The sequence below is a fragment of the Oryctolagus cuniculus genome, chromosome 4 (genome assembly GCF_964237555.1).
Source record: "Oryctolagus cuniculus chromosome 4, mOryCun1.1, whole genome shotgun sequence".
Classification (NCBI taxonomy): Eukaryota; Metazoa; Chordata; class Mammalia; order Lagomorpha; family Leporidae; genus Oryctolagus; species Oryctolagus cuniculus.
The window spans coordinates 130,971,594-131,043,682 of record NC_091435.1 but is presented as its reverse complement, the minus strand read 5'-3'; the positions used below and the strand labels follow the sequence as shown (position 1 = coordinate 131,043,682).

The window sequence follows — 72,089 nt, the reverse complement described above, 5'->3', positions numbered from 1 at the left end:
CTTGTATTACTCAGCTCAGGTTGCTATAATGTTTTACTACAGAAATTTATTTTCTCACAATACTGGAGGCTAAAAGTCCCAGATAAGATCTGGCAAGGTGGCCAGTCCTGTGGTACAGTGGGTAAAGTTGCTGCCTGCAGCGCCGGCACCCCACGTGGACACTTGTTCAAGTTCCAGCTATTTCACCTGCAACCCAGCTCCCTGCTAATGCACCTGGGAAAGCAGCAGAAGATGGACCCCTGTTACCCACATGGGAGACCCTGATGGAGTTCCTAACTTCTGCCTGTCCCAGCCCCCAGCTGCTGAGACCATCTGGGGAGTGTACCAGTAGAAGGAAGATTTCTCTCTCTCTCTCTCTCTTCCCTTTTTCTCTGTAACTCTGCCTTTCAACTAAATAAATCTTTACAAACAAGTAGAAAAGGATCTGGCAGGACTGGATTTTGGTGAATGCTCCTACCTGGCTTTCAACAGCCACTTTCTCATGTGCACCCCCATGATCTCTCCTCAGTGCGTGTTCATGCAGAGAGAGCAGTGTCTTTGCTTACAGAGGCACTCATCCCATGGGACCAGGACCTTGCTCTAAAGAACTCACCTAACTCTGAGCACCTTCTAAAGACCTCAGACCTAAATACCATTGCCCTGGGGGGTTTGAGTTTGGGAGGACACAATATTCAGTCTGTAACAAAGGGTCTTCCAGAAAAGGCACCTTGCCCCATTGGGCTGATAAGCAAAGTTTTTATGGTGGAGATTGCACTTTAGATAACCATTAAGATAAACGCCTCCTTGGTTCCTAACAAAACTCACATGCCAACAGCCAAATAGATGAGATAATGTTTGTAGCTCAGTGCAGTTCTGTAGCTAGTGTTCGGCTCACGTGGCCTTCACCTCTGTTTCCTGAGCCCCAAGCCTACATAGTAATATGACCTCTGGAGAGAACCATGTTTATAACCCCAGGTGTCTACAATTCATCATGTCCAAGACAGAATCCATTATCTTCCTCCAGCCAACACGCTTTCTTTTTATGATTACTTATTTGAAAGGCAGAGAAAGAGAGAAACAGAAAGGGGAGTGGGGGCAGCGTTGTGATGCAACGGGTTAAGCTGCCACTTGGGATGTCCCCGTCACATATTGGAGTGCCTGGCTCAAGACCTACTCTGCGCTTCCACCAGTGTACCTGAGAGGCAGCAGATGATGGCCCAGATACTGGGGTTCCAACCATCCCTGTGGAAGACCCGGATGGGGTTCCTGACTTCTGGGTGCTGTAGACATTTGGGGCCCAGTGGTCTGAAAAGGAGAGAATCCTCTGTTCTATCTGACGCTAGGGTCATGATGAAGGCAAGTTCCAGGTTCAGAGTCCCAGGATTCAAAACTGTGTCTGCTGCTTAGCATCTGTGTGCTTGGGCAAGTTCCTTAGTCTGTCTGTTGACCTGATTTCCCCAGAAATATAATGCACATAACAATAGCTGTGAAGATTCAAAGAAACTACAGATGCAGAGTGCTCAGGGCACAGCCCGCCTCATAGGAAGCTCTCAGGACATGCTAGCTATTATTAGAATGAAATAATTATTGTATTTCAGAAGTTCAAAAGAAAGATAATGATGATCAGAACTAAGGCACAGGGGCTGGCATTGTGGCAAAACAAATAAAGCCACTGCCTATAACATAGGCATCCCATATGGGTGCTAGTTAATCCCAGCTGCTCCACTTCTGATCCAGCTCCCTGCTGATGCACTTGGGAAAGCAGGGGAAAATGACCCAAGGCCTTGGGCCCTTGCACCTATGTGGGAGACCTGGAATAAGCTCCTGGCTCTTGGCTTCAGCCTGGCCCAGCACTGGCCATTGCAGAGGTTTGGGGAGTGAACCAGAGAATGGAAGACCTCTCTCGGTGTCTCTCCCTCTCTCTGTCTCTCTCTAACTGTGCCTTTCAAATAAATAAAAATAAATCTTAAAAAAAAAAAGAAAGAGAGAGAGAGAGAGAGCAAGTGAGAAAGAGAGAAAGAAAGGCACAGGCAGTGGAAAGTGTGAGGAAGGTCTAGGGGTGAGAAAGGAAAGGAGTGGATGTGACAGGACTTTTAGGTGGTTAGGATCAAGAGTGAGAAAGAGGTCATTGCTCACTTAACTGACTGAGGGGATAGTGCTGCTACCAAAGAAGCTTAGGAGGACAAGAGCAAGTCTATGCATCCGTTCTGCCGGCCACGGCCGGAACGATCTGTCTACGGTGCATCTCTGATGGGCTCCCTTTCTGGCTGCGAAGTGTTCAGCAGCTGCAGTTTCCTATAGGATCAAGCTCCTTGGGACCCAGGCCCCCAACTCCCTCCAGGCTGTGCCCCTGCCCTCGCTCAGCTTCGCCTCGGTCTGCTTCCTTGCCTCCCTCATCCTGCTCTAGTATGCTTAGCTACTCCTCCCAGACCATGCCCAGCAGGTACGTCCCTCTCTGCAGAATCTCTCTTCATTGCTTCACCGCGCTCCTCCCATTCAAATGCCTCTGCATCTTTTCAAATCCCGCCTGGGCTGAAGTTTCGGAGTGTTCCTGGGAAACAGTTCCAGTAAGAAAGAATCAGTTGTTGAAAGTCAATTTCCAAAAGATCCCTTTGTCAAGGGACCAACTTCCGAAGCTGACCACAAATGTTTAAATGTTAAACTATTTAGAAAGTTTACAATCATTTAATTTGGATGGGATGGTTTGTGCAGCTTTTTGAAGATTTCTGTGAGGTTGTAGTTGGCCAGGTAAATTATTTGACCCCAGGATCCTGGCCTGTGAGTTGTTCACTCCTTCCTCTCTGTGGCCCTGTACTTGGCTGATGCAGGCGTCACTCCGAGGGGTAACTATTTCACAAGCGTGAGGTCCCCCGAAGAATTGAGTTCCAGAAGAGTGTGACCTATGCATGCCTCTCTCACCCTGAACCCAGTTGAATGTGACACATGGCAAACTTCAGTAAAAGTCACTTTGCTGAATCTTTGCCAGACAGGTAAATTATTATACAAAACAAAGCATACATTGTAAACACACAGAAAACACATAGTATGTATAGTCAAGCCTGCTTGTAATGCTCAGGTCCTGCCTTAATACAAGTGGAGGATAACACAACTACCATGTGCTAACCTATTAGTAAGTTTTAATACTATTAACCAATTATTTGTGTTAACTTTTATTTTAAATTGTAATAATATTAACCAATTATTAAAGCTATTAGATAAAATACATTCTTTCTACTTTGAAAAATATAGTTTCAAAATTATCTGAAAAATGAGATTGAATTTGAAATTTTTAATGATAGTGTGGAGATAACCAACCCTGGGCCCTGGCCTGTAGCCCACACTTCTTTCCACCCCAGACTCAGTTCTACCCTGCAAAGTGCCCCTCTGTCTCTCTCTCGGACACTCAGTCACCATAATCTTCCCCTGGCTACTTCCTTTTTTTTTTTTTTTTTTTTTTTTTTTTGACAGGCAGAGTGGACAGTGAGAGAGAGACAGAGAGAGAGAAAGGTCTTCCTTTTTGCCGTTGAGTCACCCTCCAATGGCCGCCGTGCCCGCACCGTGCTGATCCGATGGCAGGAGCCAGGTGCTTCTCCTGGTCTCCCGTGGGGTGCAGGGCCCAAGCACTTGGGCCATCCTCCACTGCACTCCCTGGCCATAGCAGAGAGCTGGCCTGGAAAGGGGCAACCGGGAAAGAATCCGGCGCCCCGACCGGGACTAGAACCTGGTGTGCCGGCGCCGCAAGGCGGAAGATTAGCCTAGTGAGCCATGGCGCTGGCCAGCTTCATAATGCTATAGTGATGCAGCCCACCCCCAGGAGGCCAGACCCTGGCTTATTTAGTATTCAACTTACTGTGAGGTCTTTGGGGCCAGAAATTCCTGACCTCATGTACCTAAAATTCCTTTGGCTTAGGACCATTAAATATTGTGCTGGAAGTTGACAGATATCGATGGTATATATTAAATTTTTAGAGCACAATTTGAAGGTTTGAAGACATCTGTGAAATTATGTGCTTTGTGAAAAACTATATGGGGGCCACGCTGTGGCATAGCAGGTAAAGCTGCCGCCTGCAGTGCTAGCATCCCATATGGGTACCAGTTCGCATCCCGGCTGCTCCACTTCAATCCAGCTCTCTGCTGTAGCCTGGGAAAGCAGCGGAAGATGGCCCAAGCGCTTGGGCCCCTGCACCCACGTGGGAGACCTAGAAGAAGCTCCTGGCTCCTGGCTTCAGATGGGCACAGCTCCGGCCGTTGTGGCCAATTGGAGAGTGAACCAGCGAATGGAAGACCTCTCTCTGCCTCTGCCTCTGCCTCTGCCCCTCTATAATCTGCCTTTCAAACAAATAAATAAATCTTCAAGAAAAAACTATATACATGTATGTATGTGCATGAAAAAAGTCTAAAGGCATATACATTAAATTTGCTGTAGTTGCTATTATGTACAGGTGATAGAATCAGCCATCATTTTTTTCTTTTCACTTACTTATATTTTGTTTCCAATATGCATATGTATTACATGTGTTCTTTCAAAAATAATAAAAGTTAAAATCAAAAACATAAAATAGTAATGTATTTATACTGGGATAATTTCTACACTGTTTAAGTGAAATATGATATTTGTTATAAAACCTCAGACATTTAGTACTTCCTCTCCAGGAACAGTAGAAGGTTTATTAAGTATGCCAGAGCACTCACCAGCTGGTGAAGAAAACCCATGGAGCTGCTGGGACCGCCTATTTGCAGACATGCACTCATGAGGCTATGAATGTATACATTGATACTCAGTCATGTAAAAATACTCGCGGGATACAGTGCATACGTGTTCATCCCGATGCCCGGGATTCTGTGGACAGAGAAGTGCTCTGTTCTCCGCACAGCCTGTCACTAACTCACTGTCTGAATGTGGGCACCCTGCCACGGGCCTCCAACGGTAGAACTCGTTGCTAGAAAGATACGTGGAAGGTCTCACGGAGTGGCCACCTCTCTGTGTAATATTACTGCACCAACGTGGGACGCAAAGGGCATCGTTTGTTAATATTTCAGGCACTCTTAAGGGTTGTTTGTGGTCCCAGGCCAGCACGCACACCACGCCCACATACATATGCAAGCCTAGAATGCAGCCTGGGTGTTCCTGTGCATGGCATTTCTTTTTTTTTTTTTTTTAATTTTTTTTTTTTTTAATTTTTTTTGACAGGCAGAGTGGACAGTGAGAGAGAGAGACAGAGAGAAAGGTCTTCCTTTGCCGTTGGTTCACCCTCCAATGGCCGCCGCGGCCGGCGCGCTGCGGCCGGCACACCGCGCTGATCCGATGGCAGGAGCCAGGAGCCAGGAGCCAGGAGCCAGATGCTTTTCCTGGTCTCCCATGGGGTGCAGGGCCCAAGCACTTGGGCCATCCTCCACTGCACTCCCTGGCCACAGCAGAGAGCTGGCCTGGAAGAGGGGCAACCGGGACAGAATCGGGCGCCCCGACCGGGACTAGAACCCGGTGTGCCGGCGCCGCTAGGCGGAGGATTAGCCTAGTGAGCCGCGGCGCCGGCATGGCATTTCAATAACCTTAGATGGAGTGAGTTTCCATCCACCGAGAGTAACCTTGTACCTCAAAATGGAATCAAAATCATCATCATACACATTTTCAGAAATTTCACTGAATAACAAATTGACCCAAATATTCTCTCAAAGTGTTCAAGCTATAAATTAGCTCTAAACTAAGTGTCTCTGAACTATTTTTAAGAGTTAGTTCTATATTAGCATTTCCTGTCATTTGTAATAAGTATGTGTTACATATAAACAAGAATGTGACATTTTTATTTTCAGGGGATTCTATCTAGCCCACAAATATTCACTCCAGGATAAATATTAAACATCTAAAACTAGTCTATTCCAGAATGAACTGCCTATTCCCTCCACATCCTGAAAAATTGATGTGCTCAGAAACAAGAAAGCATTACATATGCAAAAGGTGGAAGCACCCTGTTATTAATGTTGGTTCCCACAATGCTACAATGGAACGATAATTACCTTAATGAGATACACAAATGGCAAATGAGAAACCCAAGAAACATTCTATGTGGATAAAATTATAAACGGTGAATACATTGCCTTCACCTACCTCATGCCCAATTCAAAATCCTGCATTTATTCATTGTATTGACTGGTCTCAGCAATTCTCTACTGGCTGCAGTCACACATTTTGAAAGCTGGGCTTTGGATGTTAGAATACAGTATATCCTTGGGAGCAATCGTACATTTGATAGGTGAGTTTGAGAGACGGGCCTCAGAAGCCTATACCCAGCCTAGGATAAAATTGGGTTAGCCTTGGAAGTTCAGCACTGTTCAACACATCGTTACTAAGGGGAAATACGTTCCAAAGCACAGCTCAGGAAGCCATTTTACTGCCCTCCTTCCACACTTTCCTGCCATTTTGGACACCATAAGGAGGGAACACAGTGACTAGGGAATGTTCTGAGGTGGCTGGTTTCTATTTCCTTTTTTTTTTTTTTAATTAACTGTGTTTTTGTTATTAGAAAATTACAAGTGTGGAACTCAGAACTTAGAAAGTGAACATCTCTCTGTTCTTCACTTTGGTGCATAGTCTGTTTATGCTTTTCATGTATTTGCTTATGAGGGCTGCTTTTTGCATTTAAAAATCCTGTCATGTTTTGGTCAGGGCTGTGGTATTGCTGGTTAAGCTGTCACCTACAGTGCTGGCATCCCAGGCAACCCATATGGGCGCCAGTTTGTGTCTCAGCTGCTCCACTTCTGATCTAGCTCCCTGCTAATGCACCTGGGAAAGCAGCATAGGATGGCCCAAGTCCCTGGGCCCCTGCACACATGTGGGAGACCCCGAAGAAGCTCCTGGCTCTTGGTTTCATCCTGGCCCAGCCCTGACCATGGCTGCCATTTGGGAAGTGAACCAGCAAGTAGAAGATCTCTCACTCTCTCTCTCCCTCTCTGTCTCTCCCTCTCTCTCTCTCTGTAACTCTGATTTTCAAATAAATAAACAAGTTTCATGGAATGATGGAATTAAAAGATAGAAATATAAACTATGTTTTCTCAACATAAGCTCCATCAGATTCAAAATACTTTATAAGCTATGATACCAGTCATATTGCCCATTCTTAAAGAACTGAGAGTCCTGTAAATTTAATCATGTCAGTGTAGTCTTCGCTATATTATTAACAAAGAAAAACAAGTGCCCTTTAGATATTTTCTAAGATTAGGAAACAAAAAGAAGTCAAAAGGAGCCGAATCAGGACCATAAGGCGGAAGCCTAATGACTTCCCATCAAAACGCTCACAATATTGCCCTGGTTGGATGAGAGGAAAGAGAAGGAGCATTGTCATCGTGGAAAAGGACTGTTTGGTAATCCTCTCCCGGGTGTTTTTCTGCTAACACTTTGGCTAAATTTCTCAAAACCGTCTCCTATCAAGCAGGTGTTATTGTTCTTTGGCCTTCCAGAAAGTCAGCTAGCACAATGCCTTGAGCATCCCAAAAACCTTTTGGCGTGACCTTTGCTCTTCACTGGTCTGCTTTTGCTTTGACTAGGTCACTTTCACCTCTTGATAGCCATTGCTCTGGTTGTGCTTTCTCTTCAGGATCAGACTGGAAAGTCGTATTCCATCTCCTGTTATAATTCTTGGAAGAAATGCTTTAGGATCTTGATCTCACTTGTTTAAAGTTTCCATTGAAATCTCTGATCTTATCTGTAGGTGACATGAACACAACAGTTTTGGCACCCATGAAGCAGAGAAGTTTGCTCCACTTTAATTTTTAAGCCAGAACTCTGTAAGCAGAACCAACTGAGATGTCTATAGTGTTGCCTATAATTTATGCTATCAATTTTTGGTCTTTTCCAACTGGAGCACAAACAAGATTAACTCTTTCCTTGTAAATTGATATGTGTGGTCTGCCATCAATGAATTCAACATTCTTTCACCCAAGCTTTACCATAGATTTTATATTTGTTCTTGCTTCAATTTTTTCAGAATTCATGTTGTTCTGTTAAAGGTTTGTATCAAACCGATATCTATCTTAGTGCTTCAAACTAGACTCTGCTCAAATGTGTTGCAAAAACTTGCTAACTTGGGGCCAGCACTGTGGCATAGAGGTTAATCCTCACCCTGCAGTGCCAGCATCCCATATGAGTGCTGGTTCAAGTCCCACCTGCTCCACTTCTGATCCAGCTCTCTGCTATGGCCTGGGAAAACAGCAGAAGATGGCCTAAGTGCTTGTGCCCCCGCACCCTCCCCTGCACCCTGCACTGCTCCTGGCTTTGGATCAGCCATGTGGCCATTTAGGGAGTGAACCAGCAGATGGAAGCCCTCTCTCTCTCTCTGCCTCTGCCTCTCTGTAACTCTACCTTTCAAATAAATAAATAAATCTTTTTTAAAAAAGTTGATAATTTTCGGCCGGCACCGCGGCTCACTAGGCTAATCCTCCGCCTTGCGGCGCCGGCACACCAGGTTCTAGTCCCGTTCAGGGTGCCGGATTCTATCCCGGTTGTCCCTCTTCCAGGCCAGCTCTCTGCTGTGGCCAGGGAGTGCAGTGGAGGATGGCCCAAGTGCTTGGGCCCTGCACCCCATGGGAGACCAGGATAAGTACCTGGCTCCTGCCATCGGATCAGCGTGGTGCGCCGGCCGCAGTGCGCCGGCCGCGGCGGCCATTGGAGGGTGAACCAACGGCAAAGGAAGACCTTTCTCTCTGTCTCTCTCTCTCTCACTGTCCACTCTGCCTGTCAAAAAAAAAAAAAAGTTGATAATTTTGTTTTGATGCAAAAAATTGGAAAGTCATGTAGAGTTTTTCAAAATATGTGTTTTGCATGAACATTTTCTTGTATAAAAGCTTAAGTTTTTGTGTAGTTTAATTTAAAGCATCTGGGTTTTATTTTTTTAAATTAACTTCTCCAATCCAAAATTATAAAAATAATTATTTCCACACTTTCTTCTAGAACATTTTGAGTATAATTTTCTATACATTAAACTTTGAGCAATGTGATAGTTAATCAAATGTTGCAATGTAATTTATAAAATTTTTCTGGCCGGCACCGCGGCTCACTAGGCTAATCTGCCTGCGGCGCCAGCACACCAGTTTCTAGTCCCGGTCGGGGCGCCGGATTCTGTCCTGGTTGCTCCTCTTCCAGGCCAGCTCTCTGCTGTGGCCCAGGAGTGCAGTGGAGGATGGCCCAGGTGCTTGGGCCCTGCACCTGCATGGGAGACCAGGAGAAGCACCTGGCTCCTGGCTTCAGATCAGCGCGATGTGCCTGCCGCAACGGCCATTGAGGGGTGAACCAACGGAAAAGGAAGACCCTTCTCTTTGTCTCTTTCTCTCACTGTCCACTCTGCCTGTCAAAATAAATAAATAAAATTTTCCTTTCTAATTTGAAATTCTACCTTTATGTCACATATCTAGAGTGTATTCCCAGATTATCTACTTCTTCCATTAATCTACAATAAACACTGTTCTAGCATCACCTTATTTTACTTCCGCATTTTAATAAAAGATTTGTCTATCAATTTATTTATTTGAAAGGCATAGTGAGTGAGAGACAGAAAAGAGAGAGAGACAGCTCTTCCATCTGCTGGTTTACTCCCCCCAAAAGGCCACAACAGTCAGGGCTAAGCCAGTCTGAAGTCAGGAACCAAGAACTCTATCTGGGTGTCCCTCAAGGGTGGCAAGAACTCAAGTACTTGGGCCATAATCTGCTGCTTCCCAGGCACATTAGCAGAGAGCTGGATCTGAAGCATAGTAACTGGGACTCAAATTATACTCAGATGTGGATGCATACATCCCAAGTAGTAGCTTAAGCTGCAGAGCCACAAGTCCCATCATATATATATACATATATATATACACACACACACACACATATGTGGGGGGGGCACCTATATGTGGCAACATAGGTCTCTCCCAGTGTCTTCTTTCTCAAAAATTTCCTAGTCCCCTCCTTTTTTTTTCTTTTAAAGATTTACTTATGTATTTGAAAGGTAGAGTTACAGAGAGGCAGAGGCGGAGACAGAGATCTTCCATGCTGGTTCACTCCTCAAATGGCCGCAACCGCTGGAGCTGGGTGTACCCGAAGTCAGGAGCCAGGAGCCAGGAGCTTCTTCCAGGTCTCCCACGTGGGTGCAGGGGCCCAAGGACTTGGGCCATCGTCTGCTGCTTTCCCAGGCCATAGCAGAGAGCTGGATCAGAAGTGGAGCAGCTGGGACTCAAACCAGTTCCCATATGGGATGCTGGCACTGCAGATGGTGGCCTTACCTGCTACGCCACAGCACCGCCTCCCCCCTCCTTTTAATTGTGGTGCCTTTTTCCTTTTCTGTTGAGCCTTGTATTCATCTCATATGATTTTCCAAAAATAGTTTAATCTTGACTGCATTTGATTGATAAAATAATTCAAGGAAAAGTGACAATTATATAATTTTGAGTCTTATAAGATTTCAACATATACTTTTCTATTATAGCCAAGATTTTTCCATGACCCTCAGAAAAAATTCAAATTTTTCTTCTTCTAGAAACTGTATATTATTCATTGAATTTATGTCCAAGAGTTTTACAATTTTTTTATTGTTGCTATTTAGTCACTACTGTGACTGAGAAATCTTCTCTGAGGAAAGCTATTTTTTGTATAACTATTTTGTATCTAGTCATATTGTTAAAACTACTTATTGCTTATTATGATACCTTAATTCTCTTGGGATTTCTGCAAATATATATATAATTATATTTGTTGCAACAGATTATCAATTGTTCTTCTTGTATGTGTTAAGACATTTGTAATTCTGGGGGCTGATGCTATGGCGTAGTGTAAAACCGCAGCCTGTGACACTAGCATCCCATACGGATGCAGGTTCAAGTTCCAGCTACTTCACTTCAGATCCCGCTACCTGCTAATGTGCCTGGGAAAGCAGTAGAAGATGGCCCAAGTGCATGGGTGCCTGCACCCATGTGGGAGACCTTGAAGAAGTTCATGGCTCCTGACTTCAGATTGGCCCAGCTCTGGCTGTTGTGGCCATTTAAGGAGTAAATCAGCTGATGGAAGACTCTCTTTCTCTCTCTCTCTCTCTCTCTCTTTCTCTCTCTCTCCCCGCCCCCACCCACTCTCCCTGACCCCAGCCCACCATGTAACTCTGCCTTTCAAATAAATAAATAAATCTTAAAAAAATCTTAAGACACTTGTAATTCAAAGAATGCCTTACTAAATTTATGGAATTGGTGTGCCAGAGCTGGCTTAGCTACTACCACTCAAAAAAGTTGAGATCGGGATTTTCTCACAATAAGTGACAGACATGAAATTGGTAAGTTCAACTTGGTGAAGAGTGGGAGTATTCACATTGTGGAAATCACCAACAGCTATAAACCAAAGGCTGCTGTGTCTCTCACCTCATCTCAGCACCTCCACTTGTTGTTAGCCAGTTCCCAGCACATCACTAGATTAACTCCATACCTCTTATAGCCTAGATAATAACTTTTAATAAAAAAAATCCTTGTTTTTAAAAACTTCCAGAGGTGAATACAAAAGTTACAATTAAAACCCAAGGAAATAATTGACAATCTTATTTTAAAACCGTTCCTTACTTCTAAGAGCTGAGAGAGATGTTAGTGCACAGTGGTTAAAAACTCTGGCCTTGGACTTTAAATAAATATATCTTAGCAGTATGGAAGTGCAGATCAAAGCCACAGTTGGATGCCACATTACACTCACTAGGATTGCTAAAATACTGTTGGCTAGAATGTGTAGAAATGGGAGCCCTCATAAATTTCTGCTAAGTTGTAAAATGATGTAGCCACTTCAGAAAACAGTTTGCAGGTTCCTTGAAATGTTAAACAGAGCTGCCATATTATCTAGAAATTCTTCTCCTAAACATTGACCCAAGAGAATTGAAAACATAGGTCTACACAGAAACTTGTACATAAATATTCATGACTGTTTTAGCCACAATAGCCAAAAAATGCAAATAACCCAAATGTCCATCAGTTGATGAATGAAAGAACAAAATGTAGTATATCTATACAATAGAATATAATTTGGCCATACAAATGAAGAATGTTGAAAAGACAACATATAAAATGATATTCTTTGCAAATCATATTTCTGATAAAGGTCTTGTTTCTACAATACTCTTTCAAACTCTTCCAACTCAATAATAAAAAACACAAGCTCATTTGAAAATGGGAAAGCATACAAACAGGAAGTTCTCCAAAGAAAATATTCAGATGATCAATAAGCCTATGAAAAGATGACTAACATTATTATCCATTAGGAAAATGCAAATCAAAACTACAGCGAGCTCCCACTTCATCCACATTGGGACAGCGATTGTTGAAATGACAGATAACAGGCATTGGTGAGGCTGTAATTGGAACCCTCATACATGGCTGGTGGGAATGTAGAGTGGTACAGCCACTGTGGAAAACAGTTTGAAGTCCTCAAAAAGTTGAAATAGAGTTACTCATGAACCAATAATTCCACCCCTAAGTGAATACCCAGGAGAAATTAAAACATATTTCCACACAAAACCTTGTACACAGATGTTCACTGAAGTATTGTTCATAATAGCCAAAAGAAATAGTCACAGAACCACTGTTCATAATAACCAAAAGATGGAAACAACCCAAATGTAATCAATTAATAAATAAATAAAATGTACTTTGTCTATACCAAGGAATACTATCCAGCAATAAACAGAACCAAAGTACTGATAAAATGCCACAACATGAATGAATTTTGAAAGCATAACACGAAGAAGCCACATGTAATAGGATTCATATTGTATGATTCCATCCATGTGACGTGTCCAGAAGAGGGAAGATCATACCAAGAAAAAGTAAATTAATAGTTACCAGGCTTTGGCAGAAAGAATAGGAGAACAAGGGGTGAAAGCTAATGTGTGCAGAGTTTGTTTGGGGGGTGATACAAGCATTCTAAAATTAGACAGTGCTGGCATAGCAGGTAAAGCTGCCACTTGAGGTGCCAGCATCCCATATGGGCACTGGTTCGAGTCCTGGCTGCTCCACTTCTGATCCAGCTCTCGGCTATGGCCTGGGAAAGCAGTAGAAGATGGCCCAGGTCCTTGGCCTTTGCACCTGCCTCAGGGACTCAGAGGAAGCTCCTGGCTTCTGGCTTCAGTTCAGCCCAGCTCCAGCCGTTGTGGCCATTTGGGGAGTGAACTAGAGGATGGAGGACTTCTTTCTCTCTCTCTCCCTCTCTCTCTCACTCTCTCTCTTTGCTTCTGCCTCTCTGTAACTCTGCCTTTCAAATAAATAAATAAATCTTAAAAATTAGACAGTGGCAATTTACAATTCTAAATTTATTGACAAACAATTTTATACTTGAAAAGGTAGAATTTTATGGCATGCTATAAATCAATAAAGTTTTCTTATATACATATATATGTATACACTTACACACAGTATACTTGAAAATGTTGGGCCAGCGCCATGGCTCACTTGGTTAATCCTCCGCCTGCGGCGCCAGCATCCCATATGGGCACCGGGTTCTAGTCCTGGTAGCTCCTCTTCCAGTCCAGCTCTCTGCTCTGACCCAGGAGGGCAGTGGAGGATGGCCCAACTGCTTGGGCCCTGCACCTGCATGGGAGACCAGGAAGAAGCACCTGGCTCCTGGCTTCGGATCGGCACAGCGCCAGCCATAGTGGCTATTTCGGGAGTGAACCAATGGAAGGAAGACCTTTCTCTCTGTCTCTCTCTCTCACTGCCTATAACTCTGTCAAATAAAAAAAATGTTTAAAATGTAATTTCAAGTTTATAAGTTTATTTTGGTACAAAAAGTTTTGAAATTCAGGCATTAAGGGGTTTTTCAAAAAGTGCTTGGAGACTGCACATTACAAAACAACTATACATTGATTCCAAAGATTTTTACACCTAAATATACTTATCTTCTAATTCCATTTTTCCATGAATATTTTTTTAGAAACAACTAAAGCGTTCCCATTCACTGACTCAGCCCCTAAACGCACACAACAGACAAGAGTGGACCGGGACAAGTTCCCTGGACGGTGCTACTTCTGGAACTGGGAATTCCCAAGTGGGTGGCAAGGACGCACGTGGGCCAGCACTGCTGCTTCCCAGAGTGCACATAATTAGGAAGCTGGAATCAGGAGGGGGCCCAGGTCTTGAACCCAGCCACTCTGACATGGGACATGGACATCCCAAGCAGCTTTTCATCCAATATGAACAATGTCCACCCCTCCTCCATGAACTTTTTGAAGTACCTTCATAATATATACACAGTATATGTGTGTGTGTGTGTGTGTGTGTAATATATATGTACTATATGATCTTGGGTTATTCAATCTACCTGAGCCTCAATTTGTTATCTCTATAGTGTTCTGTGAGGATTTATGAATAGATAATTTCACAAATATTGGTGTGTAATTAATTTAAGTGATATACATATCACTTGACCCCATGCTTGGCACAGAGCAGGCCCTCTGATTCTGACATCTGTTATGGGAACTTCTTCAGGCTGCAGCAAGCCTGTTTTATGTGCTTTCTCAGTGTACAATAGCTAGTCATTCTCCTCCATATTAATTTGTTCAGCTAACACTTGAAAATCATAGTTATTAAACTACTCCTAAGTTTAGCTCTCTTCCTGATGAATAAACCCAGTTGTATAGCACTTACCTAACTGGTAATTTTACATGTACCTGCTTGAGTGATTCATGTGTGTCCCATGCCGGACAGTTCCAAGAAGGCAGGGCCAATGCCTGTTACTGTTCCACTCTGATTCACTCTGAATCAGGGCTGGTCCCGGGCCAGACTCACAGGACTCAAGAAATAGTTGTTGAATGAGTAGATGGATAGATAGGTAGATAGATAGATAGATAGATAGATAGATAGATAGAAGATAGACAGACAGATAGATAGATAGATAGATAGATATTGTATCTGCTCATTGAGTGGCTTTGCTATAAAACATTGTTAGTGAGGAGCATGGTGTGGAGAGAAGGCAGGTCGTCACACAGAATGTAGGTTGTCATAGCTGAATCACCTGGGGTAACTTTTTTAAGGTTACCTGATACCTTCTTCCAAAAGCATATGATACCAGGACTTCTCAAGTGCTACCTCAGGGGAAGGAAGGCCCACTGTATCCCAAAATACACCTCACACAGCCAGTCTCTGTTAACAGAAGTTCTGTAATGGAACACAAAACCTTCCACTCATAGTCAGAGATAAAGGTTAAGGTACAAACACCTTGGCCAGGGCGATATTGCCGAAACACCACCAACTGGTCCAGGAGTCATCAAAGCTGAACTTTAGACTTACATATATACATATTTATCCCTCTTCCCTTCCTGTCATATAACCATATCCAAAGTTGAGGCAAGTCTGAAGTATGCATAGATAGGCCGCTGAGCAAGCAAAGGTGCGGAGAAACAGAGCGCAAGAGGGGACAGATACAGGGAGTCTTCGGAACACTCATGGAGAATACATATGATGAAAAACTATGCTCAGGGTTAGATGTTTTGCATCAAAATAAACTTTGTCATTAAAAAAAAGTTTGTTTATCTGAGAGGGAGAGAGAGCTCCCATCTGCTGGTTTACTTCCCAAATGCCAGCAACAGGCCTGGGGGGCCAGAGCTGGAAGCTGAGAACTCGATCCAAGTCTCCCTGGTGGGTAATGGGAATCCAAGTACTTCAGCCATCACCACTGTCTTCCAGGATCTGCATTAGCAGGAAGCTGGAGTCAGGAGCCAGAGCTGAGAGTCAAACCCAGGCTTCCCCACGTGGGACGCAGGCATCCTAATTGGTGTCTTAATCACCAGGCAAAATACTGACTCAAAAATGGCTTATCTATATATTATATATATGTATATATATATATATATTATATATGTATGTGTATATATGTAATATATATACACACACATATATATATATGAAAGACAGAGTGACACGGACAGAAATTTTTCTACCCTCTGGTTCACTCTCCAAATGGCTGTAACGGCTAGGACCAGGCCAGGAGGAAGCCAGGAGCCAAGAATTCTGTCCAGGTTTTCCACGTGGGTGGTAGGAAACCAAGTACCATGGCTATAGTCCTCTGCCTCCCAGGCGCATTAGCAGGAAGCTGGATCAGATACACGGCACAGCTGGGACTTCCAACAGGCACTCCAATATGGCATGCAGGTGTCCCAACCAGTGTCCAGTGGCTTAACCCACTGTGCCACAACAACCTGCCTGCCAAGCCCACATTTTAATTTTATTTATCCACAAACTGTTTAAAGTATGCTCATAGGATAAGATGCGTAAGTCTTCATCTTAGTTTCACTGGCATCAAACCTTACCCTCTCTTGGGCCCATATACTTTCTGCTCTCAAAATAAAAATTTATAAGTTGTACTGCCCAGGTGTGGGGACTGTGTTGGCAATCCGGACCTGACCACTGGCCCATCCAGTACTGCTCCTATAGATTGGCAGGGAGGAAGTTTCTTGCCTACTCTGTGACACCTTCATTCTTAGTTCCCAGTACATGTTAGATGCTATTCAACCGAGTCCTAGCTGCTAACTCATGTTTATACGCTCTACCTTTGGATCCAGTCTGATCCCCAAGATCCTATACTGTATTCATATTCTATGTTTAACCTTTTAAACTGTAAAATACAATGCACACTGAGCTTGAAATACAAATATACACTTTAACACACTGTTACCAAGTTGACATCTATATAACTTACATATAGCTACATATATTTTATATGCTTACTTTCATTATGCACACATATATAAAATATTATATTAATTTTATTACATGTAAATTAAGCCTCAATAGGAATGATTTTAAAGGAAAAAAAGGAAATGATACATTGCAAACACCTCCAAAGTCTCCCACCCATAGTCCTTTTTCCACCACAATTTCTACATTCCTCAAGAAATCATTATTCTGACTTTTTTGGTATTCATTTGCTTTGCTTTTCTTTATGTATTTAGCACCTAAGTAATCATCCCTAAAAAAATACCTTAACTTTGCCTCCTTCTATACTTTGTATAAACAGAATCATACAATATATAATTCCACTGTGTCTGATTTTCTCCATTCAACATTTTAAAAATTCATCCACATTATTGCCTATTGTTGATGTTCATTCATTCTACCATGATAGCTACTCTGTTTATTTTTAGTTTAAGGTTACTGTAAGTAAAACTACTATGAACATTCATCTACGTGTCTTTGGATGTACATGTGTGACATTTCTGTTGTATATATGTTTAGGAGGACAAGTCTGGTGGTAATCTACCCACTGGTGAGCTAATATTTGTGTCTTTGCTAGGTAACGCCAAACAATTTTATGAAATAATTGGATGGCCGGAGCCGAGGCTCAATAGGCTAATCCTCTGCCTGTGGCGCCAGCACACCGGGTTCTAGTCCCGGTTGGGGCGCCAGATTCTGTCCCGGTTGCTCCTCTTCCAGTCCAGCTCTCTGCTGTGGCCTGGGAGTGCAGTGGAGGATGGCCCAGGTGCTTGGGCCCTGCACCCGCATGGGAGACCAGGAGGAAGCACCTGGCTCCTGGCTTCGGATTGGCACAGCACGCCGGCCACAACGCGCCATCCGTAGCAGCCACTTGGGGGGTGAACCAATAGAAAAAGCAAGACCTCTCTCTCTCTCTCTCTTACTGTCTAATTCTGCCTGTAAAAAAAAAAAAATTAAAAAAAGAAATAATTGGAGCAATTTCTGTTCTGACCAGGAATGCATGAGGTTCTGGATGGTATTAGACTTTAATTTTAGCTGATCTGGTAAAAGGTATGATTTCACTATCATTTTTAATATGCATTCCCACTCCCATGGGTTTGGGGGGACTTCGGGAGGAGCAAGTGAGCATACTTTCTTTCCTAGGATCAGCTTCTCCTGTGGATTTCTTTCCCACCTACCCGTGTGAATTCATTAACTCTTTCTGCATCACAGGTTACACAAAACAGAGTGACTTAAAACAATAAACATTTATTGTCTCACACACCCATTTGTGTAGGTCAGGAATCTGGGAGTGCCTTCGCTGAATGGTTCTGGCTCATTCTCTCATGAGGTCGCATCAAGATGTCTGCCAGGGTTCCAGTCAGCTGGAGGCTCTGGAGGGGCCAGAGGGTTCACTTCTAAGGTAGTTCATGGACGTGCCTACAAGTCAGTGCTGGCTGCTGGCAGGAGGCCTCGGGCCTGTCCACAGGGGTGCCCTGAGTGTCTTCAGCACATGACTGCTGACTTCCCCCAAGTGAATCATGCTTCATATGATCCAGCCTTGGAAATCAAGTCTGCCACATTCTAGTCATTAGGAAAGAGGCTCCAAGCATAGGACAGGGAATCAAGCGCCACTTTTTTGAAGGATAGCATATCCAAGAACTTGTGACAGGTTTCTTTAAAGATTTATTTTTATGTATTTGAAAGGCAGAGTGATAGAGAGAGGGAGAGATAAACAGAGAGGCTTCCATCAGCTGGTTCACTTCTCAAATGGTCACAATGGCCAGGGCTGTGCCAGACCGAAGTCAGGAGCCTGGAACTCCATCCTGGTCTCCTACATGGATGGCAGGGGCCCAGGGACATGGGCCATTTTCTGCTGCTTTCCCAGACACATTAACAGTGAGCTGGATGATAAGTGCTAGGGCTCAAGCTGGCACTCCGGGGAAGCTGGCATCACAAGTGGCAGCCAAGCCAAACTCGCTGCTGGCGCCGCGGCTCACTAGGCTAATCCTCCACCTTGCGGCGCCGGCACACCAGGTTCTAGTCCCGGTCGGGGCGCCGGATTCTGTCCCGGTTGCCCTTCTTCCAGGCCAGCTCTCTGCTGTGGCCCAGGAGTGCAGTGGAGGATGGCCCAAGTACTTGGGCCCTGAACCCCATGGGAGACCAGGAGAAGCACCTGGCTCCTGCCATCGGATCAGCACGGTGCGGCCACAGTGGCCATTGGAGGGTGAACCAACGGCAAAGGAAGACCTTTCTCTCTGTCTCTCTCTCTCACTGTCCACTCTGCCTGTCAAAAAAAAAAAAAAAAAAAAAAAAACCACCAGACAGGGCGCTGTGGCATAATGGGCTAAGCCTCTGACTGAGGCACTGACATCCTATCTGGGCGCTGGTTCATGTCCCAGGTGCTCCTCTTCCAATCCAGATCTCTGCTAATGGCCTGGAAAAGCAGTAGAAGATGGCCCAAGTGCTTGGGCCCCTGCACTCGTGTGGGAGACCCAAAAGAAACTCCTGGCTCCTGGCTTCAGATTGGCGCAGCTCCAGCCATTGCAGCCATTTGAAAAGTGAACCAGGAAATGGAAGACTTTTCTGTTGCTTCCTGTCTCTGTCTGTAACTCTACCTCTCAAATGAATAAATAAAATCTTAAAAAAAATTTTAAACATTAAAAAAATAAAACCACAGCATAATTAAAAATTTTGTGATTCTTCACCATTTGGCAGTTGCCAAAGTAATCATCATTTTAGGCATCAAAAAACTTAATTTTAATTTGGCAGTTTTAAAGGTACTGGGTGAGGGTTTGATGAGAAACAGAAAGTGTGCATAGCCTCCAAGTTTCTTCTCACAAAATACTTATTAGTTACAAAGGAAATTGCAATAACTTTACAGTGTAAAAACTTGGCAAAAAAAAAAAAAAACTTTGGCCAATTAATCAAAATTAACATCACCAGTAATAAAACATAGCAACACCACATGACTTCCAAGATAATGCACTGGAGACACATAACAGCACTTCTGTGGCATTCCAGTCAAAATGTGCACCCCAATCATGAGGAAACATCAGATCATCAGATAGGAGAAACTCACACAATGAACAGTCCACAAAACAGCCAGGTGGTACTCCTCAGTGACATCAGGGACACGAGGAACAAGGAGGGGTGAGCTGCTGTTCCAGATTAAAGAGGATCAGGCGACAAGATGACCAAAAACAAAGCATGACGAATGTTCATGTTTTGATTTTTTTTTAAAGTGTGCTGCGATTATATAAAATGCCAACATAGGAGAAAGCTGAGTGAAGAATGTACAGGAATTCCATCTACTATTTTTGCAACTCGCTGATAAATTTAGAATTACTCTCAAAACAAAAATTTTAAAAATAAGACTGTTATAAAAATATAAATCTTAAAGGATCTACCAAAAATACAAGTGATATAACGACATCTGAAGCTCACTGGTCTTTAACACAAGCAGCTACTGGGAAGAACTACAGTTATTTGTATATGGCCTCCTTCTTGCCCCGCCTCTACTACTACCAAACCCTGGCAATGAACCCACGCCAGCTGTCTGTTTAGAATATATTTCTGAGTCTGTCAATGTCCTGCTTAAAAATTTATCAATATCGGCTGGTGCCGCGGCTCAATAGGCTAATCCTCTGCGGCGCTGGCACACTGGGTTCTAGTCCCAGTCAGGGTGCCAGATTCTGTCCCGGTTGCTCCTCTTCCAGGCCAGCTCTCTGCTGTGGCCAGGGAGTGCAGTGCAGGATGGCCCAAGTGCTTGGGCCCTGCACCCACATGGGAGACCAGGAGAAGCACCTGGCTCCTGGCTTTGCATCAGCGCAGTGTGCTGGCCGCAGCGGCCACTGGGGGGTGAACCAACAGAAGGAAGACCTTTCTCTCTGTCTCTCTCTCTCTCACTGTCCACTCTGCCTGTCAAAAAAAAAAAAAAAAAATCTATCAGTATCTTTTCCTATCTTCGTATAAATCCATCTTCCCTAGCTGGGGATTCTTACATGAATCCTTGGCCATAACTGTATGGAACTGAACATATTCCCTAAGACATGCCATATGCTAGTCCCTCTTATTTGCCTGGAAAACATGATTTTTCTTGAAGATTAATTTCCAAATGTCTATAAAATTGGGGGGGGGGGCGGGGAGGCGGGCTTTTTCCTCTCCAAATAAAGTTCACTGTTCTATCGTCTGCCTCGTATAGCCCTTAGTAGCTATGTCCCTTGTATGTTCTGTGTTATAATTAGGATCTTCTCTATCTGGCTTTGTAGGGTTTAGGTTTTTCCAGAGTCCTGGTGATTCCCAGAGGTCAACGCCTAAGCTTTACATTTGCCCACTAACAGTCACAGAAACACACAAACAGTAAGTATAGTAGTTATTTATTGCCATGTAACAAAATACTCTAAATATTTGCAGCTTAAAGCAACAAACACTATTATACCATATGTATAGTTTCTGAGAGTCAGGAACAGCATAGATGGATGGGTTCTGTCTCAAGGTCATTGACAAAGCTCAGGTGTCAATCAGGGTTTCAGTCCTTCAAACACTTGACTGAGGCAGACGAATGTGTCACAAGTCTGTTGACGAAAAGCCTGTTTCTCCTTGGCTGTGGGCAGAGCATGTTTTTACTGGTTGGGCCTCTGAGGGCTGCTGACTGTGAGCTGGCTTCCTCCAGGGCAAGTGATGGAAGAGAAGGAGCAAGGACAAAGGCATAATTACTTTTTTAATCTATCTCAGAAGTGGGATACCATCACTTTTGCCATATTCCATTGGCCCCACAGGACACAGACATGCAGATCAGGAGGCTGGGCCCATTAGGGGCTATCCTGGAGGCAAATGACCTCAGTAGGCACTCATTCAAGGTCTGAATGAATAAATGAAGTGATGTCATCCAGACCACATCCTGAAGCACTCAGGATCAAAGAACCAAAAGGAACTCATTCATCGCAGGGATGTCTTAGAACAAAAAGTTGTTCCCAGACACTGATTAGGACCACGAAAACCCTTGAGAAGCTCCCATTCATTTTCCACCTCCTCTCTGTACAGAACTTGGTCATTTTTCAGGAAATAAACGCAGAGTGGGGGTGATGGGGTGATTGCCCTGAGGCCAACCGAGGATCAGATGACCCAGCAGGAGTCTTCCTGTCCACTGAGTTATCTGGCTGAGTTGTAGATGAGCACACTTTCTGGGGACTGTTGAGTTGTTTACAATGATGAGTCTTCCTTCCTTGGTAAAGATTGGCTCAAGGCGCCAGGGGCTGGCCAGGTCAAAGCACGATAACCTGGTAAGATTTTTAATTTGCTGATTTTAGGATGATGCATACTTTCCCACTACATCCTATTATCTGGTATGAAAACAGAACAAATAATTGACCATTGTTGTAGATTCTTACAAAAGATTCTCATGAACTTAACGGTTATATACCCTGAAGGAGGACTGGTAGCCTCATGCCCTTATGTTGTCTTTTGTCTGGGACTACTTCTTCCCTGTATGGGCTGTCCTTTCCCTACCTTTTTTTTTTTTTTTTTTTTTTTGACAGGGGCAGAGTTAGACAGTGAGAGAGAGAGAGACAGAGAGAAAGGTCTTCCTTCCGTTGGTTCACCCCCCAAATGGCCGCTACGGCCAGCGCGCTGCACTGATCCGAAGCTAGGAACCAGGTGCCTCCTCCTGGTCTCCCATGCGGGTGCAGGGCCCAAGCACTTGGGCCATTCTCCACTGCACTCCCAGGCCACAGCAGAGAGAGCTGGACTAGAAGAGGAGCAACCGCCGCCAGCCTCCCTACCTTCTAATCCCAACCCATTGTAATTCTATCAGTTCTGGTTCCAGCCAAGCCTCTCCTCCTTCAAGATCCTGTGATCAGTCCCTGCAGAGTTCTCCCTTCCTTCCTGGAAAAACCCTGCCTCTCAATTTGCTTCACTCTTGGAGTACTTGACTTTCCTAAGTCTTTAAGCACATGCAAGATCTATCGTACGTATTCTTATCCTCTGCCTCTCCAAAAGAAATATTTCTTCCATGAACAAATGGCTACTTTGATTCCCTTTCACAGAGTCTAAGTTTAAATTAACCACAAGGGCTTTTTATTCCTGAAAACTCTGGAGTAAAGACTTTTATCATCTTCAAACTGTTTTTCAATCTGTTCCCTTTTTAGTCTTTTTATTTTCTTTTTTGCTTTCTACTGCAATCTCAAATTCTTTAAATTATTACACTTTAAAAGACAGAACGCCCATACTGTGAAATTAACAGGTTACACATGGGCTGTGTTCACACACTTCCCCTTTAACAAAATGCAATTCGCTAATCACACGCATTTCTAAAGCCCTTTGAAAATGTGTGTCATGTTTATGGGTGGCCGCATTCCAGGGAACTGAGTACGTACTACAGAAAGAGAAGAGGCTTAGGGGTGGGGAGGAAACTCTTACAAGGCGAGAGAACTGAGCATGTGCAAGGCTCAGCGCTAAATGAAGGACAGAGGAATGCAGTTTTGGAAATACTGCAGGCAATGAAAAGAGAAAAGGAATTGAAGGGAGAGAGGGGAGTCTGACCACACTCAGGAAGTCACCCAGAATCCGCAGATAGAGAGGGTGCCCGGGGGAGGGTGCCCCTCCATCAGAGCGCCACCCATAGGTGGTTGTTGACATCCAGGCCCCGCCTTGTGGGGGATGCCCAGACCAAGATGACAGTGTTTGTGCTCCGAGTCCTGTGTACCAGTCCTTTACCTAATTTACACGCTGTCACCTGTATGGGAACTGTAGCTTTGGGTTTTTAAGAAGTGGGGGGTTGGGGGGAGGGAGTGTGGAGTGCTGGCTCTGTCACTTTGAAGCTGGCAAGTTACCTGCTGTCTCGGAATCTCCCTTTTCCCATCTATATGGGGGCTAATAATAGCTGCCACACAGGATTGTTGCAAGGAATACTTCTTAGTTGGTGCTCAGTAAACAGCAACTATAGGGAAACAGTGTCGTGTGGTGCTTAAAAGCATGAAATCTGGACCTGGGTGGGGGCTGAATCCTTGCTTTGTAACCTCTCTGTGTGACTTTCACTGTGCCTCCTTTTCCTAATCTATCCAGTGGAGATAATAATAGTCCAGTTTCTATCTCACACGGGGTTGATGCAGGATAGATATGAGGGTTATCATTTCCAGCATGTCACGTAAGCAGCACTCAGGAGATGGAAATAGCAATAGTGGTAATCGCTGTTGTTCTCCTTGTTACAAAAGATGCAGGGGGAGGCGAGGGTTGTGTGTGCTTTATCGTTACACAGGTATTTGTTCTTTCTCAGTTTTGAGCTAGGAGATCAAATGACCTATTTCCAAATAAATACAAATGTTAATCCATTAAAAATTAAAAGAGTGGCTCTGGGGCTGAACTCCATGGGTTCGCATCCAGCGTCCACTCTGGACTAGCAGTCTGATCCTGTAGCTCCATTCCGGCATCTATGAGTTGGGGGTAACAGTGGGGGTTCCTAGGACTGAATGAATTAACATATGTCAATTAGAACAGTGCCGGTGCACAGTAAACATGCTAGCTGTTCTTATCATAAACGCCAATCAGCCAGAACTGAGTTTTTAGGCATCTCTGTGTGTAATTTGAAAGCTTGCTATTTTACACAGCTAAAAAGTTTATGTATTTCGTAGTGGTGAAGCCAGACTACCAGCTCCCTCGGAAATAAGCCAGGCTTTTAGCCATAAAAGGTTTTCAACTGGGTCCCAGCTGACCATCCCTTCAGTGGCGATGTGTATAGCAGATGGTGAACTGCATTTTTAAAATTATTCCTTCCAAAGACAGACTGTAAAATTCTCAGCAAAATTAAATGCCTTCATTACAAGATAGTGTCACTGTCTCAACTCTCCCACCCAGCGTAACCACTCACCAGGGGGGCAGGGGAGAGGGTCCCACACAATTAAAGAGACCTCATACTCAGGCGAATCTCCTGCGTGCCTCTGACCGCGGTTTCTGACGGCGTGCCAAAGCCAGCCACTTCAAATCACATTTTTACTTTGCTCTCTGGCTGTACTGCAGCAACAGCACAAGTCGTTCGTTCAGATACCGGAAGGGCTTACAGTCCAGGAAACTTTTTTTTTTTCCCTTGTCTTCAGCCAATAAACATGTAGCATGGTGATGTCAGCCCACAGTAATGCAAGATGACTTAACTGTTGGATAGGTGACAGGAATTCCACTGACACCAGGATCACAATGAAACTGCTTAGCTGCTAAATTAGTCATATTGTACGTTACAGATAAGTCACTTTCAAACTGTGATTAACTCCCCAACAGCACTATTGTCTGGGCAGGGAAGTCGGGGCCCCATCACTCATACTTTAAATGATCACATCCGGTTACTCCAGTGTCAGAACAACACAAACAAGGAGGTTAGGGAACTTGACTGTATCCCGGGCCCTTTGAAAAGGGACAGTGTGAAAAAGAAACATTTTTCCTCTTTTACGGGAACGTGTATATGCAATTTCCTTGACTGTCTCCTAAAATCGGTCACCGTAATCTCCTGATGATCTTCTCCATCCAAATGGGGTACGAATCGGGTCCCATTCCTCCATGATCACAAGGGTTATTTAGTGTTTCATTCTCCTCACACAAACTGGCCTCTGTCCTAAGATTCAACTCCACTGTGAAAGGGAGCTTTCAACCAATGGAAAACCACAATGAGCTTCATACCACTTATTCCACAGCATCCGTTGTTAGAATAATGCTTGATTTTTTTTTCTATTCCTAACATATATGTGGTACAAAGGATTTAGGATTTACTAAAAGCTACAAAAAAAAAAAAAAAGAAGAAGAAGAAGAAGACCCCCACAATCCCACCCTACCCCCAAACAACCATAGCTAAAATTTTGTTGTAATTTCTTCTGGTCCCCAAAAGACTCAATGAACACGACAGCATCACAAACTCCTTGCCTGCAGTGTGGTGGTTGCTGGGCATAGAAAGATAAACACTGTTCCCCAGCCAGTGTTCAGCTTAAGGAAATGGGGATTACCTGGACACACGAGAGATGCTTGGTGGCGGTTGGAGAGATGGGCGTGAGGGCAGAAGATGGTGGAAAGGTTGTTAGAGCAGACTGGAGAACCCCCAGACCAGAGCTACTCAGAGTGTGGTCCTCCAGGTGACAGCGGATTTTACGAGCTACAAGCTACCCACACAAACTGAGAGTAAGCATTTAAAACTTTCAGAGCAACTTGGCAGAGTAATGGTATTTAGGTTGAATCTAATGATTTTTAAAATTTTATATTTCTATTTCACTTTTATTTTATTAATTTTTATTTTCAATAATATCAGTCTCATAATGGATTAGAAATAATACAAAATTCCTCTATTGATATAAATAATGTGAAAACCAGTGTCCTGAGAGATGTAATAGCTTAGCTAAGGGTAGGCTCATGAACCATTCTGGATGCACAAAAACTGGGAAAGTTCCAGGCAAATCAGATGAATTTGTCACCTAAAAAGTGTTTAATTCCAAGAAAAAAACCAGCTTCACAGAAGAGACCAAAGGGACACAATCATCAAAGAAATAATAGAAGAAAATAAAGTCTTAGTCTTCAGGCCAAGGGGGCTCACTAATGGCCAGGAAAGATTACTAAAAGGAGAAACACAATGGGCTGTATCCTGAGGCATTTTCTAAATTCCAAAGATCAAGACAAAAATCTTACAAGATTACACACACACAGCAAATTGAATTCAACAAAACAAAATAATCATATAGTGAAACACAATATTTCACAATATAATGTTCTTTTACCAAAAGAGATATTTGCTTTCACTAAGAGAAAAAAACTTAAGAAAGAATTGTCTCATATACCTATGCAACAATGAAAATAGCAAAGTGAAAACAGGACACAAAAAAGCAGGAAAGAGGAAAATGTGAACATGTTAATATTAAGAATTAGAGGGGCTGGCACTGTGGCGCAGCAGGTTAAAGCCCCGGGCTGCAAACCCATAGGGTCGCTGGTTTAAGTCCCAGCTGCTCCATTTCCAATCCAGCTCTCTGCTATGGCCTGGGACAGTAGTGGAAGATGCCCCAGGTGCTTGGGCCCCTGCACTCGTGTGGGAGGCCCAGAAGAAGCTCCTGGCTCCCAGCTTCAGATCAGCACAGCGCAAGCCATTGCGGCCAACTGGGGAGTGAACCAGCAGATGGAAGATCTCTCTCTCTCTCCCTGCCTCTCATTCTCCGTCTGTGTAACTCTGACTTTCAAATAAATGAATAAGTCTTAAAAAAATAATTAGAATAATTTCTTGGCATCAAATTTGTGTCTAAACTTCCTGGTTGGGAACAAGGAGGTTAGTAATCATAATGAGTAATATCGTTGTAGTACAATAAAGGAAGAAGCATTAAGTTTCTCAGCAAGACTTTTTTTTCTTAGCACTGAGCTCTGAAACACATTTTCGCACAGATTTAATACTGGGGCCTCAACTGGCATAGTAGGCACTGCCCTTGACACCACTCATTCATAATTGCACGATGAATCGCACGGACGTGATTCTTCCAGGGATCTGCAAGACAACGAAAGCTTTCAATATGTATAAATACATTGCAGCCTGAAGACGCTGCTTGATTCAAGGACAGATTTCCCCAGAGATCTATATGAATGGTATGTCACTTTTAGAGTTCTCGGGATATTATTTCTCTCAGCCAGGCTTGTGTAATAATCAGTAATTTGAAGTCTCATCATGTGTGAAAACGAGTTATTCAGATGATCTTTATTGTTGATTGAAGGTATACAAAGTGTGAAATTTCAGGAGGCTGTTTGTAACAGAGGTTAAAACACCACTTGAGGCCGCCGCCGTGACTCACTAGGTTAATCCTCAGCCTCCAGCACCGGCATCCCATATGGGCGCCCGTTCTAGTCCCGGTTGCTCCTCTTCCAGTCCAGCTCTCTCCTGTGGCCTGGGAAAGCAGTAGAGGATGGCCCAGGTGCTTGGGCCCCTGCACCTGCATGGGAGACAGGGAGGAAGCACCTTGCTCCTGGCTTTGGATCGGCACAGCTCTGGCCATAGCGGCCATTTGGGGGGGTGAACCAATGGAAGGAAGACCTTTCTCTCTGTCTCTCTCTCTCTCACTGTCTGTAATTCTGTCAAATAAATAAAATAAATTTAAAAAATTAAAAAATGTTTAAAAACACCACTTGAACCACCCACACCCTGTATTGCAGTGCCTGGGTCAAGTCTGGCTCCACTCCCAAAGTCAGCTTCCTGCTGATGTGCACCACACGAAGACTTGAGTTTTTGGGTCCCTGCCGCCCATGTGAGAGACCTGCACTGAGTCCCCAGCTCCCAGGCTCAGCCTTTCCCAGACCCCACTGCTGCAGGCATCTGAGGGGTGAAGCAGCGGATGGAAGCTCGCTCCCTCTCTCTCTATACCTTTCAACTAAGTATTTAAAAATTCAAAACCAAAACCTTCTAACTTCAAAGGAAATATAGTTGGACTTTGAGTACTGATAAGAGCGTTGGACATCAATATGTCCAATTATGCTTCAAATAATAAATGTTATTTAGAAGTATAAATAAAATTTAAGATTTTATTAGTTTTACCTCTGATACCCTCAAGAAATTTAATAAATGTTATAATTACTTTCATTAATGTAAACAAGTTTATCAAAATTTTGTTATATTAAGTGCTAATAATTTTAAGGTAGAAAAACTTTCATATACTCTACTAAGAGACTATTGGAACTCATAGAAGATTTTGGCAAAGTAGCAGGGTATAAAATCAATGCACAAAAATCAACAGCCTTTGTATACACAGACAATGCCATGGCTGAGGAAGAACTTCTAAGATCAATCCCATTCACAATAGCTACAAAAACAATCAAATACCTTGGAATAAACTTAACCAAGGACGTTCAAGATCTCTATGATGAAAATTACAAAACCTTAAAGAAAGAAATAGAAGAGGATACCAAGAAATGGAAAAATCTTCCATGCTCATGGATTGGAAGAATCAATATCATCAGAATGTCCATTCTCCCAAAAGCAATCTATAAATTCAATGCAATACCAATCAAGATACCTAAGACCTTCTTCTCAGATCTGGAAAAAATGGTGCTAAAATTTATATGGAGGCACAAGAGACCTCGAATAGCTAAAGCAATCTTGTACAACAAAAACAAAGCCGGAGGCATCACAATACCAGATTTCAGGACATACTACAGGGCAGTTGTAATCAAAACAGCATGGTACTGGTACAGAAACAGATGGATAGACCAGTGGAACAGAATTGAAATACCAGAAATCAACCCAAACATCTACAGCCAACTTATATTTGATCAAGGATCTAAAACTAATTCCTGGAGCCAGGACAGTCTATTCAATAAATGGTGCTGGGAAAATTGGATTTCCACGTGCAGAATCATGAAGCAAGACCCCTACCTTACACCTTACACAAAAATCCACTCAACATGGATTAAAGACCTAAATCTACGACCTGCCACCATCAAGTTACTAGAGAACATTGGAGAAACCCTTCAAGATATTGGCACAGGCAAAGAGTTTCTGGAAAAGACCCGGGAGGCACAGGCAGTCAAAGCCAAAATCAACTATTGGGATTGCATCAAATTGAGAAGTTTCTGTACTGCAAAAGAAACAGCCAGGAGAGTGAAGAGACAACCGACAGAATGGGAAAAAATATTTGCAAACTATGCAACAGATAAAGGGTTAATAACCAGAATCTACAAAGAGATCAAGAAACTCCACAAAAACAAAACAAACAACCCACTTCAGAGATGGGCCAAGGACCTCAATAGACATTTTTCAAAAGAGGAAATCCAAATGGCCAACAGGCACATGAAAAAATGTTCAAGGTCACTAGCAATCAGGGAAATGCAAATCAAAACCACAATGAGGTTTCACCTCACCCCGGTTAGAATGGCTCACATTCAGAAATCTACCAACAACAGATGCTGGCGAGGATGTGGGGAAAAAGGGACACTAACCCACTGTTGGTGGGAATGCAAACTGGTCAAGCCACTATGGAAGTCAGTCTGGAGATCCCTCAGAAACCTGAAGATAACCCTACCGTTCGACCCAGCCATCCCACTCCTTGGAATTTACCCAAAGGAATTTAAATTGGCAAACAAAAAAGCGGTCTGCAGCCTAATGTTTATTGCAGCTCAATTCACAATAGCTAAGACCTGGAACCAACCTAAATGCCCATCAACGGTAGACTGGATAAAGAAATTATGGGATATGTACTCTTTAGAATACTATACCGCAGTAAGAAACAACGAAATCCAGTCATTTGCAACAAAATGGAGGAATCTGGAACACATCATGCTGAGTGAAATAAGCCAATCCCAAAGGGACAAATACCATATGTTCTCCCTGATCGGTGACAACTGACTGAACACCAAAAAGGAAACCTCCTGAAGTGAAATGGACACTATGGGAAACGGTGACTTGATCAGCATAGCCCTGACTGTTAATGAACAACTTAATACATTATCCCTCTTAGTAGTTTTTTTGTCTGTTCTACTTAATATGACTGGTTTAATTCTGTAATTATTACACAGTTATTCTTAAGTGTTGAAAATTAACTGAAATGTGATCCCTGTTAAACATAAGAGTGGGAATAAGAGAGGGAAGAGATGTATAATTTGGGACATGCTCAAGCTGACTTGCCCCAAATGGTAGAGTTAGAAACATACCAGGGGATTCCAATTCAATCCCATCAAGGTGGCATGTACCAATGCCATCTCACTATTCCAAGTGATCAATCTCAGTTCACAATTGATCATAATGAAAGGACTAAGAGTCAAAGGGAGCACATAAACAAGTCTAGTACCTGCTAACACTAACCGATAGAATAAATAAAGGGGAGAGTGATCCAACATGGGAAGTGAGATACTCAGAAGACTCATAGAATGGCAGATGTCCTAAATAGCACTCTGGCCTCAGAATCAGCCCTAAAGGCATTCCGATCTGGCTGAAAAGCCCATGAGAGTATTTCAGGCATGGAAAGCCAAGACACTCTGGCAAAAGATCTCTGTGAGTGAGATCCCAGTGGAAAGAACAGGTCTTCAAAGAAGGAGGTACCTTTCTCTGAAGAGAGGAGAGAACCTCCACTTTGACTATGACCTTGTCTAAACAAGATAAGAATCGGAGAACTCAGAGGGCTTCCATAGCCTTGGAAACTCATGACTGGAGCATAGGGAGATTACTGATGCCATAGACAGGAGTGTCAATTGGTAAAGTCAACAACAGGAGTCACTGTGCACTTACTCCTCATGTAGGATCTCTGTCCTTAATGTGCTGTGCATTGAGATTTAATGCTATAACGAGTACTCAAACAATATATTTCACTTTGTGTTTCTATGGGGGTGCAAACTGTTGAAATCTTTACTTAATGTATACTAAACTGATCCTCTGTAAAAAAAAAAAAAAAAAAAAAAAAATTATCAACTCCCAACTTGACTCTCACTGGGATTAAACATGACAATAGGTCTGATCTGATTTCATCATCATTTAAAAAAAATCATCTATTATTTTTCACTTTATGTTTCTGTGTGGGAGCAAACTGTTGAAATCCTTACTTAATGTATACTAAGCTGATCTTCTGTATATTAAGATAATCGAAAATGAATCTTGATGTGAATGGAAGGGGAGAGGGAGTGGGAAAGGGGAGGGTTGTGGGTGGGAGGGACGGTATGGGGGGGAAGCCATTGTAATCCATAAATCATACTTTGGAAATTTATATTCATTAAATAAAAGTTAAAAAAAAAAGAATTCATGTTTGACCTACACATTTGTTTTCCCTGTGAAGTTTTACCACAAAATGGTTTAATTCAATAAATAAATATTTAATGAAAAAAAAGAAAAACTTTCATATATAATTTACTAAAATAAGCATGAATCAGTTCATAAATCAAGTATATATAATATAACTATTTTTTCAAAAAAATTATTTATTTATTTGAGAGCTGGAGTTATAGACAGAGAGAGGGAGAGACAGAGAAAGGTCTTCCATCCTCTGGTTCACTCCCCAAATGGCCACAACGGCTGGAGTTGGGCCAATCCAAAGCCAGGAGCCAGGAGCTTCTTCTGGGTCTCCCATGTGGGTGCAGGGGCCCAAGCCCTTGGGCCAACTTCTACTGCTTTTTCAGGCCATAGCAGAGAGCTGGATCAGAAGAGGAGCAGCCAGAACACAAACCGGCGTCCATATGGGATGCCAGCGCTGCAGGTGGAGCCTTAGCCCACTATGCCACAGCACCATCTCCAAATGATCACTTTTTGTAAAATCTATATTTCTATAAATGCAACATCTATAAAATATAAGTATAGAAAAAGCATTCAATAGATATAATAAAAATGTTAATCCTAGTTGTCGCTCCCCCTCTTCGTGGAGGAACGACTCAGGACCCTGCCTAGGCTTCATATCCGAGTCACGGCACCATTATGTCGCTCCCCGTCTTTGTGGAGGAACGACACAGGACCCTGCGTTGTTCTTTTGTCTGCTCGGCCCTCCCCGGGTTTGCTGCTGGTCCTTCCCGGGTTGGCTGCTGGTCCTTCCCGGGTTGGCTGCTGGTCCTTCCCGGGTTGGCTACCATCCTTTCCACCTCCGTGGAAGGGCGGTTCCCCCTGCCACATTCCCCACTTCCGCGGGGGAGCGGCACACCGCCGGCCGGCTCTCTCGGGGGCTGCACGGGTGTTCCCCTTAGATGTTCCTCTTAGATGTTCCTGGTGCATGCCGTCTCTCTCCTCCTTTATAGTCCTCCTCCGCCAATCCTAACTCGGCTGCCCACATGCCGAGTACGCTGCTCTCCTCCAATCAGGAGCAGGTCCTGCAGCTTGTCAAGTTGGTGAGAGGCAGCTGTGTAGAAGCTGTTGCCTCCTCTCCCAGCGCCATATTGTGGGAGAGCAGATGCATAGAATAAGTCTTAATTCCAGTAACTCAGTCCAGTCCGGGTTGCTCCCCACACTAGTCATCTCTGGATGGTGGGATTTGGATGACTTTTATTTTCTATTTTCTTTTTACTTGTTTGTGTGTTTTTAATGCAAGTATACTTCCTATTTTTGCAAGAAGAAAAATAATAGTATTATTATTTTACTTAGAGGCATGTCGGGGCAAGAAATGTTTCTATATTTATGCCAAACAACCCAGATGACCATCCTGGCTGCCATCTCATAGCTATCCTTTAACAGCTTATACAAACATTTTTAGGATCAGATAGTTTTAAAAAGAACATAAGTTAGGTTGGAGACAAACTCCAACTTTACCATTTTAGCTGTTATATGACTTTGAGGCAGTTTTTAAACGTTTAATTCCCCAGTTCCCTGTCTCAAAAAGGAGTGTGCATTGTTAGGAGCATAAAATGAAATCACTGATACAGGCCAAGTGCCTGAAACAAAATGCGTGCTCAGGGGCAGGCATTTGCTCTTGTGGTTGACACTGACTGAGACACCCACATCCCATCCCGGAGTGCCTGGGTTCCATGTCTGCTTCTGACTCCAGCTTCCTGCGAATGCAGACCCCGGGAGGCAGCAGCGACAAGTCAAGTAACCAGATTCTGGTCACCCGCACGGGACACGGGAATTGTGTTCCCAGCCTCAGCTTTTGTAGGCATTTGGCGAGTAAACCAGCAAATGTGACCTCTGTGCTCAAGAAGTGTTCTGTTTGCCCTGTTCCTAAAAGACCTTGTTCTGGTTCTGTGTATGTTAGTTCTCTTCCCTATGGTGGATTTAAATAAACTTGGTTTCAGTCTAATCAAAGTGATGGAGGCCTGCATATTTTAATCTCTGTTTCGGGTTCTTGCCTCACACACAGATAAGAATTCTACGCAGAGACAAATACAAAGGTGCACAGAGGGAAAACAAGGTGTATTTGAAAGGTTAGCAAATGAACATACATTCGTGTGTGAGTGTGGGCTGCCCCACATGGAGAAACTCCCACCATGCGTAGGCCAGAGGATTGTCCAAAGAAAGAGAGGGAAGCCTGAATAACACCCCCCAACCTTGGTCTTGGGCAAAAAAAGAGGGCTCCCCTCCACCCCCGCCCAGTTCCCAGCCTCTGAGGCAAGGAATGGTACCTCTACATGTGGGAAGCCAGCTACGAATTTTATAGTACCTGCACGTGGAGTTAATATCTTTATAATCCTGGTGGCTCCTCTTCTTGGTCCTGGATGAGACAGGGGCATCCCTGGAAGGTGGATGTTTTCAAAGGACAGCTAAGGAGTTAACCTTACACCGTAGGCTGCAAGGCTTCCAGCTTACTTAGACCTAACTGCCTACCCGCCAGTTCACACCACAAGGAAAAGATTAGAGGAGCAAGGAGGCCTGCGGTCTCGCTTCTCCCACGTTCGTGACTTCGGAGTAAAGAAAGGGAGAAAAAGGAAGACCGGCAGGCAGCAGAGCCCCTGAATGTCAGACGCTGCGTTACGTGTGGTGCTTTACTTAAGGAAGGTTCCATATTCCCAGATGCTTGAACATCTGTGAGGTGTCTCAGGTTTCTACCTTGTTATGATCGCATTTGCCTCTTGAGAACCACCTTACGTTACATCACCATTTACCCTAAAGCAGCCCATTACTCCCCTTTCTGTCCTTACAGAGGCCTTAGTTGTGACAAAAAGGTTCGGTTGGTGACGTCCCTATCACGGTCAGGGCATGTTTTTAGATCTTTCCTTCACAGCTTTCGAGGCTTTAGAAATGGAAATTTTCTTTTTCTCTCCCTTCCTCTGCAGGTCAATATGTCTCCCGTCTTTGTTTTTTAACGTTCATTGGCTCCTAAGCAGCCTTTGTAATAGTAGTTAAACATGCCTTATTTAAATAAGCCTCATTCCATGTGGAGCAACTTAGGACACTAATGAAAGGGGTATCTCTAATTTACGGGCCCAAGTTGTTAACATTTGACTAGATGAGGCCTTCCACAAAGAACTAACGCGCACCAAATTTACAACATGGGAAAGCATCCCAGCCCAAGAATGTCTGAGCCTGTGACAACTCCCTCTCCGTCTAACTTTGCCTCCATATTTCAGAGACAGTTAAGTAATGGCAGAGAGGCCTGCAGGATTTGGGAATGCAGCCTCCCTTCCGAATGATCTATTGCAGTTGTGTTGCGCACCGATTGCACAACAATGGTTTGTATTTTTCTACTTTATCATGAGCCAACGAAGTCTTTTTTCTCCCCCTCCCTCCCTTAAAACCTTACCCTTTCTCATCCTTTATACTTTTGTTGCCCTGATATGAAAACCCTAAAAAGGCAATTACTAATTGCACCCTTCAAAGCCCCAAATGCATGTGATATAATTAGCAATATAAACACAACCAGCATCTTTCCCCACTGACAGCTCTCCCAGCAATTTGTCTGCTGAAGTTCAAGTTTTCTGCCAACACATTTCCCAGGAAATGTCCCCAAATGGCATGTGATCTTTCCCATCTTAGACAAACTGCCTCGGTCAGGTGTCACCCAATGGACCTGCCTGTTTCTGCCTTTATTCTCAACACGATGTTGTCTCTCTAGACTGTTTACTAAGCCCTGGTTTTTCTGCATTGAATTCCATTTTCAGCCCTCTCTCTACACCATGCCTGCCACGTGCACTTGTGCTAACGTACCTTTGCTGTTCCCTCCTGGTTCTCAGGGGTCTCTGAGCAGCCTCAGAACTGTGTGGTCGTTTCCCCAGTTTTCTTGTCTAGTAATTTCACTCTAAGGAGCTTGGCTCTGAGTTTGTCATCATCTCATGGACTTTTTTAGTTTCCAGTTGGCTAAGAGCCAGGCCTCTGCCCTCAGCTCTATGCTTGTTTCTCAGGCTGCCTAGTCATGTCATGAATTTTATTCTTCTGTCTCTCATCGTTTGAAGGTGGGAACCCAACCCAAAAGTACTGAAGATGAACGCCAGGGGGAAGTTGACAAGGCCTCTCAGAGGCTGTCGGATCCTAGATCGTGGAGCAGGAGGGAGCCCAGATGCCAGCCAGTCCAATTCTATCAGTTTCCAGTTGACAAAGCTGGGACCTCAGAGTCTAAGGTCACAGGCCATTCTAAAAAAGTAAGTCCTGAACTGCCAGGAGGAGCATTTCCAAGTGCTAAAATCTTTGACTTTGGAGTCTACCAAACCTGGGTCTAAACCCAAGTTGTGCAGCCTGGTACAATTCATGTAAACCCTCTAGTGCACAGTAACCTTACCTATTAAACTGGAGGTGATAACACCTATCTTGCTGGGTTGTTGAGCTGGATATATGATTGCTATTAATTATTAACTAGAATCCAGCTGTATTGACTTTCAGTCAAATGCTATTTACAAGATAGTGCTGCTATTATGGGTCTAATGCCAATCTTCTAAGATTCCAATCCTAATCTTTACTAATGGTAGAATGACTTTCAACAACTTATTTACAGAACTGTGCATTAGTTGGTTAATTCATAACATAAAGCTAATAACAATGCCTAGTATATAGGCATTTCATGTGCTACATAAAGTTTCAGCAGTGTACCAATGAAAAATCCTGTTGCCCAGTGACACTGTAGCTGCATTTTATTTTTTAAGATGGGTCTACTTATTTATTTGAAAGGCAATGACAGAATGGAGAGAGAAAGGAAGGGAGGGAGGGAGAGAGAGAACTTAATCTACTGGTTCACTACCCAAATGGCTGCAACAGCCAGGGCTGGGCTAGGCCAAAGCCAGGAGCAAGGAAATTTGTCCAGTTCTCCCCTGTGGGGAGCAGGGATTTGAGGACTTGAGCCATCATCTGCTGGATCCCAGATGCATTAGCAGGGGCTGGATTAGAAGGAGAGTGGCAGGGACTCAAACTGGCACTCCAGTATGGAATTATAGTTGTTGAAGGCAGCAGCTTAACTTACCACGCCACACCTGGCCCTACATTGTAGCTGTTGTGACATCCTAGTATTACACATTCTTCACATGTTTGTGGTGATGCTGGCGTAAGCAGTGTGCTGCCAGTCATGTGAAAGTAAAGCACATACAACTATGTGCAGGACATAATATTGGTAATAAATGACTATGTTACTGTTGTAAATGTTCTACGCTATACTTTTAATGGTTATTTTAGACTGTATCCCATGTACTTCTAAGAAAAACTTTACTGTTAGTGGCTGGTGTTGTGCAGCAATGGGTTAAATCACCACTTGTAACACGAGCATCCCATATCCAAGCACTGGTTTGAGTCTCAGCTGCTCTGTTTCCAATCCAGCTCCCTGCTAATGTGTCTAGGAAAGCAGCAGAAGATGGCCCAATTACTTGGACCACAGCCACTCTGTGAGAGAGCCGGAAGGACTTCCAGCTCCTGACTTGAGCCTGGCTCAGCCCTGACTGTTGTAGGCATCTGGGGAGTGAACCATCAAGTGAGGATCTCTCCTCCTCTCCCCCTTCCCCCCCACTCCTTCTCTCTCTCTCTCTCTCATTCTGCCTTTCAAATAAATATTTTTTAAGTGTACTGTAAAGCAGTATGGCATTTTATGCCAGCCTTGTATGTCTTGTGTTTACCAAGTGCTTTGATTGCATCAGGGGGCCACACTGAGTGACTGACCTAGCCCATGGAGGTTTGTGCAAGTACATGCTATGTTGTTTGCTCAACAAAATTGCCTGCCAATGCACCTCAGAACTATCACTGTAGTTAAGTGACACATGACTGCAGTTGTAAGGGTTAGAGACATAATCCTTGTAAACCCAGCATTTCACCCAGTGTCTGGCATGTAGGGAACAACAAAGCATTGCATTTGCATCTGTGAAGCCCCAGATGCCTGGAACGAATGTACCCACACCAGGATTCTCTCATCTTGTGTACCTCCCAGCCCCAAAATATATCCAGGCTTGTACAGTTGGTGGGCTTCAGCCCACGGTACCAGTCATTCATTCAAGCTGGTCCTTAAGCAATAAGTAACTTTAGGGCACACAGAGATGGACAAAAAGGTGCTTTCCAGCAAAGCAACAGTCAGGAGCAAAGGAGAGGAGGAGGAAAGTGTGTGCGAGGAAGGGGGCCTCTTAAGCACCAAGTCTGTTTGTTCTCAAAGGCTTTGAGTTGACCTCCTCATTCTCTCCTATACTAATTTGACCATGATCACAATCTCCCATTTGACTGTTCCCCATCAAATTCAGAATAGTCCCACCTCCTCAGGACAACCTTCCAGAACTGCCTTGCCAGCCTCAGTTCCTGCACTCTGCCAACTATCTTTCCTGAAGCACTTGAATTTGTCTAAATCACCTGCCTCTCCATCAGCCCTTTGCCTGGACTGGTTCCTTGTCCAGAACGCTGTCCTACTTGACCTTCAAGGTTGGGTTCACAGGTTGCCTGCAGGAAGTCTTCTTTGACATCCACTGCCCACCCCACCATTCTCTGCGTACACACGAGAACAGAGAGCATCCTAGGTTTGCCTCAAGCACAGCCGGTAATATATAGGATCCTATGTTTATCTCTATTTCCCTCTACATTAAAAATTTCCTGACCACAGAGGCTGGGCCTTATGAAGGATCTTCTGTGTGCTGAGCACCATTGGAACTACGAAAGAAAGAACAAGAGAGACAAAGACTGATGTCTCAGAGTTACTGTCCAGTGGGTAAAGCAGAGAAGTAACAAACAGATAAATGCAGAAATGAGTATTTCCAGATAGTGTCAAGTGCCATGAAGGTAATAAAGTGGTGGAATGTGCTGAAGAGTGAAGGGTGGAGGGTGGAGGGAGAAGGACAGCGCTGGACAAAGTAGTGTAAGCACAGCAGAACACTGATGAGGAGCCAGCAGCACCTGGAACACCAAGGGCACGCCTAATCAGTGCCGCGCGGAGGGGGAGAGCTCATAAAAATCTGTTGAAGGAAGGCAGGGACTGTTGTTGGGATCAAACTCAAGAATGGAAAGGTGGGGCCACCATCTGCAACACTGGCAGCCTGTGGAATGCCAGTCCCAGCTGCTCCACTTCCAATCCAGCTCCTGGCTACTGTGCCTGGAAAAGCAGCAGAAGATGGCCCAAGTGCTTGGGCCCCTGATACCCATGCGGGAGACCAGGATGGAGTTCTAGGCTCCTGACTTTGGCCTGGCCCAACCCAAGCCATTACAGCCATTTGAGGAGTGAACCAGCAGATGGAAGATCTCTCTCTCTCTCTCTTCTCTCTGTCTCTTTCTGCTTTTCAAATAAATAAATAAATCTTTAAGAAAAAAAAAAAAAGAATGTAAAGGTAACTCAAGTTCTTTCCACATAGAAATCAGTCCAGGGGTATAAGGCAGAGAAAAGCACCAAAATCATCAGGCTAGTGTCTTGGGAGGGGTGACCAGAGGTTAGGCTAAACTGGTGACCTTAGGGCAAAGCAGGTTTCTAAAGCCAACATTTCTTTTTTTCTTTTTTTTAATTTATTTATTTGAAAGGTAGAGTTACAGACACAAGTACAGACAGAGAGAAAGGTCTTCCAACTGCTGGTTCAATCCCCAAATGAATGCAACGGCTGGAGCTGGGCTGATCCGAACCAGGAGCCAGGAGCTTCCTCCAGACCTCTCAGGCAGGTGCAGGAGCCCAAGCGCTTGGGCCATCTTCCACTGCTTTCCCAGGCCATAGCAGAGAGCTGGATGGGAAGAGGAGGAGCCAGGAATCAAACCAGTGCCCATATGGGATGCCGGCACTGCAGGCAGAGGATTAGCCTAAGGCACCACAGGGCCAGCCCCACCAACATTTCTTGAAGAATATTCCAGAAACATCAAAGTAGACCTTGGAGTTGCTCTGAAGTCTCAATTGGAGAAGCTCGTCCTCCTACCCTTCCCCCCCATCACTGGGCCACTCACAGCCCATGTTAACATACGAAAGGCTCTGCAGACCCCAGTATTTGGAAAACCAGGGTAAGTTTTATTTTCCAAATTCATTTGAACGCTGTATGCTTTCTCTCTCTCTGTGTGTGTGTGTGTGTGTGTGTGTGTGTGTGTGTTTTAACACATTACTGCTTTAATTCCGTGAACTAGCATTTTGTGAAACACATTTTGGGAAGCTCTGATCTAAATCACTGACCACAACCCACCAGCCTTGCTGTGGTAATTTGTGGTTTTCAGTTCCATTTTGTTCACTGGAAACACTGATAAATAAGGTGATATGATTTTTGGAAATACATAATACGTAATTTGGTTAGCACATGAGAAAAAAAAGACACAAGAGTCTCAGTAAATCTGACTTCACTGCATCTCTTCTGTCAGGACATAATTGCAGCAGAAGTCAACTGTTTAACCCATTACAGAGAAATATGTGTAAATATATACTAATATCAGTTCCTCCAAAATAGAAATTTAATTACTACAGGTTAAAATCAAATTCATATCCACTTTTTGCATACAGATTTATCAGGCTTTTGAGATAAAAATTAATAGTTTCTGTTCAGCTGAGTGCAAAAAAAATTAAGTGTACTCATCACAAACCCATCTTGCTTACAACCATTTTAAATGGCAGGACTATTGGGCACTTTAAGATTAATTTTGAAAAATCAAACACATTGTATTTCATAGTAAAATAGATATTTAATAGAAGAAGAAAAAATACCAAAAGTTGATTAATACCAATGACACTTTCTCAGTAGCTGAAAATAAGACTAATAAAAAGTTCCTCCTAAGCCAGACTATATTCTCTTCTGTTATATTACATTACAAGATATTTAAAGTCTACTTAGCAAACTGATTCTATTAAAATAAAGCTCACCATACAAAATGGTTTTTCTAACCATATGGAAATGTTAAATTTCGATAATAAAGCTCATATATATATTATTGGAATGTACAGAACTCACCTCCTTGCAAAGTTCTGGTTATATACACCTTGTTAAATACTCATCTTAAGTTTGTATTTTTCTGACAACTTTAAAACTAGGAATCACTGGGACCAGTGCTGTGGCACAGCGGTTTAACATCTTGGCCTGCATCCCATATGTGCGCCAGTTCGAGACCTGTCTGCTCCCCTTCCAATCCAGCTCTCTACTATGGCCTGGGAAAGCAGTAGAAGATGGCCCAAGTCCTTGAGCCCCTGCACCCACCCTCTGGGAGACCCAGAGGAAGCTCCTGGCTCCTGGCTTCGGATTGGCACAGCTCTGGCCTTTGTGGACAATTGGGGAGTGAACCAGCGGATGGAAGACCTCTCTCTCTCTCCTCTATGTAACTCTGACTTTCAAATAAATAAATAAATCTTTAAAAAAGAAAATTAGGGGGCTGGTGCTGTGGCGCAGCAGGTTAAAGCCCCAGCCTGATGCACCGGCATCCCATATGGGTGCCGGTTCTAGTCCCAGCGGCTCCTCTTCCGATCCAGCTCTCTGCTATGGCCTGGGAAAGCAGTGGAAGATGGCCCAAGTCCTTAGGCCCCTGCACCCATGTGGGAGACCTGGAAGAAGCTCCTGGCTCCTGGCTTCGGATCGGTACAGCACCGGCCATATGGAGAGTGAACCAGCGGATGGAAGACCTCTCTCTCTCTCTGTCTCTACCTCTCTCTGTAACTCTCTTTCAAATAAATGAAGTAAATATTAAAAAAAAAAAGCAAACTAGAAGTCATCTTAGAGTTACCTGGAAATAAGTCACTAAGAAAATGAATGCCAGTTGTTCAGTAGCAGTAAATGTTAATTCTGTTATTTATTCTCAAACCAAGTTTCCTCTGATAAATATCAAATAATTTGTTACACTCACAACACTGGTTTTCAAAATACAGAAGAGTATCTTAATTATTTACCTGATTAATGTACATCTAATAAAATCAGATCAACATCACTGTTATCTAGAATTAACCTAAGCCTCCAAAAATGTTGATTTATGCAAGCCTCCAGTCAAAATTACTTTCTTCTGCCAGCATTGAGGTGCAGTAGATTAAGCAACCACCTATGATGCCAGCAACTCAAATGAGCTGTCAGTTCAAGCCCTGGCTGCTCTGATCCAGTTCCCTGCTAATGCACGTAGGAAACAGTGAGGATGGACTGACTGCTTGTGCCACTGCCACCCAAGTGGAAGACCCAGATGGAGTTCTAAGCTCCTAGAACAGTCCCAGCCTTTGTAGCCATTTGGGAAGTAAACCAGCAGGTGGAAGGTCTCTCTCCCTCTCTCTCCATCTCTACCTTGATCTCTGTAACTCTGTCATTCAAATCAATCTTTTCTAAAAATGAAAAACCAATATTCATTTTTCATGTCCTACCTTTTATTTTGGTTGTAAGAGTAAATTCAGGGGCCGGCGCTGTGGCGTAGCAGGTAAACCGCTGCCTTCAGTGCTGGCATCCCATATGGGTGCCAGTTTGAGTCCCAACTGCTCTACTTCCAATCCAGCTCTCTGTTAAGGCCTAGGAAAGCAGTAGAAGATGGCCCAAGTGCTTGGGCCCCTGCACCCACATGTGAGATCTGGAAGAAGCTCCTGTCTCCTGGCTTCAGATCAGCACAGCTCGAGCCATTGAGGCCAATTAGGGAGTGAACCAGTGGATGGAACACCTCTTTCTCTCTGCCTCTCATTCTCCCTCTGTGTAACTCTGACTTTCAAATAAATAAATAAATCTTTTTTAAAAAAAGGAGTCAATTTAGAATTATAACTAAGAATTTTATCATATTTTAACAAAAGTTTGGCTGTGTTTAGCATCTTGATTCCTTTTTTTAAGATTTGTTTATTTATTTGAAAGGCACAGTTGGGGGGATAGAGAGGGGAAAGGGAGGAGAGGAGAGGGAGAGGGAGAGAGAGATCTTCTATCTGCTGGTTCACTTCCAAAATGGCCACAATGGCCAGAGCTGGGCTGATCCAAAGCCAGGAGCCAGGAGCTTCATCCAGGTCTCCCACATGGGTGCAGGGGCCCAGGCACTTGGACCATCTTCTACTGCTTTCCCAGGTGCATTACCAAGGAGCTGGGTCAGAAGTGGAGCAGCTGTGACTCGAACCAGCAGCTATATGGGATGCCAGCACTGCAGGTAGCAGCTTACTCCACTAGGCCACAATGACAGCCTCCTTATTCTTTCTTTTTAAAGACTTATTTATTTATGTTTATTTGAGAGTGGGAGAGACAGAGAAGAATGATATCTTCCATCCTCTGGCCTGGGCACAAATTGGCCTCCATATGGTATGCCAGCTTGCAGGCAGTGGCTTAACCCGTTGCACCCAATGCCAGACCTCTGATACTTATTCCAATAACATCTTTTTAAAAGTCATTCAGACCAAATATCAAAGGAGAATAAGTTAGAAAATGTTCAACTGAAATGCCTTTGTAGCTGGCTACATGTCACCTTCATAAAGTGGAATATATGGAACTACTAAATCATACACTGCATGAGGTAGAAAACAATCTCTTGAATGTAGGATAATGGATCAATTAAACACACACATGAAAAAAGAATCTTGATCCTCTATCTCAAATTATAAGTAAAAATCAATTTCAGATGTATGGTAGATCTAAATGTGAGAGGTAAGATAATACAATTTTTAGAAAAAAAAGAATACCATCATGATCTTAAAATAAGCAAAGATTTCTCAGACAGGACATAGAAGGCATCAATCATTAAAGCTAAGAACTTATATTTCATGAGAAGCCATTATTAAGAATTAAGAGGCAGGGGCGGGTGTTGTGGTACAGTGGGTTAAGCAGCAGCTTTAGATACCTGCATCTCATATCCCAGTACTAGTTTGAGGCCCGGCTACTCCACTTCTGATTCAGCTTCTTGCTAACGCGCCTGGGAAGCAACAAATGATAGCTGAAGCGATTGAGTTCTTGCCACCGTATGGGAGATCAGCTGGAGTTCCTGACTTGTGCCTTCATCCTGGCCTAGTCCTAGCTATTTGGGGAGTGAAACAGCAAATGGACTATTTCTTTCTCTCCCCCCCACCACCTTTCAAACATATAAATAAATAAATTTTTAAAACAAAATGTTACATAAATTGTGGTGTATTCATACAGTAGAATACAAAAATGAGAATGAACAAACTACAGCCATACACAAAAACTGAGTCTCATAACCATAATGATGGGAGAAGCTGGGTACTATACGACTCCATCTAATAAAGTTCAGAACAGTGGGATGGGAGGGCAGATCTTGCTTTAGAAACTAGGATAATGGTGGGGCTGGCGCTGTGGCGCAGTGGGTTAACACCCTGGTCTGGAGCGCCGGCATCCCATATGGGTGCCGGTTCGAGGCTTGGCTGCTCCACTTCTGATCCAGCTCTCTGCTATGGCCTGGGAAAGCACTGGAAGATGGACCAAATCCTTGAGCCCCTCAACCCACATGGGAGACCTGGAGGAAGCTCCTGGCTCCTGGCTTCAGATCGGCGCAGCTCTGGCCACTGTGGCCAATTGGGGAGTGAACCATCAGGATGGAAGACCTCTCTCTCTCTCTGTCTCTGCCTCTCCTTTTCTTGTGTAACTCTGACTTTCAAATAAATAAATAAATAAAGATTTAAAAAAAAAGAAATTAGGATAGTGGTAACATTTCAAATGGAGCATAGTGTCTGGAAAGAGGAATGAGGGAGGCTTTTAGTGCCTGGAGGTGGTCTGAGGGAGGTTTAATGTTCAGTTTCTGGGGTACCTGTACCTTCTGCTAGTTGCATGGGTGTGCTCATTCATCAAGCTACACACTCAAAACTCATGCATTTTCTATGTGCAATATTGCAGGAAAACTTATACATAAAAATTCTATTGCACACATTCCCGTATACAGAAATATGCCATGATATAATGCTAAATGAGAGAAGGGATGTAGAGTGAGATGAACCTCAGGCTGCCTACTGAAGAGAAAGAGAAAGGGAGAAGCGCACGTGTGTGGAAGAGGCTGACTGGAATGGATGTGGACCAAACGGTAAAAAAGAATTCCCTTGGAAGCTGGAGACTTTTATTTTCTTTTCTCCACTCTTTCTATATGTTCTGTATTTCCTTGAAGAAGCATCACCTGTGATAAAAAAGAAAAAATATTACATATATGCTCTTGCCCGGATTTTTTTCAAAATAGATAAACCAGATTTATCAACAACATATAGGCATTTCCCGCCTAGGCAAAAGAAAAAGTTTTAAGCAATTACCTTCAACAGCCTTAAAAATTGAGTCAAAACATCAGCCTGATATGAACTACCTTTCATATGACATGGATATTTGAGGAGCCATGGAATAGTCTTGGATAAGTAGGGTCAGTAAGTGACCACCTCTTCAGTACCAGGAACTTCCTGCCTTAGGAAGTATCTGAAAACTTGCCTCAATTTGCACATAAAATCCAAGTATATCAAGAGTGCTCCTACCAGTTGGACATCTTACATATCTGATTAGACGTCTAGTGAAGGGGCCAGCACTGTGGTGTAGCGGTAAAGCTGCTGCCTGTGGTGCCCACATCCCATATGGGCACCAGTTCGAGTCCTGGCTGCTCCACTTCCAATCCAGCTCCCTGCCAATCCACCTGGCAAAGCAGCGGAAGATGGCCCTGCACACACATGGGAGACCCCAAGGAGTCTCCTGGCTCCTGGCTTTGAACTGGCCCAGCTCCTGCCATTGCAGCCAACTGGGGAGTAAACCAGCAGATGGAAGGTCTCTCTCTCTCTCTCTCTCTCTCTCTTTAACTCTGCCTTTCAAATAAATAAATAAGTCTTTTTAAAAAGTCCAGTAGATGTATTTTAATAAGTCACAGGGTAACCCAGCTTTGTTCTCGCTTAAGCAATTAGTTTTCTTTCTGTTCTTCTACCTCTGTCTGCCTTTCTTCTCCCTTCTCCTAGGACTGCCTGACACTGTCCTTGAGGATCCTCATTTTCCTCCCTTACCCTATTTAGTCTCAGTCCCAGGGGTGCCGCTGGGGCTGGACAGTCTTAAGATTAGTTCTGATGTCCTTGAAACACTAGCTGAAGTGCAGGTCCCTAGTACAGCTGAGAGATCTGCCTCCAGTCTCTGAAACTGGAAGTGCAAGGAGAGAAAGGAAAGTGAACTTGATCTGTGTCTGTCCCTCACCTCCCAGCCCCAGCCCCTCCCCCGGGCGCCGCGAACGGAGCCTAACTATAGGTCAAAATGAAGCAGCTGCCAACACTGCAGTGCGAGCTGGCGCTCCTTCCCCACCACCACCACCACCGCCACCACCACCACTTTTCACGTGTCCACACGGTAGGTCACAGAGCAGTAGGGGAAAGGGAAGTGGTGACGCAATACCAAATAGCCTCGCTCGGAATGGGGGACCAGAACGTTGCTAGGCAAACACCAAACTTAGACAGCGGACGAAGCTTGGCTCCAAGTGGAGGAGAGCGACCCTTCTCACTCCCAGCAGTGAAAAACGCAAACCAGGCGGTGCCTCTGTCACAAGAGAACCACCACAGCTTGTGCAAGTCAGATGATGTGCATCCGGGGTACGGGAAAACCCTAGAACTCTCCAAATATCAGGGGTTAATTACAACTGCAGAGATTTTCAGAGCAAGGTGCACGAAAATTTGAAAACGAGAAGGCATTGTAGAAATCCCCCGAGAGAAACTCTGAGACCTGCATCTAGACCTTTCATGCTCACGTGACGAGGACTGTGGAGAATGGGGTAGTTTCCACTGGGCTGGACAAGACAGAGCAGAAAGGTCACCTCCCAGTCTGCAGATGTCTGAAGGCTTGTGGGCTGAGCCTGGAAGGCTCCCTGGAGGAGCCTTCAGGCCAGGACCAGATCAGCTTGCAAGAGACGTGAAGGAAACCACTTCTCTGGTGCTGGTGGTACAGACCTCGGGGCGAGAAACTGAGTGGTGCAGGATTGCGGTGGCAAAACCAGAGGGTGGGGTGAGAAGACAGCCAGAGTGTGTGGAGTGGGTTGTGATATTTGATATCTGAGGGGGACTCGGGGTGAGGCAGAGAAGCAAATGGCTTGGTAAGAAATCCGGGAAGGCGGGGGGGGGGGGGGGGGGGGCGGGGGGAGTAATGATGGAGAGGATGGAGGAGACCTTGGAAGGAGCCATGCGCTTCAGTCCGAAGCCATATCTGAAATAGATCCACACTCTGTTCACGACCAAGGGATGGGGTATGTGGTGCCCTTATTAGATTGGAACTGAGGGAGCTGTTTTTAAATAAATGACCCAAAAGACTTTTTAAACTCTTACTATGAAAAAATATAATATAATAATGACCTTCTCGTACCCAATATTCTGCTCCAGCAATGGTCAACACCACATCCTTCTCTCTCTGTGTAACTCTGATTTTTAAATAAAGAAATAAATATTTTTTTAAAAAAATATGAATTCTTTTTTTGTAAAGATTTTATTTATTTGAAAGACAGAGTTACAGAGAGAGGTAGAGACAAAGAGAGAGGTCTTCCATCCACTGGTTCACTCCCCAGATGGCTGAAGCAGCCGGAGCTGCACCAATCCGAAGCCAGGAGCCAGGAGCTTCTTCCAGGTCTCCCACACAGGTGCAGGGGCCCAAGGACTTGGGCCATCCTCTACTGCTTTCCCAGGCCATAGCAGAGGGCAGGATCGGAAGAGGAGCAGCAGGGACTAGAATTGGTGCCCATATGGGATGCCAGCGCTTCAGGCCAGGGCTTTAACCCACTGCACCACAGTGCCGGCCCCATCATTATTTAAAAGCTGGCCACAACATCATTATTAGATCTTTCTGTTTGGTTTCAGGTTATTTATTTTTCAATTTTTAAATTGTGTGATTTTCTTTTACATGAATATACTGGGCAAAGTCCAATTAAGGTAAGTATATTTATCCTTTCAATTATTTTTTTCTCTTTTTTTAAATTTCATTTAATTATACAAGTTTCATGTATGTCATACATGCAGATTGAGGAACATAGTGATACTTCCCACTGCACCCTTCCTCTTCCCATGCTCCAACCTTCCTCCTCCTCCCTCTCCCATTCCACTCTTAATTTTTACAAAGATCTACATTCAGTTTACTTAACAATCGTACAGTTAACCCTACGCTAAGTAAAAGAGTTCGGCAAACAGTAAGAAGGAAAACCACATACCTTAAACATGATTTCTTTCTGGTGCAGGTATTTAGCCTAGAAGTTAAGAGGCAGGTTAGGGCTCCCACATCCCAGATCACAGAGCCTGGCCCAGTACTCAGGCCGGGCACCTCACTCCAGCTTCCTTCTAATACAGACCCTGGGAGTCAGTGATTCAGTCCATGCCACCCTCATGGAAAACTTGCATTTAGTTCCCAGCTCCCAGCTTCTGCCACAGACCTGCTCCAGTCATCACAGGTGAATCATTGAATAGACTTCTTTCCTCTCTCTCTCTTGCTCTCTCTCTCTGTCCTCCTGTCTCTCTGCTTCTCAAGTAAATGAAAAAAAAAAATTAAAAATACTCCAATTTTTAAGAAAATCATTTCTTACTATCACCAAATAGCAGAGGATATAGGATATTTTGAAGACATTTATATATTAAGCTTCTTCTGTTACTGTAAAAACTGCTTGTGCATTTTAGAAATCTTAGAAGAGTATGAGGGGATAAAGCTGTATCAGGAACCCTGGAGGGGCTTAGGCGCAGCAAGAGAAACTATTCAATGGTTAGCCACAGAATGCAGCTATGGAGCAGAGGACAAGTGTCTCGCAGGACTCCACGCTAAGTCCTACACACGTCTGCAGCTATCAGTATGCACCAAAAAGCTGACATTTTAAAAAATCTAATTAAAAAAAAAAAAAAAAGAAGCCGACATTTGGGCTGCTCTTGCCGAAAGCAGATAATTAGAGGACGTTGGTAATAAGAAAAAGGATTTCTGTCAGTCTACCCACTTCCATTCTGTTAGACCCATATATTGTATGCACCATAAAATATTTTTTAAACAGGTATGGCTAAAGAATGAGATTAAAAACCAGATACAGAGGTTCTCATTTTCTCCAACGCCCTAAGAGATCATCTGGAGTCCCTCACTTTGGAGACAGCAGCCCTTCATTGTCACTGTCATCCATGAGCAGCCTTTAAGTAGGGGATAGAGTGGTCAGGTTCCGCAGGCTCAGACAGAGCCTGGGGATAACCACCAAGGTGAAGTCAATGGTCTCAGCTCTGTTGTAGTTAGAGTCAGCCCTGGAGGTTTGAAGAAGTATGCACACTGAAGCCCCACCCATACCAACCAAAACAATAATTCTGGGGACAGGATCTGTGCTTTGGCTTTTTTTTTTTAATTCCTCAGTTGATTTTAATGTGCAGTCAAGGTTGAAAAAATCATTGAAAAAGTCAAGGCTTTGGTTTTCAAAGAGGAAAAAACAAAGGTACTTAACTTGAGACTATTAGTTCTGACTTAAAAACATTTATTCTACTACTTGCCCATCTAAGAGGAGAGAAAACGTTTCACTCTCTAATAAAGGAAGGAGACAGGGACATAAGAGAAAAAAGAAGCCGAAAAACTGTACATCTAATCTGAAAAATGGGAAGTTTCTCTCAGAAAAGGGCGGTTTTCATTTCCCAGGTCCAGGTTCTAATTCACTACATCTTAAACTGACCCAGCCTTTTGGCAGAACTTATTTTCATTCACCCAAATCACTTGTCCTATTAGATAATTTGGCATTATCTAATGATTATCACATATTGCAATTCTGGTTATTTCGTATGTCAAAATAATTCTGGCTACTTACTTTTTTTTTGTTTTGTTTTCATCAAGTTTATCTCTCAGTTGGGGGGAAGGGAGATGGTGGTGGAAAACTGACCTTAAAAAAATAAAAACACATTTTTTTTCTGTCTCTTAGGAACTGACTTCATCAAATTATCCTGGAGGGGAAAAGGCAAGTACAAAAATGTGAACTACAGGCAGCTGGAAAGCAAAATTCTACACAATGAATGACACACCAAATCCTGCAGGGAACTATGTACCACAATGCATTATTTCCTGTGGCTTCCTGCCTGGGGGACCCTAAAGAACAGTAAAAATTCAACCAGAAATGATTTCCTCAGCTGTCTCACTGATGGATTTAGCAAAGCTACAAAGATTTGGTCAAAATGTTAAGTCATTGTGAAATCCAAATATGTATACTTATAAATGTTTACATATTGATTCACAAGTTCCTAAAAATAAAAGTTACAAGCAATTTGACCTGGATTCCATTTTATCATGAACCTGGAATGCTGAAAATGCAGCCGTGGTCAAGGCATCAATTCTTTCATCAAAGTGAAAAGTCTATAAAATCATCAGCGTCTTTAGCCACATCCTCAAATTTCTCCACTTTACTCATCCCACAAAAGGTATTTTGACCTTAACTTTTGTGCTAAAGGAAAAGTTAATCAGCTTCTGTGGGACACCTAAAGAAAATAAAGTGGGCACTCTAAGTTTATTTTATGATGTTTAAAAAGGCAAAAACCGAGCTTGCACCACAAATAGGCTTCATCATAAATCCTGGGAGATCACGGGGGGATGTATGATGGCAGTGGACATCAGTTTGGCCACAGACAGTATTTATGAAACTGGGGATGAGTTGTCACAGCACATTCCAAGTCAGGACAGATAATATCAGTAATCAGTATCTGCTTTTGAGTTTACATGGTACCATCCATTGTCAAGTGATTTAAAATCGCTTATCATCCTTCCTTGACACACTTATTTCCATGATTCAGTGTCTCCATCTCCCTTACCTAGAAGCCTAACTCGTCTCTCATCTCACTCCAGCCCACCCTCAACATCAGCAGTGTTCTCTTACAACATATCTTGGAACTTGTCACCTTTGTTATTATTTCCGGGGTGTTCTGCCTCTCCTCACATCTCACCTCCTACTACTTTCCCACATTCACTCTTTACGCCATTCCCCAAGGATACTTTGGCTCTAAACTCTGTTCGTTTGCTATCTTTCCTTCATAAACACCTTCAACAACTCCTTTGCTGAACTGTCAAACTCTCACGTGGGCTTCTAGGTCGAGCCAAGGCTTCGCCTCTTCTGGAGGAACCTTTTCAGAAAGCTCCAGCATTGGTCTCTCCAGATTTTGCATTAACCTCCATATATTTTATTGTCATTTTTATCACCATTGCCTCCCAATCTGTGTACTCATTCCTCAGCTCTCCCCTCTAACTAGGAAATGAGCCCTACTGTCAAGTCATCTTGGTATCTCCAGGGCCCAGAAGGTGTCCAATTCAAGGAACTAATACATTCAATTGATAGAATTGTTGAAAGGATTTCTATTTCTATTCGAGGTAGATAAAATGGAAAAATACAAGGGGGACTCAAGGCTATTTCATCTAAGTCAAACATGAGAAATTTATTTTACTATGAGCCATTTACGGAAAAAGAAAACTGTCCATTTGCTGCATTATAAAAGTTATATAAAATGAAAATTTATTTAGTGAATGAAATAATTTAAATGTGAAAACAGGCACTTTCTGTTGGTATCCAAGCAGATTTAAGAAGTAGCAGCCCAGAGATAGTTGGCTGATATTTCATCCCCAAATCCACTTGAAGCAGGATCCTAAAGCTGAGAAGTGGCCCTTCGCTCTTCCTCACCCGGGGTCATTGATGCTTGGCACTTGGATGATGGAGAGCCATAGGACCACATGGTCTTTGTTCCCCAGGAAGGCCTTTGTCCAAAACCTCATCATCCTCTCTCTGCAAGGGACCTCCTCAGTCTCTCTACCTACATGGATTTTTCCTCCCATCCCTCACTTTTGTGAGCCAGGTGCTAGCGTTAAAACTTGGCAAAGAAAAAAAAGAAATTAAAGCTGCTCTTTAGCACTGTCATGCAGATAATACCCTAAGGGGAATGCCGGCATCCATGAATAGTTTCTGCACTGTGACTCACAGGGCCCCCAGGGGTTAGGCAGCAATTTGGGAGACCGGTTGGATGGGGCATCTTTTGACTATCCTATCGCCTACAGAGACTGAGCATTTCTGAAGCCTTCTCATGGTCCCAGGCCACATGGAACTCACAAACACTCACGTTGTATCTACAGAACATCAAACCGTCCATCTAATTTAACCAAGAGAATTATTTTCGAACACATCCATGTAGGTTCTTTTCATCTGGTAAAAGGTGAAATAAGTAGACATTTAAATACATAAATAATCTAAATCTACATGATTGTATTAGTGTTGCACTGACATCATAAAGTACAGTTGAAGTGGATTCTGCTCTGAACTTGTGGGATTACCACGTCAGAGAGGAGGAACTGATACTTTTCGGGCATCTGCCAACTGTCTTATAAACATAAACTCACTTAGTGATTCAGCACCGCTATGAGGTGGGTATTACGTAGTCCCATTTTACAGATGGGGAAATCAAGACTCAAAGAGTCAGGTGACCTTTCTGAGTTCACATAAACAGCATTTGATGGAGCTGGAGTCTGTGTGTCTACAAATCCAGGGTTCTGCTCTCCACACCACACCTCTTCCAGAGACCCAGATGGGCCAAGATAGTGCACACAGGCCTGACTCCATAGCTGTACATAAACCCTCCCACACAGCTCCAGGAAAGGAAATGTCTCATCTGCTTAGAAATTCCTGTAGAACGAGCCTCACCAGAACAGCATCGAACTAAAATCTTGGCTTCACAAACAACACCAGTACTTGTCATTGTGCTGAGAAAAGAAAAATTCCCCCACATTTGAATATTAGCAGGTCATTTCTTAACTATTTTTATGTAGTTAATTATTTTTATTTCTTTTTGTTTGTTTTAATCAAAAGTATACATGGGGGCCAGTGCTGTGGTGTAGAGGGTAAAGCTGCCACCTGCAGCACCATCATCCCATATGGGCGCTGGTTCAAATCCCAGCTGCTCCACTTCCTATCCAGCTCTCTGCCATGGCTTGGGAAAGCAGTGGAAGATGGCACAAGTCCCTGGGCCGCTGCACCTGCTTGGCAGACCTGGAAGAAGCTCCTGGCTCCTGTCTTCAGATCAGCACAGCTCTAGCCATCGTGGTCATCTGTGAAGTGAACCAGTAGATGGAAGACTTTCTCTCTCTCTCACTGCCTCTATGTAACTCTGCCTTTCAAATAAATACATGCATTATTTTCTTTAAAAAAGCATACATGTACATTGTTTAATGAATTCCATTTATAAGGCATGTTATGAAAAATAAGAGTCCCATGGGCCTCTCCCCAGCCCATTTCTCCCCATTCCAAAGGCAACCACATTCACAGTTCTTAGCCAGTTTATTTTTTAGTTTGTTTGACTTATTGGTTCATGCATCTGGTGCTTCCACAATCCTTTTATACCATATTTGCTTGTGTTGCTAATTTGATTTTTGAAGTGTAGGTGTTTTCTGTGACTGATCACTGTGGGCTATAAGAGCACAGCTTTCTGTAGCCACTGTCTCCCTCCCCAAATGTCCTTCCCATGGATTTATCCACTCAGTATCATAATATCACCATTTTGGTTAGATTAATGCTTCATATTTATATTACTGTAGGCATGCTAATTCTTTTCTTGCTTTTTGGCTCAAACTTTTGTTTCCCTGGAGTTGGCTTTTGTCAGTTTTGCCACATATTCTATGTGCTATCACTAAATTAAACCCAAACTTTTCATCAGTTGCTTAAACTTTTTCTTAAAATATTCAAACATATTAGAAATGCTTTAATTTTCTTGAAAAAAAAAAGAATATTTTCTCACCTCCCATAACATGCATCAGCTGGACAGATGGTCTTGGACACCAGTTGCACACATGTCACCCAGTGTCTCCTTTCCTTATGTCCTGGAAGTTCGCTTTGCCTTGTACCCTTCATCTTCCTCTGTCTTATTCCCTCGTTCTTGTGGAGCACATCCTCAAGGAGTTTTGAGAATACGTGGATTCAAGGTAAACACTTTTGACACTGTACCTCACTGGAATCCAACTTCTCTCTGTTTTTACCTTTCCACATTTCCAGCTTTCCAATTCTTTTCCCTATCTTTTGAATCCCATGCAGTTTGTTGCAAATCTCTTAACCTAGAATTACCCAAGACTGACCAGAGCATTCCAATAGTAGTCTGAAGACTAGAATATAAGAATTACTGTGTAATTCTTAAATTTGGTAAAATTATAAATTCATTTCTGCCACAGTTGCATGTTGCAGTTATCATACATCTGTCTTTCCTGCCTCCCTGTGTTCCTGTTTAGGATTAGAATCTCTAACTCTTCCATTGTCAATTTGAATTCCTTTCTTATATTCTGAAGTGCTAAGAACTCTTAGTATCAGCCTTACTGAGTTTCAAGTATCACTCAAATCACTGAGCATAAAATACACTGGCCAAATCAAAATTATTACATATGAGAATGACTGTCATATATATGACATTATTCCTTAATAAAGAAAACAATGCCTCTGTGGTTGACTCAAGATATCTGATTTCCAGGAGGATTTATCCTGTTTTTGTTTGTTTGTTTGTTTGTTGTTGTTGTTGTTTTTAACAAGGGCACTCAGCTTCTACTCTTCAAAGGCAATCTACTTTCTTATTTAAAAACTTAGGCAATGGGGCCGGCACTGTGGCGTAGTAGGTTAAGCCTCCACATGCAGTGCCAGCATCCTATATTGGCACTGATTTGAGTCCCAGCTGCTCCTCTTCCAATTCAACTCTCTGCTGATGGCCTGGGAAAGGAGTGGAAGATGGCCCAAGTGCTTGGGCCCCTGTACTCACTTGGGAGACCCAGAAGAAGCTCCTGGTTTCGGATCACACCAGTTCCAACCATTGCAACCACTGGGAAGTTAACCAGTGGATGGAAGACCTCTCTCTGTTGCCTCTCCCTCTCTCTCTCTCTCTCTGTAACTCTGCCTCTCAAATAAATAAATCTTAAAAAAAAATTAGGCAATGCATAATTCATTTTCCAGACCTCAAGCCTCCATCCTGTGAATACTAAGCAGGTATACTTAAAGAAGCAGCGTTGTATAGCGAAACAACACTTGCTTGAAGGGTAAAAAAACTAATGCTACTAGTGATTTTTGTCATCAATATTTATTGGAACTATTACTAATCCAATATTTACTTTTTTAAGATTTTATTTGAATAAGTAAAGAGCTGGATCAGAAGAGGAGCAGCCATGACTCCAACTGGCGCCCATATGGGATGCTAGCAGCTGCAGACATAGGCTTAGCCCACTACACCACAACACCAGCCCCTCCAATATTTATTAATTCATCAAATATGTACTGAGCAGCTATTGTGTGCTAGGTACTGTACTATGCTGGGCACTGGTGCTAAAGAGAGAAAAAAGGTAAACACAGTCCCAGTCCTTGTTCAATGGGACCATAGACACTGAACAAGTAATGACAAGTTGATCATTACAATGACTTGGCCTCCAAGAGGCTGTTTCCCCACACGTAAATGAAGAAAATAATCCCACCCATAGGTTCACAAGGTCATGAAGTAGAAAAACTTTACAAGCAGCTTTTCTTTTTTAAGGGTTATTTATTTATTTGAAAGGTAGAGTGATAGAGGGAGAGACAAAGAGAAAGAGAGCCTCCATCTACTGGTTCAGTCCTCAAACAGCAACAACAGCCAGGGCTGGGCCATCTTGAAGCCAAGACCCAGGACTCTATCAGGATCTACCATGGGGGTGGCAGGGCCCAAGAACTTGGGTCATATTCTGCTGCCTTCCCATACAGTCAACTGGATTGGAAGTGGAGCAGCCAGTGCTCCAACATGGGACACTGGCATCCTACATGGTGGCTTAATCCACTGCTCAAGTCCCTGGGCCCCTGCACCGATATGGGAGTCAAGGAAGAATCTCCTGGCTCCCAGCTTTGGCCTGGCCTAGCCCCAGTCATTGTGGCCATCTGGGGAGTGAACCAGTGAATGGAAGATCTCTCTCTCCTCTCTCTCTCTCTCTCTCTCTCTCTCCTCCCTCCCTCCCTTCTTTTCTCTCTATAAATTCCGCCTTTCAAAAAATGATTAAATCTTTTTTTTAAAAAAAGTAAATAAACAGGAAGCCCAAAATAAGTAATTAACTTTAAGTTTCAAAATGATATAAAAAATCAACTCTTAGTAAAGTTTCATCCTACAGGAAAATTTTCTAGCAATGCTAAAACACAGTCAACTAAGTATTTGGAAATGCCAGCTGATATGCTTTCTGGCATGTCTACAGGATTGATGGATTTTAAATCTCTGGAACACTAAAATTTATATAGCAGAAAACGGGAGGACAGCCTCGTGGCTAAGACAGGCGAATCCCATGTCAAAGCGCCTGGTTTGGAGTGCCTGGATTCAGAGTTCCTGGCTCCAGCTCCTGATTCCAGCTTCCCATCAGTGCAGACCCTGGGAGGCAGTGATGACTGCTCAAGTAATTTGGTTCCTGCTGCCCACCCATGGGAGACTAGGAATGAATTTCTAGCTCCTAGCTCTTGCTGTGGACTAGCCCTGATCCAGCTCCAGAGGTTTCGGGCATTTGGGGAGTAAACCAGTGGACAGGAGCTCTTGCTATCTCTTTCTCCCTCTCTTTCTCCCTCCTTAGTCCCTCCCTTTCAAATAAATATAAGCTAGCTAAATATGTGTTTACAATATATATATATAGCAGTCAGAAAGAGTTTACCATAGAAGGTAAATGTCTTGGTTCCTTTTCCCCTTGAAGGCCTAAGCTGTGATTTCTGTTCTCATATAACTGCAGATTGGAAGGGCTAGAAGGGTCTAGGAATTGTCCAGTTCAGTCTCTTGGTTTTTCGAAGGAAAGATAACATAGGTCCAGAGCGATGAGGTGGTTTGCCAGTTGCAGAACTGGGACTAGAACCCAAGCATAGTCTTCTCTGGGACAGGAAGCAGTAGCAGCCTACTAACACTGCCTGGTATCCAGGGAATTTGCTTGTCTGCCAGGCACAGAGCTGACCCTGCAGAGCCTAATTCCAAGATGGTTACACATACATTCCAGATAAATATGCATCTTCATTTAAGTTGAAATAGATTGTAGAATGACAAACACACCAACAACATTAGCCTTTAAAGAATAGAAAAAGAGGGCTAGTGCTGTGGCTTAGCAGGTAAAGCCGCCACCTGCAATCCTGGCATCCCATATGGGTGCTGGTTCAAGTCCCGACTGCTCCACTTCCGTTCCAGCTCTATGATAATACGCCTGGGAAAGCAGTGGAAGATGGCCCAAGTGTTTGGGCCCCTGCATCCACATGGGAAGAAGCTCCTGGCTCCTGGCTTCCAATCAGCCCAGCTCCAGCCATTGTGGTCTTTGGGTAGTGAACCAGAGGATGGAAGATCTCTGTCCTTCTCTCTCTCCACCTCTGCCTCTCTGTAACTGTGTCTTTCAAGTGAATAAATACATCTTTAAAAAAATAGGAAATAAGATATTTAATATTATAAAATCACTACTCCTTAACAGAAGGGAGTAGAAAGTCCTGCAGAGAACCTTATCCAACTACAGCAGCAGGTCCCAACACACCATCCTAATTAACTGGTTCGTCCCCAGATCTGCCCTGGTCCACTGTGTCTTTCACATGGAAAGCAGCTACCTCCTGCCCACGACCCTCACTATCTAAATAAATAATTAATTCTTTAAACCCCACCACCACCACCAAAAAAACACAAAAACCCACTATCAGCGGTCCCTGCCCTCACTTTCAGCCAGATCAGGTTCAGCCCCTTTCTCTCCAACCCTCCACCACTGGCAGACCTTAAAGCAAAACAAAAACCCGGAAAGCAGTTCCTCTTCCCCGGTCGGAGAACATCTGACCCGGTGGATCAGAAATTGCGAAATGGAATACTGAAGAGAACATGGACTCTCCAGGAAGTCTTCAGTCTCTGAGGCTCAATTTCCTTATCTCTAAGCTGCTGTTAATAATGCTTATCTTGTGGAGTTGTAGAGACTCAATGGAGATATTTATAAAATATCTACCACATCTTTCCATCTCTCTTTGCTGCTGGCTTCTCCTCACTTTTCTCAGAGCCTACTGAATATGCAAGTATTGGCATTCATTACTCAATTATCTCTACATTTCTATATATATTTGAAATTTTCCATTAAAAATGTAAAGCTAAAAGGATTATTTTCTGATGCTAACATCATTTAGTAAATACAAATAATCTTTCAATCATATGGACTTGGGTAATGATCTTTTTAATAAAGAACAATAATGCAGAAGCTAGGCAAAATAATTTTATTCAAATCAAGACATCTTATAAAATATCTAGTGTTCTTCAGGAGGCCTTATTATAATATGTAAGCTACATGAAATGATATAAGGGTACTTCAAAAAGTTTGTGGAGCAATGGAATTAAAAGATAAGTATATTTTCTTGCAAAAAAATGAAATCCATGCATAATTTTCTCACATAATACATTTTCCATGAGCTTTTGAAGACCCCTCATATTAATGATAAAGCCACTTAATAATGCTAAAGCATTATTATTCTAAATATATATGTACATTTTGAAATATTTTTATAAAAATATTATCTATTTCCATTTACAGTTCATGTACTTAATAATAATTTGAGAATTGCTCACCTCCAAACTGGGTATCTTTTCAAAAATATTGATAGTTATTAGATATTATATGTTGCCTGAATATAGCTGATGAAATCATACTCAGCTTAATACATTTAAATAAAATTACTGTGTTCATAGTTCAGAATAAATATCTGACTACATTCTTTAGAAAGTACTGTTCTCCACTTATGAGGCAATATTTTGCCCTTTGTGACAAAATCTCATTCTTCTTACCTAAACTGCAAAATCCTTTTTTAAAAAAAAAGATTTATTTATTTATTTATTTGAAAGAGTTACACAGAGAGAGGAGAGGCAGAGAGACAGAGACAGAGAGAGAGAGAGGGGTCTTCCATCCACTGGTTCACTCCCCAATTGGCTGCCACGTCCAGAGCTGCGCCAATCCAAAGCCAGGAGCCAGGAGCTTCTTCTGAGTTTCCCACGCAGGTGCAGGGGTCCAAGGACTGGGACCATCTCCTACTGCTTTCTCAGGCCATAGCAGAGAGCTGGATCAGAAATAGAGCAGCCGAGCCTCGAACCGGTGCCCATGTTGGATGCAGGCACTGGGAGGCGGCAGATTTACCCACTATGCCACAGCACCGCCCCCATAAAATTCTTTAAATTCATGGTTCTTTGTACTTCTTGCGACCAATGCAGTTAAATATTTACTTAGTCTCTCGGAATTTTAGCTTCCTAAGCTAGATGAATAATAAAACTTTGCATTTATAATAACATCTTTTTAAAAGAGTTCATAATGCACTGAACTACTCTATTATTAATTCCGAAGCATTCCTCTGGACTTAGTAAAGGGTATGTATTAAACCTAGCTTACAAAACAGGAGCCACAGCCACAAGTTGAGTGATTTACCCAAGGTCACAGAGAAACAGGGTTGTAAATCTCAAATGATACGATGCACAGCCAGAGTTTGACAACCATAAAGTATTACACGTTTGCAAGTGAGGACCAGGGACATGAATATGAATAGATCTGTGGTGAGCTCTTCTACTTATTGACTGCTATTCTTAACATTCTTTTCCCTGGACTTTTATTAGGTCAAAACTAAAATATCTGTACCAAAACATCTCATAGCACAATGAGGAGTAACAAGAAAGTAGGAAACAAAACAAACTCCTTGGAAATATGGTGCCATATAATTTTTATGGATATTAATAGTGACTCTACTATTAAAGTAGCCTACACAACTCATTTATTTATTTTTTTTAGAAAAGAATAAAACAATCCAGAAATCTGACCCAACTAATTTGGAGATTGAGTTGCAATCTTCTAAATCTCTCCTGCCGCATCTACTCAATTTCCTACTTGGCTGGAGAATTGTTGAGAAATTTTGTAGTGCATATTAAGTAATGTTCCTGTACACCCGCAGCACATCAGCAAAATTTGTATATTAGTCTTCCTAATTCTCAGAAATGTTTCAGAGCATAATGAGCTACTTCAAAGGGGTCAGAGGGCTTCTAATGAAAGGTGTTTAGGATGTGCCAAATACCACGGTTGCTATGAAAATTATCAACCAACTAGAAACACTAGCTATTTTATGCCAAAACACAGTGTTTTAACAATGATTCATTTTTGGTCATTAGCTGATTATTCTGAATTCTCGTTATGGTGAAACTATATTAACACCAAGGAAAAATACATTTTCAGACTTGGCTTCTTTCATGTGATGGTGCCACATCTCATGTACCAACTATAAATTCTTTGCCTCTGGGACTGCGAATGCATGAGGATGTAATGGAAAGTTGCCATCACATGGCAAGACATTTGTTCCCATTGCAGAGTGAGGCTAGCTCTAAAATTCAAACCCTAATGAGAACAAGTATGTAGATGAGAGCGGCCAAACCAAACACATGAAGAAAACAAAGCCCAAGGAGTCTCTAAAATTTAAAAAAAAAAAAAAAAAAACACCTAGGTATTCTTTTATCCATAGCTTTTAGATGTTGATTTCAAATTGAACCTTTTCCCTAACAGCTTGTTAGTATAGTATAACTATACTAATTTGTTAGTACAGCATAACTATTGTTAGTATAGTTGGTATAGTATAGTATAGACTTACATTGAAAAGGAAAAAAGATAAGAATGTTTTACCCTCAGAGTGACTTTATTTATCAGAATTTTCTGTGTAAAGGAAATGTTATATCAGCTAGCTATTATACCAAATATTTAAAATATTTCAGTGTGCCTTGACTAGTGTCAAAGTAACATGTACTCTTGATCAAAATTTCAATCTTACCCTTTCTACAGAATAATAAATATGTTGTATTATCAAGGACTACTATACATGACAAAGTACACAGCTTGTATATTTTTAAAATTTTTTCAAAAAATAAGATGCTTTAATAAAAAGGCAAGGAAAACACTTCCATGTAATAATTCAAACGGTCTCCTTTTTTCTTCTAAAAGACACACCTACAAAAATACCTGTCTTGGCCAGCGCCGCGGCTCAACAGGCTAATCTTCCACCTAGCGGCGCCGGCACCCTGGGTTCTAGTCCCGGTCGGGGCGCCTGATTCTGTCCCGGTTGCCCCTCTTCCAGGTCAGCTCTCTGCTGTGGCCAGGGAGTGCAGTGGAGGATGGCCCAAGTGCTTGGGCCCTGCACCCCATGGGAGACCAGGAGAAGCACCTGGCTCCTGCCATCGGATCAGCGTGATGCAACGCAGCCGCAGCGGCCATTGGAGGATGAACCAACGGCAAAGAAAGACCTTTCTCTCTGTCTCTCTCTCTCACTGTACACTCTGCCTGTCCAAAAAAAAAAAAAAAAAAAAAAAAACAAACCTGTCTTTGCAGAACATTTCCCAGTGTGCCAAGATTCATCATTTTAGGCATGTTTATTAGTTTACATTCATAATTGATGAATGAAAATGTTGCAGAACATAAAAATGAAAATGTTATCATTATATTAGAAAATGATGAGCTCTATGGCGAAAAATAAAGTGGGAAAGAACAGAAGATGGAGATGCTTTCAGTTTTAAATTTGAGGATTCTTCAAAAAGTTTATGCAAAATGTGTATTAGGAAAAAACTATACAGACATTTCAAAAAATTTCTATCAAAGCAATTTATCTCTTAATTCCATTTTTCCCATAAACTTCTGGAAGCTGCTTATAATGCAGTCTGGGTAAACCTCATGGAAAGGTGACATTTGAGCCCAGACTTGAAGGAGGTGAGGGAATATCTCAGAGGATAAGCAGAAGGTACAGCAAGTGCAGAAGTCCTGAGGCAGGAGAATACCTTGGTAGGCTGGAACAGCTACTATGGCTGGAGCAGCGAGCATAGCACAAATCAGCATAGCTGATTGTTAGGATCCTGGCTCTTGCTCTGAGGAAGATGGGAAGCATTAGATTTGAGCAAAGTTATAGGAATCAGAAAAATTTCAATCACTTGGCTGTTTCCACTTGTCCTGACAGGAAACTGAAGACAGGCTTCAAAGGGAATGTTGAGTATAAACTAATGAAAAAAATCACAGAAATATGGGCAAAGTGAAGCGACCCGACAGCGGACACTGAGGCGCTTGTGGGCTGGTACTCTGGGATGCCTTTATAACGCCTGGATCTGAAGAAGCACGCAGCAACAGCTGGAGTCATCTGATAGGAGCTCCAGGGATGCTATCATTACCAGGATGTCAGCCCAGCTGGAAGGGAGGGGGAAAGAAATGCCCCAAACTCTCTCTTCTACTGCCCTCTGATCTCCTGCCAGCAGTTCTTATTGGCTGAGCCCAACTGGAAACCACAAGACAAGAGATCCTTGGTGATGAAGGCCTTGGTGATGAAGGTCATAGCACCCCATTCCTGGAATGCAGAGGAGTGCATCAAAGAGCAGGGAAACAATGGGAATGGAACCAGGCGATAACCAGCACACTGGAGTGTTACCAAAGCTGGTAAAAAGACATTTGGGGGACCCATTTATATGCTGACTGCTCCATGGAAAACCAAGAATACCCACTTGTCCCTTGGTTATCTTGATTCACAAAATCTTAGCACTAAAAATAGGCATCCTCTTACTTTACAGTTAAAGAAACAGATCGAGAGAAGTCATGGCTGCCTCAAAGACACACAGCTAGACAGAATGCTGCAGAGCCAGCAACACAGCTGGCTCACTACCCAGATGCATGCAACAGCCAAGGGCTGGACCAGGCTGAAACCAAGGAGCCTGGAACTCCGCCCAGGCCTTCAGTGTGAGTGCCAAGGACCTAAATACCCACGCCATCACCTGCCTCCCAGGGTGCAAATCAGCAGGAAGCTGGATCAGAAGCAGAGAAATTGGGATGCGGGCATCCCAAGAATGGACTTAAGCTTTGCACTGAACATCTGCCCCCTAATATTATCTTTGATGGCATTGAACTATATAATATTCCTGAGGAGTAATTCATCCTTAGATAGCATGCATGAAGTATCACTTGCCACATCTCACCACTAAAACTCTAGTCTCATCTTGTGTTATACCTTTACAAGGTTACTTTTGGCCTCGGATGGAATCTCTGGGTACTTTTTTAAAAGACACAAAAGTAATACATCTAGTGGCCATTAGGGGAGTGAACCAATGGAAGGAAGACCTTTCTCTGTCTCTCTCTCTCTCACTGTCTAGGTGCCTAGGTCAGCTGTTTCCACCAGTGCACCAAAGTGTAGCCTTATTAATAAAGCAACGTCCCATGGAACAGAAAAGAGATCACTCTCTGTGTAGTTTCTAAAGGAAAAGCAGCTCACTAGTACCAAAATGTATGGCCTTGTCCCCTATCTCTTCCATATGGGACCCTCCTCTCTGGACCTTTGATGAATACCTGAATTCTTCAAAGTGTCTCTAGATTTATTTACGTGTATTTTTATGTCCTGGCTTTGTGGTGTGGTGGTTTAAGCTGCTACCTGCGATGCCGTTATCACATATGCGCACTGGTTTCTAGTCCCAACTACTACACTTCAGATCCAGCTCCCTGCTAACATGCCTGGGAAGCAGCGGAGGATGGCCCAAGTGCTTGGGGCCCCATACCTTGTGGGAAACCCAGAAGAAGCTGTTGGTTCCTGGCTTTGGCCTGGCCTAGCCCTGGCAGCTGCAGCCATTTGAGGAGTGGACCAGCAGATGGACGATTTCTCTCTCTCTCTCTGTACTCTGTCTTTCAAATAAATAAAATAAATCAAAAAAATAAATTAGCTCGTGGCTGCTGCTGTGGCATAGCAGGTAAAGCTACCGCCTGCAGCGCCAGCATCCTATATGGGCGCTGGTTTTAGTCCTGGCTGCTCCACTTCTGATCCAGCTCTCTGCTATGGCCTGGAAAAGCAGAGGAAGATGGCCCAAGTCCTTGGGCTCCTGCACCCCCGTGGGAGACTTGGAAGAAGCTCCTGGCTCCTGGCTTCAGATTGGTGCAGCTCTGGCTGCTGTGGCCAATTGGGGAGTGAACCAACAGATGGAAGACCTCTCTCTTTCTCTCTCTCTCTCTCTCTCTGTCTCTGTCTCTGTCTCTCTCTCTCTCCCTCTGTTTCTCTCTCTCTCCCTCTGTTTTTCTCTCTCTCTGTAACTCTGCCTTTCAAATAAATAAATCTTTAAAAAAATAAAAAACAAATTAAAAAAAGACCCTGGCTCCTGACTTTGGCCTGGCCATGCCTTGGCTGTTGCAAGCATTTAGGGAATGACCCATAAGATGGAAGATCTTTAAAAAAAAAATTAGCTCTACTTATTGGAAATAATCTTTGTCAGTCGATTATATCATTTATCTAATAATTACATTTTTAAAAAATGACTTCCTCTTTACTTTTATTCAGAGTTGTTTGATTTATTTTTAAAGTGGAGCATCTGAAGTTTCTCTTGAGTAATCCCAGTCACTGCCCTTAGAGTTAAGATTTCATTCAGAAAAAGATTTCTTTTTTATACATAGTTAATTTACTATAAAGTAACTAAATATCTATATAAGAATGTCTTTTAGATTGTAAAATATTTCTATCATTTTGGTATGACACAAACATTATAATCCCATAAGAAGGAACTACTTTTTGGGGCCAGTCCTGTGGTACAGTGGGTTAATCCTCCACCTGTTGCGCCAGCATCCCATATGGTCGCCAGTTCGAGTCCCAGCTGCTCCAGTTCCGGTCAAGCTCTATGCTATGGCCTGGGAAAGCAGTGGAAGATGGCCCAAGTCCTTGGGCCCCTACACCCATGTGGGAGACCTGGAGAAAACTCCTGGCTCCTGGCTTCGAATGGGTACAGCTCCAGCCATTGCAGCCAATTGGGGGAGTGAACCAGTGGATGGAAGACCTCTCTCTCTGTCTCTCCCTCTCACTGTTTGTAACTCTACCTCTTAAATAAATAAATATAAAATCTTTTAAAAATTTTTTAAATAAAAAAGAAACTAATCTTTGATCGTGTAAGTTTTTGTTAAGATCTTTCTAAGCATAATACACAACATATTCTAAACTATTAGCAATTAAGAAGACAAAAAACGTTTGTCTAAATCACATGCTAATCCGCTGCTTATAACCCTCTTGTGGCTTCTGATTATTTTTTTATGTATTTACTTATTTGAAAAAATTACAGAGGGGTAGAGAAAGAAAGAGATCTTCCATCTGCTGGTTCAGTCCCAGATGGCCACAAAGGTTGGGGCAGACTAAAGCCAGGAAACAGGAGCTTCCTCCGGGTCACCCACGCGGGTACAGGGGCCCAGGCACTTGGACCATCTTCCACTGCTTTCTCAGGCAGGGAGCTAGATTGGAATTGGAACAGCTTGGACTTGAACCAGTGCCCCCATGGGATACCAGCACTACAGATCTGCTTTGCCACAATGCCGACCCCTTCTGATTACATTTAAAATAAGTTATGTGTTCTTCATTTGGCCAATAACGCCCACATGATCTGTGGTCCCTGCCTACTTCTTCTTAGGTGCCCCCCAGCTCCCTCCCCACCACACAGGGGTTTCCACCACAAGGCTGTTGTCTTCACCCGTGTCTATTCTCAAATGTGCCTTCCCCAGTGATTGTAGAGCTTGTCCTGAATCAAAGAGCCCTTCTCAGGCCCTCACATACAGGATACCTCTCTAGGGAGGCCCATCCTACAAGTTGCATTGTTATTTCCTTTCTTCTCAACACTTAACGAATACAATTATGTATTCATGACATTATGGCCAATAACAGAGTGTATATATGATAGTGACCCCATAAGGTTATTTCGCCTAGTGACATCATAGCTATCTTAGTTTGTGTAAATAGACTGTAGGATGTTTGCACAAGGCATGACTGCATTTGAAATTGCCACATTTCTATGTTTAGTTCTTTGCTGTCTATTTCCTCTATCAAAATCTAAGGTCTTGTGTAGCTCACAACTGTTTTCTCCAAGTCCAGCAAAGAGGGTATCACATAGTAGGCTTCCAAATACAGGTTGAATGAATAACATGTAAAACTAGTGTTATATTTGGGGTTGTTTGTTCATAAGATAAATTTGATGCTACTAGGAGAATTTTTATGCCAAAATAAAATATTTCAGTAAACTATTTTTGAACACAAGCACACATTTAAAGAAATTCAGTGAATACTTTAATAATTTGAATGAATCAGCACCAAATTGTTATTTTTCTTAAAATATGCATTTTTGTAAAAGGGAGTTGAATTATTTTCCTTAGGAAGTGGAATCATTTTGTATTGAGGTAGTACCATAAAATAAACAAAAATAAAATGATTATAGGCTAAAAAGATAGAATTAGATCAGTTGTTGAATAAACATAAGCAAACTGCAAAGAAGAGACATTACTGTCAAAATCCAGAAAAAATGAAGGGTAAAGTTCTAAATATTTTTAAGAGGAAAACGTACTTGTGTCTAGTTGATTTCATTTAAAATAAGCAAGTACCATAAAACGGGTGTTGAAATAACACTATTACTCATTTTGCATTAGGAAGTTGATGGCCAAAATTGGAATAACCCTGTGGTTAGCTTTTCACCTTCATTTTGTATTTCCCTTCTCTGTCTGTAGTTGAGTGGCTTCGTTCTCCTCCAAAGATCGTAGGTTAAGGATGGGGGAGGGAATGAGTATTAAACTGCAGAGAAGCAGCTCATTATACGTCCATATTAAGTGAACACTCAAATCTTTATGCAAATACAAATCATGGGCTGAACTTTTTAATAAGCATGAATGCTTTCAAAGTAGAATTTCAGGTACTCCAAAGTAAAATGCTAAAAAGGTTTTGTTCCCAGTGATTAAAGAGCTAGTTATTTGGGAATTAAACATAACTGGGAATATGAGGCAGTCAAGATGCTACCTGTGCCTTTCAACCCTTGTCTCCCATGAATGACCTTCAGGTTAACATTCAAGAACATTTAGATAATGTCCAGGTCTACTGTATAGAGGTTTCTACACTCTAGCGCATTTTTCTAAAACTTTATAAACCAATAATAGTGTAGACAGAGAGGACTATAATTCTGAAGTCCAGAAATTGGCAATGTCTTTCAATGTTCTTTTGTGTCAGTTACAACTTAAAATTACACATATATTACTACTTAAAGCAATTTATAATCACACCTGTGTGTACACCACACTCATTTATACAAGAAAGAACAGATGATGGTTCACTTTATCAAAGGAAATGCCACTACATGTAAATAACTCACTCACCTATTTCAGAATATGGCTTCTTCATAAAATCATGAATATTTAGTAGCTGCTTCTTTTCTTATTGACAAATGATATTGAAAATGGTATTACCGGCTGGCGCCGTGGCTCACTAGGCTAATCCTCCGCCTTGCAGCGCCAGCACCCTGGGTTCTAGTCCTGGTTGGGGCACAGGATTCTGTCCCGATTGCTCCTCTTCCAGGCCAGCTCTCTGCTGTGGCCCGGGAGTGCAGTGGAGGATGGCCTAAGTGCTTGGGCCCTGCACCCGCATGGGAGACCAGGAGAAGCACTTGGCTCCTGACTTTGGATCAGTGCGGTGTGCCGGCCGCAGTGGCCATTGGGGGGTGAACCAATGGAAAAGAAAGACCTTTCTCTCTGTCTCTCTCACTGTCCACTCTGCCTGTCAAAAAAAAAAAAAAAGTTATTACCAATAGCTTCACATGGAATTGCTATCTTTTCTCCCACAGATACCAAAGCACTGCCACAACTTTACTTTTCTTCTGCATTCTTTCAGTGAGTTGGGTAGTTTAACAGCTGTTTGTGACAATGTTATTACCACAATATTCTTTGTTTTAGTAATGGGGAAACTGAGGGATTAATAAACTTGTCAGCAATCACCAAACAAGTTTACAGCAAAACCAGAATTTATTGTTGATCTTTCCAATTAGGCAAAGTACATCTCTTTCATTTTATTCCAAGTGGCCATTTATAATGTGCAAAAAAAAAAAAAAAAAAAAACCCTACAGAAGTATTGTAGTCCTTAATAGCTAGTTCTATTTATGCTGTCCTATATTTTAGCATTTATGCTAGGTTGTAGAACAGAATTAATATTTTAGATTTAGATGTTTTAAATTAAATTCCAGGGGTTAGCATTGTGGCACATAGCACGTAAAACTGCCACCTACAACGCAAGCAACCCATAAGGCCAGCAGCTTGTGTCCCAGCTGCTCCACTTCCTATACAGCTCCCTACTAATGGCTTGGGAAAGCAGCAGAAGATGTCCCAATGGCTGGACCTCTGCACCCACATGGGAGACCCGAAAGAAGCTCTCGGCTCTTGGCTCTGGCCTGGTCCAGCCCTGACCACTGCAGCCATGTCAGAAGTGAACCAGCAGATGAAGCTCATGCTCTCTGTTTCTCTCTCACTCTTTCAAATATATATTTTTTAAAAAATTAATAAATTATCTGGGACTGGCTCTGTGGCGTAGCAGGTAAAGCTGCCACCTGCAGTGCCGGCATCCCATATGGTACCAGTTTGAATCCCGGCTGCTCCACTTCTGATCCAGCTCTCTGCTGTGGCCTGGGAAGGCAGTAGAAGATGGCCCAAGTCCTTGGGCCCCTACATCCATATTTATTTAAAAAAAATAAAATAAATAGACATTGCTTCACTGTGTAGCAAACTCGAAGAGTGTCTCATACAGGTTTTCCTAAATGTGAAAATTGTAAACACCTTATTTTTAAGAATTTGTGCTCTCAATCAGATTACATTTTGCTTTATAAAAATATTCATGATATCTTATTAGCCTTAGTCCTTTCTCACTGCATTTTTCCTTTTTAGATAATATTACACAATGGTTCACTGCAAAGTTTTATTAATATGATATTGTTCCAGAAATGGAACCCCAGGAAAATCACAGTAATAAATCAAAGACTATTTGTTTAGACAACTGATATTTATTTCTAGCAAATGCTTTTTGGAAACTGAAAACTACTCCTCCATTTTGTATTTTTCTGACAGTTTGATGATAAAAACAGAAAATAAACATAAGTGATTTCTAAACCCCAGAAAATGATTTGGCCTGGATACATACTGTCTAATTCCTAATGCACTCAAGGAATGTTCAATATAGGTCACTGGCTGGTTAATAGCATTTATGGTAAAGGGTTACTGCTCCTAGTCTAGGAAGATGCCTATGTATTTATTTATTTATTATTTATTGGAAAGGCAGGGAGATAGAGACAGATAGACAGGGATCTCCTGTCTCCTAGTTCACTCCTCAAATACTTGCAACAGCCAGGGTTGTGTCAGTCTGAAGCCAGGAGCAAGGTGCCCTAGTCAGGTCTACCATGTGGGCGGTAGGGACCTGCTGCCCCCTAGGGCACCCATTACCAAGAAGCTGGTATTGAAAGTGGAGAAAGGACTCAAACCCAGGCACTCAGGTGTGGGATGCAGGCATCCCAAGCAGATTGTTAGGTGTTGAGTCAAATGCCTCCCCAGCAAGATCCTTAATTTTAACGGAAAGTACTGTTTTCTTTTTTCTGCTCCAGAGTGTTTAATGTTTCATTATTTTAAATACAATATGCACTCACTGAAAATAAAAAGTCAGGTTTTCTTGAGTATCTGCAGTTAACATCCTAGGAGCTTGTGATTATGAAATAATTCACCATCTGGTACTGATACGGTTACATAATAATCTCGTAGAATCTGAGGGTATGCTGTTCACAAATGATGAAGAGATCTTGCTGTCACAGTTATTTTTTTTTCAACATTAGAAATAGTCCTTAGTTTTAGTTTTTAAGTGGGTTTTCCCCTCTGCGTTGTTCCTAAATGTGTTTCCCATACAGTGTTACAAGAAGTTTTTGAAGGAATTATGAAGTACAGGACAAGTTGGGAGCTCTGGGAGCGGTAACAAAGGTTTCTGGGTGCAGGCTTGGAGCCAAGGTAACTGGAGTAAGACCCTTACTCTTGAGGTTTCGGACTCCTGTGAATGAGGCAACCACATTGCTTATTAACAACTCTGCACACACACACACAAAACATATGTACTTATATGTATATCCTGTTTTCTGCCATTTTAATTAGTTATTTGAAGGCTTTTAAGTCTTTGAAATACATGACCTTTTGTACTTTAGAGAGCCTTATACCATTTTTGCCCCCTACACAATAATTTCACATTTATTTATTTATTTATTTGACAGGCAGAGTGGACAGTGAGAGAGAGAGACAGAGAGAAAGGTCTTCCTTTGCCGTTGGTTCACCCTCCAATGGCCGCCGCACTGCGGCGGGCGCACCGCGCTGATCCTATGGCAGGAGCCAGGAGCCAGGTGCTTTTCCTGATCTCCCATGGGGTGCAGGGCCCAAGCACCTGGGCCATCCTCCACTGCACTCCCTGGCCACAGCAGAGAGCTGGCCTGGAAGAGCGGCAACCAAGCCAGAATCCAGCGCCCCGACCGGGACTAGAACCCGGTGTGCCGGCACCGCTAGGAGGAGGATTAGCCTGTTGAGCCGCGGCGCCGGCCCAATTTCACATTTATTTTTAACAATGAGAATTTTTATAATTTCTTCACAGTGGTTTTGATGCAAGAAATCCTCTACCTTTTTAAAGTTCAAATGTATAAAAGAAGCTAAAGTCCTTAACCTTTTGGAAAACAGTACTTCAAAGAGAACTATTTTATTAAACATACACACAGATCCTTAAATATATAAATGAAACATTTCAATTTTATAAATCTTATTTCTTTTTTTTAAAAGATTTCTTTATTTATTTGAAAGAGTTACACAGAGAGAGGAGAGGCAGAGAGAGAGAGAGAGAGGTCTTCCATCCACTGGTTTACTCCTCAATTGGCCATAACAGCCGGAGCTGAGCCGATCCGAAGCCAGGAACCAGGAGCTTCTTCCGGGTCTCCCACGTGGGTTCAGGGGCCCAAGGACTGGAGCCATCTTCCTCTGCTTTCCGAGGCCACAGCAGAGAGCTGGAGTGGAAGTGGAGCAGCCGGGTCTTGAACCAGCGCCCATATGGGATCTCGGAGCTTCAGGCCAGGGTGTTAACTGGCTGCGCCACAGCACCGGCCCCATAAATCTTATTTCTAATATGTCTTTTAACAACTTTAACCTTTCCTGATTACCAGAAATTTAGAATTTCATCTCTTCTAAATTAGTTTTATCTCTTCTTTCATTTCGTAATATATCCTTTACAACTTCTTTATGTAGAAATGGTCTTACATGTAACTAAGATTTTTCCTTTAAATGTGTGGTTTAAGGATATTATGACAAGTAATCAAGAAGTTACATAATAAGATAATGCAATGGTACACGCAACATTTATTTTTCCAAAAGCTCCACACCCAACAGTACTTTTAACAATGTGGTAAATATATGCAAAATTAAGCTTTTGTATGTTCATATTATATTTAACCTGTTGATCTGACTTATTGATGAAAAACTGTCCCTAACAATGACTAGAACTACAGATTTAGAAATGAAACATTCCATTAGCGCTCTCTGCCACAACAGCAGCATAATGTTACACTTTGTTCCTTTACTCTCCCACCCCCTTAAGAAACAGGGATGTTATTATGGGGTCTTATTTCACATCCTGACCTCAGTCACTTGGGTTTGTAGGATATGGTTTCTACTAAGGTTAAAAGACTTCTCTCTATAAATTAATTACAATTAAGACCATAGCAAATTCTCTATAGATTTTAATTATCAAAATCTTTTCAGATAAGAAGTGTGTCTACTCCTCAAAGATTTAAGAACTGAGTAAAACGACATACAACATACTGATTTATGGAAGTCATCAAGATGTGATTACTAAAGCTGCAACAGATAGGAAATCTTGATTTCCAGTAAGACTTCTTAGATTCTACCTAAATGATAACTTGCTTTAGTACATCAGAGTTCGAGAGCCACTACTCCTACTTTTTTTAATTGTTTGAAATTATGCCCTTCAGGGCCAATGCTGTGGCACAGCAGGTTAAAGCCCCGGCCTGCAGCGCCAACATCCCATAAGGGCACCGGTTTGAGTCCTGGCTGCTCCACTTCCAATCCAGCTCCCTGCTAATGTGCCTTGGAAAGCAACAGAGGTGGCCCAAGGACTTGGACCCTTGCACCACGTGGGAGACCTGGAAGAAGCTCCTGGCTCCTCACTTTGGATAGGCTCAGCTGGGCCATTGAAGGCATTTGGAAAGTGAGCCAGTGGATGAAAGATCTCTGCCTCTACCTCTCTCTGTAACTTTCTTTTTCAAATAAATAAATATTTTTTTAAAGAAAAATGAATGGTATTACCATTTGCCTTTGCTGGGAAGTAACCACAAAATGATAAAGTCACCAGCACTTTCACAGCTATTCTTTGCACCAGTTCAGGAAAGGGTGCTTTCTGACCTGTTACGGTTGTTCATGGTCCAACCAAAACCATGAACACCCTGGCTCCAACTAGCAGCTTTAGAATAAACAAAAGAAAGAACTAGATCTATGTAATACAGTAGGTTCCACATTTGTGGAGTCACTAGGCTGATTTCGTGCTGAAAGTGAAAACAGTCTCCAGAGTTGAAATGAACTCTGCCAGCCTGGAATCACAGCAAATTCAGGAAAATCAGGAATATGTTAGCAACCCCTAATCTTTTTTTAAACTGACTTCACCCTGGGCAAGTAACCCTCCCCTGATGCCATTGTTGGAGACAGAATTTCTGGCTGCAGGATCATTTTTCTGACTCAATCTGGCTTGCTTTACTTCGTTAATCATCCTGATTCCTCTCAACATTTCACTTCTCTTACTGTAGGACTCAACCTTTATTTTCAAGACTTTTTAAGTGATTTGGTTCCTCCCGCGGTATCCCTCTTTATCCCATTTAATTCTCCCCTCCAAGGTCCCCACGGCTATCGCCCTCATTTCACCAAGATTTTGCTAAACATTAGACACAGCACATGACCTC

The 72,089-nt window shown here is 42.8% G+C and overlaps 2 long non-coding RNA genes across 2 annotated transcripts; one reads left to right on the top strand and one right to left on the bottom strand.

The window, feature by feature from the left end:
• Window positions 1-34,839: 34,839 nt before the first annotated feature.
• Window positions 34,840-46,384, bottom strand: LOC127482876 (uncharacterized). Its single transcript, XR_007908756.2, has 3 exons — window positions 45,321-46,384; window positions 43,184-44,464; window positions 34,840-39,159 (listed from the first exon to the last, which is right to left on the bottom strand). It is a non-coding gene; the product is annotated as an uncharacterized lncRNA (long non-coding RNA).
• LOC127482875 (uncharacterized) lies at window positions 45,732-49,551 on the top strand. Its single transcript, XR_007908755.1, has 2 exons — window positions 45,732-45,893; window positions 49,211-49,551. It is a non-coding gene; the product is annotated as an uncharacterized lncRNA (long non-coding RNA).
• Window positions 49,552-72,089: the final 22,538 nt, after the last annotated feature.